The sequence below is a fragment of the Polypterus senegalus genome, chromosome 4 (genome assembly GCF_016835505.1).
Source record: "Polypterus senegalus isolate Bchr_013 chromosome 4, ASM1683550v1, whole genome shotgun sequence".
Lineage (NCBI taxonomy): Eukaryota > Metazoa > Chordata > Cladistia > Polypteriformes > Polypteridae > Polypterus > Polypterus senegalus.
The window spans coordinates 249,625,826-249,697,914 of record NC_053157.1 but is presented as its reverse complement, the minus strand read 5'-3'; the positions used below and the strand labels follow the sequence as shown (position 1 = coordinate 249,697,914).

At 40.1% G+C, this 72,089-nt stretch overlaps 2 protein-coding genes across 2 annotated transcripts in view; one reads left to right on the top strand and one right to left on the bottom strand.

Annotated features, from left to right (window-relative positions):
* LOC120529029 (tripartite motif-containing protein 16-like) overlaps positions 1-6,028 on the top strand; it is an 8,872-nt gene extending 2,844 nt beyond the window's left edge. Inside the window, exons 3-4 of the mRNA XM_039753090.1 lie at positions 2,439-2,504; positions 4,100-6,028. Of these exons, the coding sequence (XP_039609024.1) occupies positions 2,439-2,504; positions 4,100-4,641 (608 nt within the window). The 3' untranslated portion in view covers positions 4,642-6,028. The remainder of the gene's footprint in view (positions 1-2,438; positions 2,505-4,099) is intronic.
* Positions 6,029-33,530: 27,502 nt separating this feature from the next.
* On the bottom strand, positions 33,531-61,151 carry LOC120528437 (tripartite motif-containing protein 16-like). The gene is made up of 6 exons (XM_039752591.1): positions 60,525-61,151; positions 49,685-49,780; positions 44,578-44,811; positions 39,920-40,079; positions 35,298-35,363; positions 33,531-34,254 (listed from the first exon to the last, which is right to left on the bottom strand). Exons 1-6 carry the CDS (start codon positions 61,101-61,103, stop codon positions 33,707-33,709), a joined length of 1,683 nt encoding a protein of 560 aa, XP_039608525.1. The 5' UTR covers positions 61,104-61,151; the 3' UTR covers positions 33,531-33,706.
* Positions 61,152-72,089: the final 10,938 nt, after the last annotated feature.

Below are 72,089 nucleotides of genomic sequence, written 5' to 3'. Positions count from 1 at the left end.
TTTGCTGTTTATTATTTTTTACTTTATAGTGCCTTTCACAGTCATTAGCTGAGTGATAACAAACTTGGTAAATAATCAGCTGTGTTTAATCAGATGTTTTGGAATTTTAACTTGAAATGTTATACTCCTTATACTTTTTCGATATACTCTCTTAGAACAGAAATGTGCTTTAAAATGGCTAAACCGTCTCAGAGCACAAATGAATTGTTTATTTGAGAACAGAATCAAATTGAGCTCAGCGTCAGTGCTTTATAATATCAGAACATCTCAATCTGCTCCTGCTGTCTTCGCTGTCCATTACATTCTGCTGGATTGAGTCCACATTAAAAGTTCACGTTCATCCATTTTCAGCTCTGCTTCCTCTGGGCTCTCGTGTTTTATATGCCTGCTGTTGTTTGCTCAGAAGTCATGTCTCCCACCGACATTTAAATGGATTTTACACACCAAAAGCATTTTATTTGATATATTTTGGTGGTGAAGATAAGCAAAATGGAGGATTGTGTTAAAACTCTGACAACTTGAGGACCACCTGAACATTTCAGTGAGTGCGGTCTCAGAGTAAAACACACTTTATAAATTATGAATTACAAACGTTTACACATAAAGATAGCGATGTGTTTAAACACAAACTAAGGTCAAGCAGCCAAGAGCACAGAATCCATCCCAGCCGTCCACCACATTAGACATATACTGTATGTGTGTAATGTAAAATAACGAGAGAGAGTGGGCACAAAGAGTTGGGGTACCACCCTGAAATACCCCCTTTTAATGATGAAGATGAAGTAAAAAGCACAAAGACTTAGCACGATGATGATGTCTGCAGGAATAAAAGGCTGTCAAGTTAAAGTCACTTGTGAGTCGGAGTCCGCCTTCCTTAGTCACAGATCCATAATGAACACCCACTTCTGGTGACATTTTAAAGTGGTGTCATTGAAGAGGCGGAGCTTAATTAGCGGGCTGTGGAAGTGACGTCACTCATCTTGTGGCCTGTGAACTCACTGACGTGAAGACATTAGCAGGAGCAGCACCCTCTCGACTCAGGGTGGGATTTTTTAACTAGATGGAGCCATGAAGATGTCCCCAACTGTACCTGCTTGTCAATATGTATAAAATACAGTATATTCATGACACTGTATGTCAGGACAAAAACCAAGCCATCGAGTTCAATGGACCCTCTGTAGACCTCTGTGATCAAATTGTGGTGAGGAGTAGAGCAGAGCAAGGTGATAAAGCCTTTTGTAAAGCTTTGAGTGTTCCCAGCAGCACAGTGGCATCAAGAATTGTAAAATGGAAGATGTTTGGCGCCACCAGGACACTTGCTAGAGATGGCCAGTCTGAGTAACTGGGAAGGAAGGGCCTTGGCCAGGGAGGTGACCGAAAACCTAATGGCCGCTACAAGAGAACTTCAGTAGTTCTCTGCTGTGATAAGAGAAACTGTAAGAAGGACAGCCATCTCAGCAGCACTCCACAAATCAAGTGTTTATGGTAGAGTGGTTAGGCAGAAGATACTCTCGAGTAAAAGACAAATGACAGCCTCAGAGCATCAAGGAAAAGATTCAATGATCTGATGAGACAAACATTGAACTCTTTAGACAGAAGTCCAAGCAGGATGTGTGGAGAGGACCAGGCACTGCTCACTACCCACCTAATTCCATCCCCAGAGTGAAGATTGTGGTGACAGCATCAGGTTATGGGGACAGAGTGACAGGTCAGAAGTGAGGGAAAGAGAAGTGCAGTCAAATACAGAGAGGATCTTAAAGAAAACCTGCTACATCAGACTTGGGCAATAGATCAACAACCTGAAGACTACAGTCAAGACAACTCTGGAGTGGCTTTGTGACAAGTCTGAGGGTCCTTGAGTGACCAGACTGAGACCCCACAGAATGTGTCTGGAGAGACCTGAAGATGGCAGTTCACAGACACTTCACTTGAAATCTAACAGAGTTTGAGAGGATCTGCCAGGAAGAATGGGATCAACTGCCTAAATCCAGGAGTGCAAAGCATGAAGTGACACTTAGTCATGAAGACCACCAAAGACCTGAATTAAGTGTCTGAATACTTCTAGGAAGGAGAAGTTTTAATTTTGATTTGTAATAAATGTGCAGACCTTTCTGAAGACCTGCGCTCACTTTGTCATTATGGGTTACTGAGTGTAGACTGATGAGTACAAAAGGCACATTAATTCATTTAAAATTAAATCAACAACACAGTAAAGTGTGCAGAAAGTGAGGGGGTCTCAATACTCTCTGACTCCCTGTATATTTATTATTAATATCAATATTCAAATCGACATTTGGTCTAATTTGCCAGCCCTTGTGTATTTTATAAATGTTTTATTTTATTTTAACATTTGTAATATGTGTTTAAGAACTAAACTAAGATCACACAATGTCATCTTCACAGTTTCCATTCTTCTTCTCTTTTCTTTTTATTTTCAGCTCATGAAGCTCCAGTTTTCACCCTCCAGCCTCCTGAACCTCAGAGCAGAGACGACTTTTTAAAATGTGAGTTTGTGTTTTGACTGAATGGATCATCACAATAAAAATCATTGAAGTTTTAATAGAGCAGGACAGGCTTAGGATTTGAAAGTCTGAGTGTTGTGTGACTGAGGGGCTGAGAGTGAATGGGGGTCCTGTGACTGGTGCATTATGGGATTGAGAGACTTAGGCAGTGAATCACCAAAGCCGTCTGTTGATTCCGAGTCTTGATGTGTCCAAAAATGTTAAAAAAAGGAAAAGAAAATAAAATCCAGGTCGTGGGGTGCACTTACCTATTCACATGACTGTATATACAGACACAGTATTAGTTTAAAAATGAAGCACAATTGTATGTGAAATAAGTTAAAGCTGACAAAAGTCCTCATCATCCTCCATTCTTTACTCCACAGAGCAGATACTTTGCTTTGAGTTCTCGACTTCACAAATTTTAAACATTAAAACAAATGAAATGGCAGAGAAAATTATTTGGGCTCCTTAGAAGTTCAAAGACCCCACTGGACTGTTTTGACATCTCACACTGACTGATTCCTCTAATGAATGTCACCGGGTTCTACAGTCATTCAGTCAAGTCCTCACTCTGCTGTGTTGTGTCTTTGTGTGCCTCACACTGAACGAGAACAAGAGAAGAGGAGGAGATGAAGAAGGTCACAGCCTAGGGTGGTCAAGGTGAAGACTTCAAGACCAGCTCCAAAGAGCTTCATGTTCCAGTGAGCACAGCTGCTAATATTCTCAAGATGTTTGAGGGTCTGCAGGATTGTAGCCCACCTCCCTGATGAGACCACCAGAGTAAAGCTGACCTCAGATTGAAGAGAAGGAGAGTTTAAATGGTGGAGAAAATGCAGTGTGGTGTGGTGGTGAAGACTTTTGAGTTCAAACCCTGATGTTGTGGGTTGAAATCCCACTACTGACACTACTGTGTGACTGACCTCAGCAAGTCACTTCACCTGTCTGGGCTCTGATTAGACAAACAAAAGAAAGGAAACAATGGAATCTCAGATGATGGGAGTCACCTTGGATAAGAATGACAGTCAAATAATAAAAAGGGATGACAGGAAACACACAAAAGAAAGAAAGAGAGAGACAATGACAGATGTGAAAGGCACTATATAATAGATAGATAGATAGATAGATAGATAGATAGATAGATAGATAGATAGATAGATAGATAGATAGATACTGATTGTAACTTTTATTAAAATAATCTGTGTTTGTGAAGTGTGGCAGTGGATTGATTTTAAATTAAAGAGGTGGACTGTGACAATAAAAAGTGTCATTTTAATAAAGCCAGTGGTCAGTGTGGACAGTCTATTAGAACTTTGACCTCAATGGTGACCTTATTCCATTTTTCATAATTTCTGACGAATGAGACGACTTCCAAATGTCCGACCTGCTTGCCTTTCACTTTGTTCTCTGTTGTTATCTTTTAATGAATTAATTTTAAATCCCCACAGATTCTGTCCAATCAGATGAGCTCTTTTCTATTAGTGTCTCATCAGTGCAGCTCCTGATTGGTTCTTTTTAATTGTCTGTGTTGTGCTCCGCCCCCAGACCCGTTATACTCTCCCAGATTTCCTCACTCATTTTCTTTTCTCTCCTTTCAGACTTCTGTCCCCTCACACTGGACATCAACACGGCACACAGACGCCTCCATCTGTATGAAGGGGACAAGAAGGTGACATTAAAGGGGAGACAAGCTGAATATCCTGATAATCCTGACAGATTTGACTGCTGGGGTCAAGTTCTGTGTAGAGAGGCTCTGACTGGGTCTCGCTGTTACTGGGAGGTGGAGTGCAGTGGACGTCTCATGAGGATTGGAGTCGCATATAAAGGACTGAGCAGGAAAGGAGAGGACTGGGAGTGCAGCCTTGGAAACAATGACAAGTCCTGGTGTTTGCTGTGTTCTCATTCCCAGTACTCTGTGTGTCACAATAACCAGCAGACTGTAATCAGCGCCCCCTACCGCCCCAGAATAGGTGTGTATCTGGACTGGCCTGCTGGTTCTCTATCATTTTATAGCGTCTCACACACAATGACCCTCCTGCACAGGATCAACACCTCCTTCACTGAGCCCCTCTATCCAGGGTTTTTGCTTTATAATTACTCCTGCGTGACAATCAGTCATCTGACACCATGTGACCACTGACCAGTACCCTACTCTGGTCACTTGTTGTCCCTACAAGCTCAGGTCCTCTTTGTGTTTGTAGTTTGGTGTCAAAATTAATTTTACACGGTAGGTGGGGGGCAGCTCCTCTGTGCCTGAATTTGTGGAAACAGCTTTCAGGGTCTCCATTATTATTGGGTCTGAGTAGCCAATCAGGTGAGTGTGTCATAGTGAGGGGCGGTGACACCTCAGACCTACAAATGCCAGTCTGAGCAGCAGGGGTCACTGTTGAGTCACAGCCACATGTTCTTCAGGCTGACACCCCAACAACTGATGTGTTCTCTGAGTGTCACTGAATGTCACCTGTTAGTCAGTCTATATAGCTCCTTTCAGTTGTGCTGCTCCAGCAGGAACACATGCCTGTCTCAGTATCCAGAGCCTCATTCCAGTGACTATTTAGGAGCACAGAGTGACAGAAGTGACTGGAGTTCTGCCCTCAGAACAGACATTGTCTGCCCCTCTATTAGTTACTCAGGTGGTCTGTCACCTCTGAATGAACTCACTGTGAATGGCTAAAGACGAGGACTCATCACTCAGTCACATGTCTGCCATACTGATGGAGTTTGGTGTTTTACTGAGTCACTTGGTGTCATGTTAGACATTAAACTGCACCTCCTCCTTGTTGTTCCCACTGTCACCCAACCTCAAGGAGACGAGGCAGCTGACTGACTTTACCTTCACTATTGGTGTTCAAAGTGACAATGAGAAGTGACACTTGGGGACACTTTTATCTTTCCACTGACACACACATTGTCAGGATTAATTTACAATTTCCTCAGGACCCCTCAAGGAGGGGTGTGTCACCTGACATCAGTCTGTGTGAAGAAGCCAATGAAGGCCCAGGCTGACAGCCCCCCAACTGTGTATTACAGTCCTCACCAGAATAAGTGAGCCCCTACTAGTGTCTTCCAGCTGCCCATACTTATATCTCCCTTCCCCTGGTCTTCAGGAGTCTTAGTCCCATTGATCCTTGAGAAAGGCATCACAGAGATCACTCTAGCCCAGGCTCTATTGTGGAGTGCTCTCACCCAGGCCTGCCTGCCAGCAAATTCCAGAGAGGATCAAAATCCGTTAACCTTACCACTGTCCTAATCCTTCTGATTGCCCGGTCTTTGTGCCCTGATTGCCCGGTGAATGCTCCAGATACTGGAAGTATGATTAAAGAAATTCTTGGACAATGAAACAGTTGGTTTATAGTGGTTGCTGACCTACTCCTGTTTTGAGTGACAGCTGTATTCCTTTCTTTTCTGAGATATCCGTAAGGCAATGGAAGGCAACCTTTTTCAAGTTGCGGTGCACTAAGTCCAAAAATATTCTTTTGCGACGCACCTGAGGGACTGTCCATAAATAAAGTCGTGACGACACAATCTATGGACAATCGCCAATAAAACCAGTTAATTTTACAAGTTTGAAAGACATTTTATTAAGAAAGGAATCAAAGGATAAATCTTAAATTTAATGAATGTGAACGTTGAGATTGTTTTTCAGCACATATCAGATTGATGTGAGGATCAATTTTCGAAATACAGACGCGCATTTCCTTGTCGATCATTTGAAGTCTCTCGCGTTTCTTAGACTTCATTTCCGTAGGTGTTGAAAAACCTTGCTCACAGAGATAAGAGCTTCCAAATGGTAACAGTGATTCGACGGCCTTGTTACTGAGTTTGTAGCGTTTGTATTTTCTCGTTCTATATTTGCTCCGCCTTCTTCTATCCGTACAGTGAGCAAGATCTTCTAACAATGAGACTTTTTAAGTCTCACGAGATGTGTTTTTGACACCGCTGGTGTTGATATTATGATGAATGGTGAACACCGAAAATTTTAACTTGAATTCAAAATAAATACATTTGTTTATTCAACAATCTGATTAACCGTTATCTGTTTTTCCAACATAAAATATTATTTTTTTTTTAAACATTATCTTTTTAATCAACCAAAAGTTCAAAAACACTAGCAGTTTTAGATATTTTACAAAAGTTTTCGCGGCGTCCCTAGAAAATTCTACAGCGCACCGGTTGCCCGACAATGCCCTAAGGGATTATTCCCTCTTTTATCTCCCCTAGAGATTTATTAAGGAACCACGTCTTGTGTTATTTGGCTGTTCTATCTCTATTACTGCACTTCTGTCATTAAACCCATTCTGGATACTTCTTGATTGTATTTTTGTGTGTCTTTGGGTTGGACTCAGTCTGGCTGGGTACACTTCTGGCTGGTAAGCCCTGAATGAGTGCACCTCTGCTTGGATCGTCATCGTCCTGACCCTCTGTGGCAAAGGAAGGCTTGCACTGGGTTGTGGCTCCAAAGGATGTTCTGCCTGTTCAGGCCTGGGGTTCATCCCTGGTCCATTTCCCTCTGTGGGCCTTCCCATCGCCTGACTCTGAGTGGTGATGTTTGTGGGTGATTTAGGAGTGTTCAGGTTTGACGCTGACCGGGGCTTGAGTTCATAAACTGCCTTGTTGGGCTTTGCTTGGTACTAACTGTCCCTTCTCCATTGTCTGCCCTGTTCCCTCCTTGCTAGAGAGTGCTTTAAGGTCCTCCTGCTGTTCTTGAAGTAATCTTGCCTGGTAAGGCCTAGCTTCGTCCCTCAGCCAGTTTCCAGCATCCTTAGCTTTCTCTAACCCTGGATTCAGCTTACTTAACCTTTCCACCTCAGGGATGGCATTGGGCTCCTGGTAGGTTTGGACTGTGTTGAGCCTCAAATTCACTCCTGGTCCCGCGCTACCTCCAGACATAGTCAGGTCCGGTAAGTTAAATCTGAGTGGTGAGTTTTTTTGGTCATAGAGTGTGTTCAGTATTGTTCCCTCTGTTAGTTTTTTATCTAACTTTTTCACCGCCCAGTTGCTAGCTACTGTGAACACTTCTTCCCCCTGACTTGTTGAATTCGTCCGTTACTATCTCCTTCAATTCCTTCTGTAATTTTTCTTGTACCGATTGATAATGCATGTCCAGAATTTCCAGCGTGTGTAGAGCCCAAGCAGTGTTGTTTTGAAAAAGGAGCTCCGCCGTTGCTGAGCTCGGAAACGCTGGGCACAAGTTCTGGGTCATCACACCCAGGCATCGCTGGATAAAGGACGGGAACTCTATGGCTTCTCTATTCTTCTCAATCACATGTTGATGGTGTTTGGTGCTTGGATAAGTTTTTGGGTAATTTTAGCTAAACCGGTTAGACTTGCCATTTTTTTAGATTAGTAATTACTTTTAATACTTCGGGAAGTTTCTTTTACAGTTAGTTTTATCCTATTTTGTGTTTATTCTTGTGAGTGGGCTTTCTGTTTCTTTTTTCGTTTACACTTAAACTATATTTTATGCACAAAAGTTTGAGTAAGTAAAGTCGAGTTTAAAAAAAAAAAAAATGGTTTTACTTCAAAGGATTTTTAGTTTTAAGTTGTCTATTTATTTAATTCATGGTTCCCTACTACAGATTAACTACATTGGGTTGAACTATTTTAGTTGCTAACCCATATGATTACAGTTGATATAATTACAGTCCTAAAGTTACTTTTAAAGATTTCAGGTTCTAAGTTGTCTATTTATTTATATTAATTTTCCCACCTCTAGATTAACTATATCGGGTTGATGGTGTTTTGCTTGGATGAGTTGTTGGGTAATTTTAGCTTAACCTGTTAGACTTGCCATGTTTTTAGATTAGTAATTGCTTTTAATCGGGAAGTTTCTTTTACTGTTTGTTTTATCCTATTTCGTATTTATTCTTGCGAGTGGGCTTTCTATTTCTTTTTTCGTTTACACTTAAGTCATTTTTTTTTTGCACAAAGGCTTTTAGAGTACACTGTACAAAAACTGGCAGCTGTGTTCAACAGAAATTTAACATAAAAATTAAATTAAAAATGTTTTTTGAATAACTGTACAGTTTCATGTGGACCTTAAATTTTTTGATGAAAAAATTAATTTTTAACAAAATTGTCATGTTAAAATAATCAGTCTTGCATTACAAATTACCGTATAATCTCTTCTGGGCTGTATATTTTACTGCAAAGCATGTAATATTATCATCACTTGTACAGTTATAGTAATTCTTTATGAATTTTTGTAATATTAATATACTATAGTAATAATATATATTATATATTATTTTTTAATATAATGTAATAAATGATCAATTTGCAAAATGATTATTTTTTCTAATAACGTTCTGAGTGAATTCTTGCAAATTACAATACATGTATTATCTCAATTGAGTTGTATGTTCTTATAAAAAGAACAGCTACAGATTTCTTTCATTAAGAAAAATAGTACAATGCTCTATGAATTACAGTAATATTTTATTAATTTGCAAATGTTACAGCAAAAGATGGTTTACAAAATATCTGTGATTGTTAGCAACCAAACCCAGCGCAGCTTTGGATTGGCATGAGGTATACGTGTGTTATTCGCACATTGTCAATCATTCTTACAGTAGATGCTGCGACTGTGTTCATGTGCTGTGTTTCAGTCAACTTGTCATATGGGTTGAACGCACACATATCTTCTTGTAATATCTTTAATCTCCATGCCCACTGTATTACATTAGTAGTACTTTTGTATGAAAACGCATAAGTGTGGTCATTTTGATTTTGTCCCCTCCATCAAATTTTTTTCTCCAATCTAACTTTTTTCACTCTCATATCACTTAACAAGCTTTGTGGTTTACTGAAATAATTATACATAAAAAAAAAAACCCCAAATGTTTACATTTGACTAAATTGAAACATTAATTTAAATGACAATTACAATGTTCTTTAAAAGTAAAACTACACAATGAGTTTGAAGTGCTTCACTGACAAAAAATGTGAAAAAATAACAAATATGTCAGCATGTCAGTTTCAGTCATTTTACACCACGTTTAGGGCCTCATGTATAAACGGTGCGTACGCACAGAAATGTTGCGTAAGAACTTTTCCACGTTCAAATCGCGATGTATAAAACCTACACTTGGCGTAAAGCCACGCACTTTTCCTCGGTACCTCATGTCTTGTCGTACGCAAGTTCTCCGCTGGGTTTTGCAGACTGGCGGCACCCAGCGTCAAAGCAATGGTACTGTTCCTGTGTGGTTACTCATTATTTCTTAGATCCACATTCCTGCCGCGGCTTTATAAATACACAGAAACTAACCTCATATTGTTTATTAGTGTAATGCATCTGATTGTAATTAATTTGTAACAATATAATGGTCCAGGGAACAGCCATAGTATTCCAAATACCATAACTGCTTTAGCGTTGTTACTCTCACTGCACCTTCTTCTTCTTCTTTCAGCTCCTCTTGTTAGGAGTTGCCACAGCGGATCATCTTTTTCCATATTACTCTCACTGCACCACTCGGAGTATTTATATCACTGTATCTGAGTGGGGAATCACAGCAGCAGCTGATTGGAAAGAGAAATATCGGGATGCAGCATCAGGCACACGTTACCTCAGCCACGGCAAAACGTTTCAAAGCCTTTCCTGTACGGACCTCACGGTTCAGAAACAGTCAATCAGTCCATCAATTGCTCCTTGTAGAACTGTTTATACTTATAAGTACAATTGTGGTATTAAGGGTCCACAGCTCACTGAGCACAGGCCATTTTTAAACAAATAATCGATGTGCTCGCGGCTTAGCGAGGGGACGTTGGGCCATAGTGGGCCTCGGGACGATCCGTAGGGTGTGGGCGTTTCTCACCTAGTGCACAGGTGAGGAACTGCCCACATTCATGATTGTCCCGTGGCTAATGCTGCAGCTGCTGTGGCCCTCGTCATTTTAAAAGAAGCGCGAGTCGGATTTAAAGGAGTAAGAAACGATCGGAGAGTGAAAGGAAAGGAGAGGACGGAGGTTATCGGGAGCAGTAGAGGAAGCAGGTCGGTGAAAGAGAGAGAGAGCCGCGAAGAGCGAGCGGACGGGCGAGCGAATGAGCGCTCGTGGACAGCTGCGTAGAAGCTGGGTGTTAGGCCGACACCCACGTGTTTGTGTTGATGTCGCTCCCGCTGAGCGATCAGGTAGCGGGAGTGACCAGGGAAGGCGACTGGCCGCATGAAGGCCATGGAAAGGCAGCGGAAGTCGGGAGACTTAGTGCTGGAATCCCCAACGTGGGCGACCTGGCCGTTGGTTGGAAGCCAAGTTCTCCTAGACTGGGATGAGTGCCATACCGAAGCCAGGGTTCGGGAGGTCTCCAGTCTCATGCGTGTGTTTCAGGAGGGCAGCTGCAGAGAGCGTCTTGCCTGCTGCTTGGCCCAAACGGGATTAGCAGGTGAGACGCTAACAGAAGAGCACCAGATTTGTTGTTTGTTTTAAGACTGCTTCCTAAAAAGATTTTAACCTCTCGTTTCTAAGGATGTGTTTGATTTTCTATCTATTGATTTTTAACCTCCACGTGTTCTTTTTATGGATTATTTATTTAATGAATTTTGAAGATCTGCACTATTTATGGAACACTGTTTTTGTTTTGTTGATTTTTAATAAAAGCACTGTTGCACTTTTTGCACCACCCCTTGCTCAAGTGTTTATTTGCCTCCACTGACTAGCTCACTCGGTAACATTATCGACGGTGTTGGGTTCAAGGGTTCCCAAAATCAGATGGGAGTGTGGAGCCAGAACCCACATCGTCACAACAATCACCTCACTGTAAACTTGAACTACAGTTATAATATTGCACAACCTGAGCCACTTTATAAAGCACATATTTACATATGATGACGCTATCATTTTTAACATGAACTGCAGCAAAATATGTTGATGATATTATATAGATAAAACTTTAACTTCATTTAAATAATCTGTATTGTTAATAATTAAACATGTGAGGACACGGTTATGCAGCGTTAGCTAGTTCACAGATTGATCCTACCTTGTGCTCTATTCTTTCTGGGGCTGACACGACACTGGAAGGATAGATGGATAGAATAATTAAACTTGTACTACAATGATATTTCAATGTACCTTAAAAGTTTTCAAGAATCGTCGTTGTAAGCTTACAGATGGCTTAACGTCTATTACAGAGCTGATTGTATGGCAATCGGTTACTTGGAGAAAGAAAAGTAAGGACAGGAATTGGAGATTAGCACGTTTGAAAGAGACAGTACTGTTACAATAATTTCATCGGAGGTCACGCACAATCACGCACTGTATTCCCCTGTTTAATAACGTGCTTTAACTCCTATCATCATGAAAAAGATATCACGTATACATCTCAGTATTTTAATTATTCAGAAAGCTGTAATATCATGAATGTAATGGATTCTGTGTCCAGTCGGAGAAAGCGGAAGCACGTAGTGATTCACACACATAGAGCACACTGAAGATCACATACAAAACAAAGCATTTAATGTGCTACTTTACTTGCAATGTGATTTGAGAAACTGGTTAATTAAACGATTTTAAGATGAAGTTTATGATGTTCTACTTTAATGACAAAATAAACTACGTAATTAAAGTGGAAATTTCGAGATTAAGTTGACATTTCGTGCTTTTTTCCCACTGTGTGCCTTTTTTCTCTTTACCCTAATAAGCTTTCATATGTCACTCAGACGGTGGGCTACAACTCGCCTTTTTACGACGACTTTGATATGTGACAACTTCTTTTTTATTTGGGGCACTGTGCGACTATGTCAGGCGATCAGCTTCCTTTTGTTGTGTATCCCACTGTTTAAACCAACAAATAGTACATTTTTCCTTTGCCTCCACTTGGTATTCGCTGAAATTCTTCCATTTTCCCTCTTGCTTTTTCCATTGTCTTTTCACAGAAGGCTGAGCTTAAGGGCTATTTATATTGATTTGCATATTCATAGCGGCATAATTCTGGGAGGAGTTGGGGGCAGGACAGAAGGCGTGTGCACGAGCGTTACTTTTCACGCTCATCGGGATTTATGTAGCCGAAGAACATGGAAGTTCAGTACGCACAGATTCCTGCATCTGGATTTTTTCTGTCTTGGCTTTTGGCTTTTGTGCTTATGTCATGTTATAGTGCGAATTCTACGCACGGCGTTATGCATGAGGCCCCTGGTCTTTATGGCACATTCAATGTGTGGCAGTCTCTCGCAACTGGAACTGGGCATTGATGTCATTGACCAAGATGATGAGGCACCTGATGTAAACAAACAAACAAACAAACAAGAAAGTCACAATTTAACAGTATACAGATAATTTAAATTAGTTTTCAGAAGATAACTGCACCTAGATTATATTAATTAATGATATTCATTTGAAGCCAACACATTTTTAATAACAATACGTGTTCACTAATAATCTTAAGAACTCCTTTTGTTTGTCTCTATCTTACACACCTCACACAAACAAACTTGTATGTAACACAGTTATAAGTATCTCTTTGTGTTAATGCATTTTTTAATCCTTTAAAACCAAAGACTACATTATATGTAACGTAAATAACTTGCTATAAGGTACAGTATATGCAGCACTTAACAGAAACGTTCAAGTAAATATTTCAGTCTCATAAATGTTTCTGGTAACAACTCAACTCAATTTGACACAATGGCGTGTGAGTGTGTATGTCTGAAATATTCCCCACAGTATGCCCCATCTATTGAGTTGCTATGTGTATGATTTTATTTTAATTCTCAATTATCCAAGTTAATTATAAATATCCAGTTTTTCCTAGTATTTGCCTTTGTGTATGTACAAAATAATGTGAAGTCACAAATTTGTGAACAAGTCCCAGTTTTCACCCAGTAATCTTTAAAAGGGGGCAGTGATACATTGTACTTACTTTTATTTCCATTCAAAATTTGCAAGGTCAGACATAAATGTGCATACCCTGGGGTTCACAGACAGCCGTTTTCTCTTTTTTGACTCCACTTTGGTCCCTTTCTCAGAATTAATACCAAAGAAGTACCTTGTAAGACATTAAAAACTAAGTTAGGTGAGGCACAGAATCAAATTCAAGCAACCTTACTTCAGCTTAGAACTGGGGTTATAAAATTTCACAGATGACATCTTTTCAGTCTTCTAGTATTTTATGCTTTTAACAAAGATGTTTCAAATTTACCTTTGCAGAAACTCAACAGTTGACACCAATTCCACTGGATAATGAATGTTAAAACAGTAGAAGCTTCCAAACATCACACAAAGAGCAGCGACGAAGGTGGTAATGCAGTCGTTTACGATGTGTTGGTCTGTGCTCAGCATAAATATCTTGGTGGCAACAGGAAGGTCCTACGTAAAAAAATACACAAAAATAATTTATATGTTGATACAAATCCTCAAATACAGTTTACCTAGGTAATAGAAAAATACAATGGATAACAATTAAAAGGCCTCTTTATCCAATAAGAGAAGAGATAAGACATTATTGTGGGACAAACTTGATATATTTGGTTAAATTGTCCAGCTAACCTACAATCCTGTCTTTTTGTAGTTGCTTTTTACTAAGTGCAAAATAGTAAAATAGTAAATCTCACCCCACATAAGAGACACAGCCTCAAGAGCAATAAATAAATTGTAACAATAATGCAGAGTGTAACAGGCAGCTGCTCCGGTGTGACTTCTTTAGCAAGACACGTTTCTTCTGTTAAATGAAACATTTTATCCTCATGATCACCAAACTACGTATGCAGCACCATGTCTTTGATGCCTTCTGAGACACCACCTATCTGTCCTTGGAAATCTGCACCTGTATGAAAGCCTGTTGAACTCGCTGGTTCTTCATACTAACATCTTTCAGGAAGTCTAGGAGTCTTCTTCATTTTTCTTCAGCACTGTTGAGAGAGGTATCCTTCAATGGAATTCCCAAAGTTCTTGAAAGTGAACAGCCATGCCAACTTCCTGAAACAACAATGGCCAGTCTTCAAAGAGTTTAACCACAGCAGTGCCCCTGTTAATGTCCTTTCTCTGTGAATAGTATGTTGAACGTATATCTGTTTGTATTTCTTTTGCATTCAAATGTCGTTCCTCAAGAATTCTCTTCATTTTTTTGCTGTGTCTCTTTTTGACTTTCTGCTGTTTCAGTTAGTGGCATGTATTGCAGTTCTCACTGGATGCACCCATATGTGTCTTGAACTTTAGCTCTGGCTTCAGGAGGAACTTCATCTGTATCACATTCATCAGAGGGAGGATCCCGCCGCTTCATTTTTAGAACAGTTGGTCTCTTCACATTCTCAATTTGAGCCTGAAGATGTTTTACCAAGGAATGGTATCCAGTGCCGATAATATCACCCTCAATTATGTCCTGCAGGGAAATCGGATATTTTGCAACCATTGCCTTTGCAATGTCAGTTGTGCTCTTTTTGCTTGGAGATGAACACACTTTCATCATCTCCTTAATTACAATCCTTATCATTTCCCATCTTAATCTTGGAGTTGGCCTTTTTCCTCTTTCTAAATCCTGGACCAAAGCTTCAGGCAACTTTAGCCACAATATTTTAAAACTGTCGATCCAATTTGGGTTACCAACAGAAAAGCCAGGCCTAGGACAAGGAGAGGAACTGGTGGATGTGCCTGGTGGGGAAAAGACTGTCTGACCGGCAGATGCTTCACTGCTTTGCTCTATGGGCAAACAAATAAAACCAAAGTAGAGGTCATTAAATGACATAAACATCTACCACCTGCATTTTATAACCAACTCTGACTGCTATATATATATAACACATTATTATCAGTCTTAGCCCTCCGTTCACACCACTTACTATAAACAATTAAATGGTTACTAAGACCTAGTATTAAGTCTTTCAGAACAGGCTAATTTAAAAGTCATTATTTACACTAGTAGAGCTACACATACTTACTTTTCTGTGCCCTAAGAGTTCACTAATTTCCTTGCTTGGACAGGCTTCAGTAAAGGCAGAAGGTCAGTTTCCTGGACATAATGGAGGTCACTAGGACTGTCAACCCCAAGAGAATTTAAGGTGTCCTCAAGTGAATTCGTAAGATAAACTGGTAGGTCTGGTAACACTTGAGTTATAGCACATTGTAAGCTGTTTGGAACTGGCTCCATAGTAGCTACTGAAGAGCGGTAAAGAAAGATTTGATAGTGCAGTATTTTGTCATATCTTTTATGACAAAAGATGAGACAGTCACAAAGAATTTATGAGATGCAAGATTCACCGCACTTCAGTAAAAAGCGGGATCTATGCTGGTCACTGGTGTGGAAGATGAATGTTCTCTTCGTTAACTTGTACTAATTCATGTCTGAGAAGTAAGCTTTACGAAACCAAGTAACTGCATGCTTTGTTTTAGCAAACAGAAAAATGTTTGTGCAAAGGACTCAAGGTCTGAGCATTCCACACATGAGTCTGCCTTATCACGTTGTCCCTTAGCTTACATTTGAACGCCATAACAAAAGGAGCCAAGAAATCAAGTTTTACAAGGGACATTGAAGGGGCTCAAGGTTTGTGTATAATAAAGTGTTGACTGTAAAACTTTATAATGATATTAAATTACGCATTCTAGGGGTATAAAACTGGACCCCACCCAACAGACGGGGTTCAGAAGAGCCCTGACGCTGTCATGTATATTTGATTGTCTATTTTTCTGAAACTCTTCTCACCGTGACTCTGAAAAATAAATCTGCTATATAACCACACCTGCTGTCTGGTCTGAAGTCTTCGTCCGCACTGGTGCAAACACATATCCACAAACTGCCACCCAGAACTTGTGCCTACGCTTGACGACATCTCTTTGTAAATACATTTCTCAGACTATCACTCTGCTTTCTTGAACACAACTGTTTTATGTCGAGGATTTTTGCTTTTGACTGCCCCTGGCTGCATTCCTGAAGCGGGAGAAAGAGGACGCTATTCAAAATCCAACCATTAAAAGCCAAAACTGTCTTTAATGAGCAACATTTAAATCAAGCAAGTAACACGTATGAGCTGGTGTGGCACCTTATTAACTTCTGGGCTAAACTGTCATTCAGTTAATAGTTTAAAGTATAGTTCAACCCAAAATGAAACATTTGCTATTACCTTCCTGCTGTGACTGGTTGATTTCTTTAAGACTGAAAAAACAAACAAACAAATAAATAAATATCTAAAAAAGAAAAGCAGATGTTACAGCTGTAAGTACATAATGGCCTACATTCATTTTGGGCTGAATAATTCCTTTAAGGCTTCTCACCTGGCTAATAAACTTAACTTATTGACATTATACATTCAAACACTTACTTCTAAATGAATCAGGTTCCACAACCCTGGGCTGAAGAACACAGTAAAGTGGTGTTCCGTAATGTAGCAATACACCACCAATGCCTCCAGAATTTGGTTTATTGCATCCATTCATCATGTAACATGGTAACAGATAGTAGTCGATCAAATCATCAATATTCAAGCAACGCATCATTTGACCAGGACTTTACACAGTATACAAATGGAGCTTTGGCAGGAATTCAGCCACAAATACCTTTGTCAAAAGATAAACATCAGAGTCATTTTTCCCAAAAATGACCCCAAGTTCACCAAACTCCAAAACATCCTCATTCTTGATGATTATAAACTGGCCCTTCTTGTAAACCGTTCCTTTAAACCGCATATTCACTGGAACCTTTGTATCTGACTTTGTAAATCCAAACAGTCTAAATGCACTTTTTACAGATTCACTATAAACCTCAGAGTAACATGGAGAGGAATCTTTTACTTCCAAAACTGGAGGAAACAAGGATCCAGCAGAAAGATAGGCCTGAAATATTTGATGCCTCTCAGCGAGTGTAAGACACAGATTTTTTAAGTTTTTCAATTGTCAAGCGCATCTTTTAAAATAACTGTCCTTACTTTCAAATTGCATTGTCCACAATCTAATAAGAGGCCCTAATTTCAAAATCAATCCAGGGTAGTGTCTCAGAAAATGATGTTTTGGCTTCAATTTAATATCTGGAAACAACATTTTTCAGGATTCCACATACGCCTGAATCAAAACATCTAAGTATGCAATCTGAGATACTGAGATTTTAGGAGCCCAAATGAGATCGACTATATCCTTAAGCTGAAGTGTCACTTGCCAGACATTGTCGTCAGGCTCAGCAATTAAATCACCAATTAAAACTGGCGAGAGCCTTAGAAAAACCCAGTTCTGAACAGCTTGACCCGTAAGCCTGTAACCTTGTGAACTAACTTCACATGGCTTTGTGAGGGCATCAGAACCGCTATATTCAAACTGAGAAATGTGTCTGCTCAAAACTAAGTATGCAAATGAGTTTTTCTTCTTTATAGAGTACCTTAAGTACAAACAGATATCATAAGAGAGGATGCCTTCAAAAATGTCATGACCAAGACAGGGTGGCAGACCAGGCTGGCAAACATTGTAATGCTTTAAAGAATTGAAGACTGATTGGAATTTTACCCCTTGAACTTCAGATTTCTCATCTTGCAATAAATCAGTGGCAGAATTGTGACTCTTGATGGTTCTCTGTGGCCCAGTTACATTGGGGTCATCATGAAATTCAGTTCGGGTAATTAAACCGTATCTGCAAAAGTACTCTGACTGACTGAAATTCTCAGTAAACCCCCCTATACAATGAAAGGCCAGATTATCCCCAACAATACAATACATCCATCCATCCATCCATTTTCCAACCCGCTGAATCCGAACACAGGGTCACGGGGATCTGCTGGAGCCAATCCCAGCCAACACAGGGCACAAGGCAGGAAACAATCCCAGGCAGGGTGCCAACCCACCGCAGGACACACACAAACACACCCACACACCAAACACACACTAGGGCCAATTTAGAAACGCCAATCACAATACAATACACAGTCCCATTAATAACTACATCTTCAGAAACAGCAATGCCATTTTCTTCTAAATCTCTCAAATTGAACACCAAGTCAGAAAAAACCTTACTATGGCCAAAATCTTTAAAGTCCTTTTCTCTACATAGCAATACAAGCTTCATGTGATCTACACTGGATTGAAAATGAGGAGGTAAATTAACGAGAGAGAGATATACATGGCTAGCACTTTATGCTTCTTTTTTGCAGACCCCAATGGATTCACCACTTCAAATGCGTCTTGATACGAGATTAATTTTGCACATGAAGGATAATCCTGGAAGAACCTGTTGGATTTAAATATCTTACCATCACTGAAATCAAAGAGGACAACTGTGGAAGGGTCTTTCTGAGGTACTGTTTCATTCCAGAGCTCTCAATCTAACAAAGATTTCAGTGTTTCTTTCACTGGAACATAATATGCAAATCTCTTTTTTCTGTTCTCGTCTCTTCCTAGATAACGTTCTTAGGTTCTGTGTAGTTAAACAGTTTCTTAAATGACTGTGTTCTTGAATGTGATGTTCTCATAGACACTGAATGGCAAGATATGAATAAGTCATTTTGTTTGACTGTGTCTGAAATTTTTGTAACAACTTCATCTGATAATGAAAGGTCAGCATTAAGCAACAAATTTAATGTACAAAATCTTTAGGTCTCTCCTAACTCGTGTATGTTCTGCATCTCTTCCACAATATTCTGAATTGTTGATACTGGTAAAATAAACTGCCTTGAAGTTTCATGTAAAATAGACATATGTTTCTAAGATACAAATCTGTAAAAGTTTCTATTTTTTTTTTAAATTTTAATAATTTTATTGCAATCATTCCATACAAATCAATCAATTTTTACAAAAGGTAAAATTAAAAACAAGTCGACCCCCACCCCTGAGAGAGAGAGCAAGGCAAACGGCGTAAAATTTAACGCTTGTAAACATACCTAAATTAATAAATTTGATAAGCCAAAAGAGATGAATACTGAAGACAAAGAAATACAGAAATAATTGCTTCCTCTGTGCTTTAAGAGCTTATTTTAAAATATTACTGATTAAATCCTGCCATGTGTTGAAAAAAAGTCTGCACAGATCCTCTAACTGAGTATTTGATTTTTTCCAATTTTAAATAATATAACACATCAGTTTCCCACTGACTTAAAAGAGGAGAGTTTGGGTTCTTCCAGTTTATCAGAATAAGTCTGCGTGCCAACAGTGTAGTGAATGCCATCACAATTTGTTTGTCTTTCTCCACTTTAAGCCCCTCTGGAAGAACACCAAACACAGCTGTTAATGAGTTAGGAGGGATTGTGAGTCCAAGGCTGTCTGAAAGGTAATTAAAAATTCTGGTCCAGAATAATGTTAATTTGGTGCAGGCCCAAAACATGTGACCCAGTGAGGCCGGGACTTGGTTGCAGCGTTTGCAGGTTGGATCATGCCCTGGAAACATTTTGGAGAGTTTTAGATGAGACAGATGTGCTCGATATATAATTTTGAGTTGTATAATTGTATGCTTTGCGCATATGGAGCTCGAGTGAATTCTCTGCATTGCTACTTTCCACTCCTTTTCTGATATATTAATTGAAAGATCTTTTTCCCAGTGTCCTCTTGGATCTTTGAAAGGGAGGGATTGTAAAATGATTTTATATATTGTAGAGAGGGAGTCTGAGTTCTTGAGATTGAGCAATATTTTTTCCAGCATGGATGAGGGTGCAAGATGAGGAAAATCAGGAATGTTCTGTTTAACAAAGTTCCTGATTTGAAGATAGTAAAAGAAATGTGGAGCTGGAATGTTAAATTTGGAATGTAATTGTTCATAGGATGCAAAGACGTTGTCTATATAAAGATCTCTAAGCAAGTTAATCCCAAATTTTTTCCAGATATTAAAAACTGCATATGTTTGTGAAGGTTGAAAGAGGTGGTTCTCTTGCAGAGGTGCCACAGATAGAAGCTTCTCTGTCTTAAAATGCTTTCTACATTGGTTCCAGATTCTAAGTGAGTGAAGCACAATTGGGTTATTAGTATATTGCCAATGGGCGGCACGGTGGCACAGTGGTAGTGCTGCTGCCTCGCAGTTAGGAGACCCGGGTGCGCTTCCCGGGTCCTCCCTGCATGGAGTTTGCATGTTCTCCCTGTGTCTGCGTGGGTTTCCTCCGGGCACTCCAGTTTCCTCCCACAGTCCAAAGACATGCAGGTTAGGTGGATTGGCAATTCTAAATTGGCCCTAGTGTGTGCCTGGTGTTTGTGTGTTTCCTGCGGTGGGTTGGCACCCTGCCCGGGATTGGTTCCGGCCTTGTGCCCTGTGTTGGCTGGGATTGGCTCCAGCAGACCCCCGTGACCCTGTGTTCGGATTCAGTGGGTTGGAAAATGCATGGATGGATATATTACCGATAACTTGTGTTTATTGGAGTGCAGAGCAGGGAATACAAAGAAGTACTGCAGGATTTTACTTCTATTGCTGTCCAAGCCTGAGTATGTTCTTCTATTTGTGTCCAGGTTCTTATCGCCTGTATATTTGCTGCCCAGTAATAAAACTGGAAGTTAGGTAGAGCCATGCCACCTTCTGCCTTTTGTCTTTGTAGGGTCGCTCTTTGGATACGTGGATGTTTTGAGTTCCAAATAAATGAGGTTATTGTTGTATCTAATTGCTTAAAAAATTATTTATTGATGTATATAGGGATGTTTTGAAATAAAAAAAGGAGCTTAGGAAGAATATTCATCTTAACAGTGTTAATTCTTCCAGCTAGAGTGAGATGAAGAGTTGACCATCTATGCCAGTCTTGCTTAATATTTTCCATGCAGACGGCGAAAGTTTGTTGGTAAAGAGCTTTATGTTTACTTGTGATGTTTACCCCGAGGTATTTAAACTGTTCTGCAATGATAAAAGGTAGGGTGTCTAATCTAATATTATATGCTTGAGAATTCACTGGGAAGAGTACACTTTTATTCAGATTAATTCTGAGACCAGAGATCTTTTGAAATTCTGTGAGTGCTGTTAAGACTGCAGGCACAGAATTTTGTGGTTCTGATATATACAGTACCATGTCATCTGTATATAGTGAAATTTTCGACAATAGCAGCCCCTCATGCTGTGCACAAGATAGATAGATAGATAGATAGATAGATAGATAGATAGATAGATAGATAGATAGATAGATAGATAGATAGATAGATAGATAGATACTTTATTAATCCCAAGGGGAAGTTCACAAGCCAAATAGCAATAATGTTAATAATATACAAGAAGCAATGCCACTATCCCTCACAGCTAATGTGCTGGCTGTGGTGGAGGGACTCGAAGTGTTAGCTCTAGTGGACACTGGCTCATCAATTTCCTTAATTAGTGAGGATTTTCGCATGTCTCACACATCTTTGAAACAGCGACCTTTAAAGTCATCTAATGCTAGCTTAAGCTATTAATGGACAAAGTTTGGACATTTTGGGAAGTCTGACACTTGGCATTTGCATTCGAAAGAACTTTTACAACATGACTTCCATGTAGTACGAGGTGGCCACCAGCCAGTTATTACAGGTTGGGACCTTTTACAAAGGCATCATGCTGTGGTGGACCTTGCAAAGAGTAAATTGTCACTGTGGGACTGCAGCCCGATTGTCTTGAGTCCTGTTCTTCATTTAACACAGCCATCTCTAGTAAGCTAAAGTATCAAAGTGTACAGAAATACTGAAAGGAGTTGTAAAGGATAAAAGATATTAAATAAAACAATAGCGAATAAAATATCACAAAAATTGTACTCGTAATGCTAAGCCAGCTGTAGATTTTACTGTATCCCTCCAGCAGCACTAGCTTGTGTAATGTTTTTATTTTTTATTTCCTATTTAGCAAAGCAAAGTCTCCTTTTTATAGTGAAACCGCACAATCTTTCCTGATAAGAAAATACAAAAAAATGAAATCAAACTGCTGGAAATGAAATCTGAACGCGCCCTGTAAAGTTACATTGTGCGACGCCACTTTAATAAAGTTTAGCGATGACAGCAAAGAACACGCAGAGCTCGAGAAAAATTAGAAATGAACGATGGGGCCGTGCGGGAGCGAGCAGCTGAACAAGCGCGTGCCTGATAAACAGCACACTACGGAGCATGCACGAAATCAAAACGAGAAACGGCGCGGAAAAGTGCACGAGAGCGAAGAGAGTAATCTCAACTAGTGATGGGTGGAGTGAAGTCTCACTAAGCACAGAAGCATTTAAATCATCTGCATCGGAAATCGTATTGAAGCTTCGAAGCATTTGACACTCACCTCTCTAGTGACCCCTTCTGGCCATTTTCATTAACGTTACACAAACGCATGATCAACGTCAGTGGCTTCTGTTAAAACTGTGTTGGTTTTACTTTTTTGCTGTTACAGACTGGCAACGAAGAAAAGGGTTCGTCAGAGGCTTCCAGTGTCTGATGTGTGTGTGTGTTTATATTGTGAGAATTGCCTGGACACCACCAGTCAGAGACCACATCTTTATAAAAGCACACGTTTATTTCTCCACAAATAAACACAGGTTTCAGTCCCGAACAACACACAAAGCACTTAGCAATAATCAACCACAATGAACTTCTCTCTCTCTGTCCTTGGCTGCCTCTATTCTTCTCCTGGGAGCTTCGTCCTACTCTCACTCCCGACTCTGGCTCCCTGACTGTAAGGAGGCAGCGCCTTTTATTCCCGCCCGGATGTTTTCCAGGTGGCTGATGACGCACTTCTGGCAGCACTTCTTGGTGTGGCGGAAGTGCTGCCCTTTGCACTGGAAGCACTCAGGGCGTCCCTGGCAGGTTCATCCGCCATCTTGCCTGGTGTGGCGGAAGTGACAATTCTCCAGGTCCTACGAGGCAGGAAGTGCCCCCTGGCAGTGGCCATGGGTCCAAATAGGCAAGAACCCTTTTTATCCTTTCCCATGGTCCTCTCCTAGCCCAGGGCGGTTGCTCTCTCGTGATCTGGAAGCTATTGTTTTCCTTTTCCAGCCCCTCCAGGCAGCCAGATAATGACCACGGCAATCTGCCACAATATATATATACGCTCTCCTCTTAGGACTACCCAAAAAAGACATAAATCGTTTGCAATAAGTGCAGAATGCAGCTGCTAGAATCCTAACTAGTAAAAGAAAATTCAAACACATCTCTCCAGTTTTAACGTCACTACACTGGTTACCTGTGCCTTTCAGAATTGACTTTAAAACACTGCCTTATGGTTTATTAAGCCTTAAATAATCTCGCTCCATCTTATATATCGGAATGTCTGACACCTTATATTCCAAATCGTAACCTTAGATCATCAAATGAGTGTCTCCTTAGAATTTTAAGAGTAAAACTTAAAAGAAGTGGTGAGGCGGGCGGCCTTCTGCTATTAGGCACCTAAAATCTGGAATAGCCTGCCAATAGGAATTCGCCAGGCTGATACAGTAGAGCACTTTAAAACACTGCTGAAAACATATTACTTTAACATGGCCTTTTTATAACTTCAGTTTAACTTAATCCTGATACTCTGTATGTTCAATTCTTCATAATAACTATTCATAGTGGCTCTAAAATCCGTACTGTTCCCAACTCTCTCTTCTGTTTCTTTTTCCGGTTTCTTTGTGGTGGCGGCCTGTGCCACCACCAACCTACTCAAAGCATCCTGATGCTCCAACGTTGATGGACTGAAAGCCAGAAGTCTACATGACCGTCATCATCAAGTCCTTCCGTGAGAACCTTAAATCCAAAGAGGACTGTTTCATTTATGTTAGGTAGAATGCCCAGAGGGGACTGGGTGGTCTCGAGGTCTGGAATCACTACAGATTTTATTTTTTTCTCCAGCCGTCTGGAGTTTTTTTTGTTTGTTTTTCTGTCCTCCCTGGCCATCGGACCTTACTCTTATTCTATGTTATTTAATGTTAACATATTTTAATTTTTTACTGTCTTTTATTTTTCTATTCTTCATTATGTAAAGTACTTAAAGCTACATTTCTTGTATGAAAATGTGTTATATAAATAAATGTTGTTGTTGTTGTTGTTGTTGTATATATATATATATATATATATATATATATATATATATATATATATATATATATATATATATAAATAAAACGCTGACAGACAGAATGTATTATACGATAGTAAGAGTTAAACAAAATAAGACAACTCACTCTTGCAGCCCCGGCTCTTTCAATGAATATTGAACACTGTATCATTATTATTGCTACTGTTATTTGTATTGTTATTGACTCTCATCTTTTCTTAAGATCACATTTAATTGTCCGATGTTTGGGGTTCCATGGCTCAAATGTTGTAGTTTAAGAAAAAAACATAAATTAAAAATCAGCCTTGTTATTTGTCCTAAAATTGTTTTCTTTCTTCTGATTTAGTTAAAATGGAGTAGAAAGAAAAAAAGGTTTATCCCTGTACTTTGCTATAATTATAGGTAAGCACATTTGAGAAAGAAAAAATGAAATCTTTAAATCATAGATGTTATTATTCGATCAAGTATTGCGTTATTTTATTTATTAATACTTTACAATATTTTGTGGAGCACCAAAGTATATGTGTCCCCAATATTACTAAAGCTCTTCTTTGCAGCATTATGCATTTTACAAGTCAGCATTTGTATGTTATAAAATTTATAGATTTGTTTCTTGTCACTAAGTGTTATCAGGCACAATCATTTCAAATGTACTGATCATCCACAAACATTCATTTCGCCTGTCAATTCTGGAGCTCAATGAATAAAGAGTCGAAACACCAAGCAGGGGTGGCATGGTGGCACAGTGGTAGTGCTGCTGCCTCGCAGTTAGGAGACCGCGGTTCGCTTCCTGTGTCTTCCCTGCGTGGAGTTTGCATGTTCTCCTCGTGTCTGCATGGGTTTCCTCCGGGTGCTCTCGTTTCCTCCCACAGTCTAAAAACATGGTGATCCTAAATGGTCCCGTGTGGGCTGTCTGGGGATTTGTTGCTGCCTTGTGCCCTGTGTTGGCTGGGATTGGCTCCAGCAGTCCCCCGTGACCCTATGTTAGTATATAGCGGGTTGGAAAACACCGAGCAGACATGTGCGCTAGCTAATGAACATTTTAAAGGCAGTCACAGACCTGAGCAATTCAAGGAGGCTTTGTGAAGCCTCAACACACTCGAAGGCATTGAGCTCGATATTTGTGAGAGTCTCTCTGACACTTAACTCTCTAGTTATATTTTGTCATTTGTATTGACACCACACACTTCAGGTGATATAGTTAAGTGACGGCCAGAAACGACAATTCAGGTAGTTGCTGACAGTTCATTATTGTTCTTGTGGATTGCTGTAATATTCTTTGTCTGATACTTTGTGTCAAAGACATATTGTCATATATCAACTTTATATATGAAAAGATTAGGTAAATCGTGCAACCTTTATATGAAATGCTTTTTTCAATATGTCATATAGTATATATATATATAACTTGTCTTCATTAGGAGAATACAACAATGATACTGTAATGATCTGGGAAAGAAATTGCCACTAGGCAGTGTGTTCTAAATAATTAAAAGAAAAAAAAAGAGGGGCGGGGAGAAACACAACTGCCACTCTTAATAAAACAGCCTCTGGGGTGCTGGGGAGGAGTGACTTTTGAAAAAAGAAAGGGGAAGAATGAGTATGTGGGTTGGGTTTTAGAGTTGAGTGTTTGTTACTTGTCCTGACTACATTGTTTTCAGCTTGTTGGAGTCAGAAGAAAAAAAAACAAATAAAAACCACTGATTAGTTTTTTTTTTGATAATTACCACCACTTGCCTGCGAGATTCAGATTGACTTTGGCCACGGGACCCTGTTGATACCTGGCAGTGCACCCTGTAAATTGATGGGCTGTCAGTTTCAGTCGGGACCACCTCCCCACTCTGTCAATCAACTGGGAGCCTCCCCCACCCCTGTGAGCAATAACAGTGGGCAATGGAGCGATACTTTGAAAGGCCTCTGGGAAAGAAGCTGCCAAGGATTAGAGGAACCTCAGCGACAATGACTTAAGGATGTATTGGAGGAATTCGAAGACTGTTTCACCACCTCTTCTAAGGACATTGGCCGAACTCACCTTGTCCACCATCACATCGACATGGGAGGTGCACACCCAATCAAACAACATCCGCGGCGCATTCCCCTGGCACAACAGATCGAGGCAGATCGGTTGGGTACTCAAGATGTTGAATTCTGGAATTATTGAACCATCAGATTCTCCTTGGTGCTCCCCTGTTGTTTTGGTTAAAAAGAAATCAGTAAAATGGCGTTTCTGTGTTGATTACCGCCGGTTGAATGCAGTTACGCGAAAAGATTCATATCCGCTTCCTAGAATCGACGAGGCCCTTGATCTGGTGTCTTGGTTGCGTTGGTTCTCCACGCTAGATTTGTAAAGTGGCTACTGGTAGGTGGAATTAGCCCCAGAAGCCAAGGAAAAAACTGCATTTTCAACCGGGGACGGGTATTGGCAATTCTGAGTGCTCCCATTTGGATTGTGCAATGCGCCGGGAACTTTTGAACAGCTAATGGACCGTGTCCTCTCGGGCATCCCTTGTTCTAGATGCCTGGTATATATGTGATGGCACATGGACCCACGTTTGAAACTGCTTTGCACTCCCTTAGAACCATACTAGCGAAACTGCAACAAGCAGGACTTAAGCTACACCCTGATAAGTGCCAATTGCTGCGCCGAGAAGTCACCTACTTGGGGCACCGAGTAAGTGAAAGGGGGGTGGCTACAGAAGACAGCAAGACTCGAGCGACCCGTGACCTGCTGACTCCAGTTAATGTACGGCAAATCCGGGGGTTCCTCGGATTGGCATCCTACTATCAGCGTTTTGTTCCTGGGTTCACTACAGTGGCTGCTCCCCTTCACCGGCTAACAAAGAAGGGTCAGTATTTCCACTGGGGAGCAGAGGAACAGTCCACTTTCCAAGCCCTGAAAGATACCTTATGCCAGGCTCCCATCTTGGCACCACCTGACCCCGCCCTGCCTTTTGTTTTAGACAAGGATGCCAGCAATGTAGGCCTAGGGGCCGTCCTATCACAACCATACTCCCATGGAGAACGATTAGTTGCTTATTTCAGCTGAGCCCTAAGCAGAGAAGAAAGAAACTACTGTGCCATGCGGAGAAAGCTCCTGGCAGTAGTGGAAGAGATCCAGCATTTTTGACACTACTTACAAGGGACTGCATTTACACTGCACAGCGACCATACATCCTTACAATGGCTGATGTCTTTTAGGGAGCCAGAGGGGCAAGTGGCAAGGTGGCTGGAATGGCTACAGTCGTTTCAGTTTGAAATCCAGCATCGCTGGGGGTTCAACATCAAAACACAGATGCGCTATCCCGCAGGCCGTGTGCTCAGACGAACTGTGACTACTGCCGCCGTCAAGAGGACCGAGAGCGAGCAGGGGAGGTGTGACACAGTTGCTCAATGTTAGCACTGTCTAAGGGGCAATGAGATTGGGGGTTTTGGCAGAACCAGGATCCAGAGATAAAGAAAGTTAGAGCCTGGGTGACAGACAATCACCGACCTAGTTGGGAGGAGGTAGCCCCAGAGGGTATGACTGTTAAGGGTCTCTGGGCTCAGTGGGAAAATTTAACCATTCGGGATGGGGTGCTGATGAGAAGATGGCAAGCCCCTGCCACTGGAGAAATCACTTGGCAGGTGATAGTGCCAAAAGGGAAACAGGATGATGTTCTTAAGTCGGTGCATGGGGGTCTGGGGTTTGGCCACTTTGGGGTTAATAAGACGCTGAAGCGGCTCCGACAGATGTTTTACTGGGGATGGTGACGACGAGATGTTGAAGATCACTGCCATTATTGCGATGTGTGTACCACGTGAAAAGGACCTTCCGAACAATCAGTGCCCCCCCCCCACCCCTTCAACAATATCAAGTTGGTCTGCCTATGGAGTGGGTTGGGATAGACATATTGGGGCCTTTTCCTCATTCTCATCAGGGGAATAGGTACATCCTCGTTGGGGTAGACTATTTCTCTAATTTCTCTATTCCTAGCCAAGATACGGAAACCGTAGCTACTGCCCTGGTTGAGGGCATGTTTAGTAGGTTTGGCATGCCACTAGAACTCCATTCAGACCAGGGGCGTAATTTTGAAAGTAAAGTTTTTCATTATGTGTGCGATCTGCTACACATTCGTAAAACGCGCACCACCCCGCTTCACCCCCAGAGCGACGGTTTTGCTGAGCGATTCATCCGTACTGTATCGACTCATTTGGCTATGGTGGTAAACAAGGACCAATGCGACTGGGATCAGCAACTGCCTTTGGTTCTCCTGGCATACCAGACAGCGGTCCAGGGGCCTCATGTATAAATGGTGCGTACGCACAGAAATGTTGCGTAAGAACTTTTCCACGTTCAAATCGCGATGTATAAAACCTACACTTGGCGTAAAGCCACGCACTTTTCCACGGTACCTCATGTCTTGTCATACACAAGTTCTCCGCTTGGTTTTGCAGACTGGCGGCACCCAGCGTCAAAGCAATGCTACTGTTCCTGTGTGGTTATTCTTTATTTTCTTGACGCGGCTTTATAAATACACAGAAACTAACCGCATATTGTTTATTAGTGTAATGCATCTGATTGTAATTAATTTGTAAAAATATAATGGTCCAGGGAACAGCCATAGTATTCCAAATACCATAACTGCTTTAGCGTTGCTCACTTCTCCTTCTTCTTCTTCTTCTTCTTTCAGCTCCTCCCGTTAGGAGTTGCCACAGCGGATCATCTTTTTCCATATTACTCTCACTGCACGACTCGGAGTATTTATATCACTGTATCTGAGTGTGAATCACAGCAGCAGCTGATCGGAAAGAGAATTATCGGTATACAGCATCAGGCGCACGCTACCTCAGCCACGGCAAAACGTTTCAAAGCCTTTCCTGTACGGACCTCGCGGTTCAAAACAGTTTCATCCCAAGAACTTTAAATGCACTCAATCAATTGCTCCTTGTAGAACTGTTAGGACTTATAAGTACAATCACCCCACTGTAAACTTGCACTACAGTTATAATATCTCACAACCTGACCCACTTTATAAAGCGCGTATTTACATATGATGACAATATAATTTTTAAGGTGAAATGCAGCAAAATATGTTTGTTAAATTATACACATAAAATTTAACTTCATTTAAATAATCTATATTCTTCACTGGGAGTGTCGTGAAGGATAGAATAATTAAACATGTACTACGAAGATATTTCAATGTTCTTTAAACGTTTTGAAGAATCGCCGCTAAGCTTACAGATGGCTTAACGTCTATTACAGAGCTGATTGTGTGGCGATCGGTTACTTGGGGAAAGAAAAGCAAGGACTGCAGTGACGGCTACGCCAATATATATTGAATATAAAACAGAAAGAGAAAATAACAACACAGCTAAAAACGCAACGACAAATTTCGGCAAAAGATAAATGCTTGTGTCAGGAGCACCAGGCGGCTATGCAGTGTCCGCAACGGACGTGGCCATCCACCGTGATAAGCTACCTTACTGATATTGGCCGACGAAGGAGCCACAGATTCTTCCTCTGCCCAGTGCCACCACAAGCCTAGAGCCGCCCCTGAGTACTGCTGCAGTAAATTATTTCATCGAAGTGAAAAACATGTTTAATAACGTGCTTTAACTCCTATCATCATGAAAATGACATCACGTATACATCTCAGTATTTTAGTTATTCAGAGAGCTGTAATATCACAAATGTAATGGATTCTGTGTCCAGTTGGAGGAAGAGAGCCAGTTTAAGAAGCAAGTAGTGATTCACACACTGATCACATACGAGTAGAAGATCACATACAAAACAAAGCATTTAACGTGCTACTTTAATTACAATGTGATTTGAGAAACTGGTTAATTAAACGATTTTAAGATGAATTTTATGATGTTCTACTAAATGACAAAATAAACTACGTGATTAAAGTGGAAATATCGAGATTGAAGTTGACATTTCGTGCTTTTTCCTCACTGTGTGCCTTTTTTCTCTGTACCCTAATAAGCTTTCATATGACACTCAGACAGTGGGCTACAACTCGGCTTTTCACGGCGACTTTGATATGTGACTTCTTTTTTATTTCCGGCACTGTGCGATTTTGTGAATGTGAGCTTTCAAGTTTCTCCAACACGCTATGTCACTCGATCAACTTCATTTTGTTGATTATTCTACGGTTTATTTGAACAAATAGTATGTTTTTCCTTTGCCTCCACTTGGTATTCGCTGAAATTCTTATATTTTCCCCCGTGCTTTTCCCATTGTCTTTTCACAGAAGGCTGCGCTTAAGGGCGATTTATATTGATTTGCATATTCAAATAGGCGTAATTCTGGGAGGATTTGGGGCGTTACATAATGCGCGTGCACGAACGTTAGTTTTCACGCTGATCGGGATTTATGTAGCGGAAGAACGTGGAAGTTGGAGTACGCACAGATTCCTGCATCTGGATTTTTCTGTGCTTACGCCATATTATAGTGCGAGTTCTACGCGTTATACATGAGGCCCCAGAAGTCTACGCAGTGCACCCCTGCCATGCTGATGCTGGGCTGGGAATTGAGAACCCCAGTCTCTCTCGAATATGGTTTGCCACTGGAAAGGGAAGAACAGCAGTCTGGACAAGAGTATGCCCACTGTCTTCAGGACTGAATCGACAGGGCTCACGCGTTCACACGGGAGCATCTGCACAAGTCTGGCCTTACCCAAAAGTGGCATTATGACATCAGAGCCAGGGAACCAGGTGTTTCTGCATCAGACACATTACCAGGGAAGGATTGGTGTTGATGAAAGGATCAAGGTGCCAGCCGACCGGGATGTAAATCAGGAACAGCCCGATTCAGCACTGGAGACAGTAGGAAGAGAAAGGGACTTTTGGAAAGGGAGGTTCAGGTAAAAGAAGAGTATGTTTAACTCATGGTGGTGGAATCATTTTTGAGTTCAGTGCTTGTTGTTTGTCTTGACTATTTTGTTTTTTGGTTTGTGAAGTCAGAAGAAAATAAATAAAACCACTGATTAGTATTTTTTGGACAATTACCACCATTTGCTTGCGAGATTTATTTGCCCGCTTGGGAAGGGATATTATATTTTGTTTGGGGGACAAAGAACAAGCTGAAGAACACCATCTCAGCTGTCAAACATGGGGGTGGGAGTGTCATGTTTTTGGGGCTGCAAGGGGGACTGGTGGGTTTTACAAAAGAGATGGCATCACAAGGAAAGACAATGATGTAGAAACACTGCAGCAACATCTCAAGAGATGAGCAAGGAAAGTGAAGCTCAGTCACAAATTGGTATTCCAAATGGACAAGGACCCCAAGCAGACCTACAGAGCTTGAGCAAAATGGCTCAAAGACAGCAAAGTAAAGGTGTTGGAGTGGCCATCATAAAGCCCTGATCTTTGTCCGACTGAACTGACAAAGAGTGTATAAGCAATGGGGCCTACCAACCTGTTCCAGCTACACCAGTTCTGTCTGCAGGAATGGACCAGTAACTTATTGTAAGAAGCTTGTGGAAGGCGACCAAAAGCATTTTGCTCAAGTGAAACGATTTAAAGGAGATTTAAATGGAGATTAATGCTCAGGTCTAAATGATCGATTTCACGGATATATTTAATGATAAAATATTCAAACAAATTCAACATCTTATTTGTTACACTCCCCATTTTCTTGAAAATAAAAAGGCATATTTTGACTTTTCCAACGCTATTAAGAAATTAATCATTAGTACAGAGTATTAAATCTTTAGAAACGAAACACATGAGATAGGAACAGAGGTGTTTGCAAGTCCAAAGTTAACAAATGAACAGATTAGACAAACTTCAGTTGTCCTTATTGTTTTATCACCAAATACCATTGGACGCTTATTTTATAAACTGCAAAAAATTATTAGATTTGTATTTTTTAAATAGCCATTATTAGAAATAGATTAATTAATATAAATGCTCTGTTCCCATAAAGAATCTTCCATAACCTAACAAAGCTATGCAGTCCTTGAAGATAATGTCAATATTAAGAAATCTCCACTAAATCTCCATTTGATCAAACCCAAATCTTTCCTCCCCTCAGCCTTGCCATTCATTTAATATTGAGAGTGGCCACTAGAGGGGGCAGTTTGGCTACAGAAGAGTCAGCTCACCTGTCAGTTCTGAAGGTCATGTGACTGTGTGATCGTGTCTCCCTTATTTTGCTCTTAATTCATTTAAATCTTAATTAGTTTTAGATATAATATTTAAAGTTCTTTATTTCAGGTGTTTTATTCTTGTGTTTTTACTTTATTCTTATTTCTTTTCCACTTCACTGTATTCTGTTCTCCCCCCTTCACTGCTGACCTTTCCCATGTGTGTAATATGGCGGGTGTCCAGTAGAGGGCGCCACTGCACTTCAGTCCCACCCCTCAGTCCTCCTGTTAAAGTCTCCATTCGTCTGACTCTCTGATTGTTTCTCATTCTCTCCTTTCATGTTTCATTGCTCAGGATTTCACTGAATGCTTTCTGCTTTTATCTTTTCGATTTTCTTTTTGTATAAATTGCTGTGTAAAATTTAGAGTGGCCATAAGAGGCAGTAGTTTGGCGACTGACCACTCAGTGACCCCTTCTGTCCATCCCTTGTCTTTCTTATCCGCTTTTCCATTTCAGGTTTGTGGACAAGGTGGGTCAACCCCGGACGGGGTGCCAGTCCACTGCAATGCCACACATGTGCACCCATGTCAAGTGTGTGCCAACTCACCAAGAATTAATGTTTTGAAGATGTTGGAGCTTTCAGGGTACCAGGAGTGACAAATCTAGGGACAAGGAGGAGGTGCAATTTAAAGTTTAATGTGACATCAACTAAAACACCAAACTCTGGCAGGACCTGTGAGTCCTCGTCTTCAGACATTCACAGTGAATTCATTCTGAAGTGAAGGACCCTTTGAGTGACCAATAGAGGGTCACAAAATGTCTGGTGAGCGGACAACACTCCAGTCCCATCTGTCACTCTCTGCTCCTACATATAGTCACTATTCAAGAGCCCAACATACTGAGTCTGTATAGCACCTTTCAGTTGTGCTGATCCAGCAGGACCACATGTTTGTCCTACTGAACAGGTGACATTCAGTGACACTTGGGGGCCTCAGTAGTTGTTAGGGTGTCAGCCTGAAGGACATGTGGCTGTGAATCAACAGTGACCCCTACTGGTCAGACTGGTATTTGTAGGTCTGAGGTGTCACTGCCTCTCATTATGACACACACACCTGATTGGCTACTCAAACCCAATAATGGAGACCCTGACAGTTACACTTGCCCTGCATTCTCATCCACAAATTCAATCGCAGAGGTGCTGAATTCCTGTAAATTTAATTTCATCCAAACTACAAACACAAAGACACCTCAGCTTGTGGGGACATCAAGTGACCGGTGGAGGGTACTGGTCAGTAGTCACATGGTATCAGATGGTTGATTGTTACACTGGAGTTAAGACCAAGATCAAATCCAAACCCTGGACAGAGGGGCTCAGTGAAGGAGGTGTTGAACCTGTGCAGGAGGGTCATTGTGTGTGAGACGCTATAAAATGACAGAGAGCCAGCAGGCCAGTCCAGATACACACCTATTCTGGGGCTGTAGGGGGCAATGATTACAGTCTCTATGTTATTGTGACACACAGAGTACTGGGAATGAAAACACAGCAAACTCCAGGACTTGTCATTGTTTCCAAGGCCACACTCCACTCCCACTCCTTTCCTTCTCATTCCTTTATATGCAACTCCAATCCTCATGTAGTCTCCACTGCACTCCACCTCCCAGTAACAGCGAGTCCCAATCAGAGCCTCTCTGCATAGAACTTGAGTCCAGCAGTCAAATCTGTCAGGATGATCAGGATATTCTGCTTTTGTCCCCTCACGTGTCACCTTCTTGTTCCCTTCAGACAGATGGACTTCTCTGTTTGCCGTGTTGATGTCCAGTGTGAGAGGACAGAAGTCTGAAAGGATAGAAAAGAAAATGAGTGAGGAAATCTGGAAGTGGGGGCGGAGCACAACACAGACAATTAACAAGAACCAATCAGGAGCTGTGCTGACGAGACTCCAGTGCTGTCTTTCACAAGTGGAGTCTTCTATCTTGAAGCCCCCTTTCATTCAGTAAGTGAGTAGTCTTCACCTTGACCACACTTGGCTGTGACCTTCAACCTTTCCTCTTCTTCTCTTGTCCAAGTTCAGTGTGAGGCACACAATGACATATCACAGCTAAGTGAGGACTTTACTGAGTGACTGAAGACCCCTGAGAGTCTCATTAGAGGGCTGATTCTAATCCAATGATGTCTTTTAACATCTAAGGTCTCCCAATATTTCCTTCTGTTATTTTCATTTAGTTTAATTCTTACAATATGTTAAGTTAAGTTATGAATCAAAATCAAAGTGTCTGCTCTATGGAGAACAGAATGGCCAAGTACTTTAGTCAACTTTAACTTTTTTCACAGAAAGCTGGGATTTTTTTTTATAAAACAGTCCTTTTGTCTTCATCTTTACACACATAGACTGTATATGTAGATATTAATGGAAGCGGAAAATGTGTTTTATGTGAAGCACACTGAGCTGCTTTCATTGTGTGCCTTATGTTGTGTAAATAAATAATTCTTATCAATATTATAATGGAATGACTAAAATAAAAAGATAAAGAAAGGAGAAAAGAGAAAAGGAAAACAGCAGAAAGTGAAATGAAGAAATGAGACAAAGGAAAAAGAACAATGGAGGTAGGACTGGAGTGACAGGAGGACCTGGCGTAGTCGGCAGGATTTCATTTTTATTTCCCATGAGTCCACTTGACACTTAAGAGACTCAAGTCCAACAGACTGCTTTGGTGCCTGCCTGTCCTGAATCTCAATATCCCATAATGCACCAGTCACTGGACCCCCGTCACTTTGAGCTCATCAGTCCCACCACACTCACATAATGCTTTCATGTCATAAGCCTGGCCTGAGATATTAAAAGTGAAATGATGATAAACTCCATGAATTGACAGACTCACATTGTAAAAACTCCTCTCTGCTCTGAGGTTCAGGAGGCTGTAAGGTGAAGACTGGAGCTTCACGACCTGAAAATACAAAGAAAAGAGAAGAATGGAGAATGTTAAGATGGAGTTTTATAATGTTAAATTCTTAGACTCTTATTACAAATGCAGTGCAGTTGAATAAAATAACAAAACATGGAGATCATGTTTGTGTACTGAGCCCACCGGTGTGTGGATGATGAAGTGAGTTTTATTTACCAACATTTTAATGAGCCACAGACACATGTGAGGGTCTCGATTGTGGACTTGACGTCTGCTTTAGATACCAACATCTCAGAGCTTCATGATAAGAAACTGACTGAGTTCAACCTGCCCAGTCCAATCCACCATTAGATCTCAGACTTTCTTCCTGGTAGTAAACAGTGCCGATGCATTTGGGCGCACACATGTCTGACCTGTTAACCCTCGTCACCTCACTTTCTGTTTCCCTCTTCTGTGTTGTCAGTTGGCCACAGCCCAGCAGTTCTGTTCATGGACAGCCATTGTTAGGTTCCATTTATGTTCATCAGTGCAGCGCTGCTTTATCTTACTGTGTGTTTAAACAAATCTGTACAGCACTTTACAAACCTCCACAGATTTTGTACCTGTTTCCTGCAGAGGCATTGGCTCTCTTGGAAATGTGTTCTTTTAATATTGTGGCTTATTAAATAATTAAACAATATCATAATATACCAGAAAAGGCAATATCCCTCCCATAGTGATTACGGTGGTACAAGAATCACATGAGACAAAATATCTTTTAGCTTACATTTACTGACGTTTTACGCGGTTACAGACGGGGAGGCATATGGACAGACTTTTATCCAGGTGGGAAATCTGGATCAACACAGTCAGCCATTTTCTCCGTCCCCACGCTGGGAGGTTTTTCGACAACTCTTTGTGTCGACACAGTCTCGAAGGGTCTGGCCACTGTCCAGACCTTTTATAATGTCTTGCTTCATTTGCTGGTCTTCTCTGTCTCCAAACAAGGGCTGAATTCCTCCCCCACAAAATACAGAAATATCATAGTGCTTACATGCCGATTCTCATTCTCCCAATAAGGAAAGAAGATTTGTGCTGATAGAGGACAGAAATACTGTTCTGTGTTTAAGCTTGACTATACAATCCTCCAGTTATCTTTGGCTATCTAATCCAATGCTTGGCTAGCAATTCTAACTGCTGAGCCCCTGTGTGCCACAGTTAACATGCACATGTGAATAAAACTCATAACAGTATTGTCCAGATATAGTGACATAAAGAAAAATGTAGTATAACAGTACCAGGTCAGGTCAGGTCAGTTCAGATCAGGACAGGTCAGGTGAGTTTGGGGGGCATGCACTGATACAGCGTGTTGCCACACCCACCACACAATGAAACAGCTTGGGATCCTAGTTGGCAACCCCCCAGGCAGACATGCAGTCCCACCCTATGGAAATGACCCTCTATCTGCCACAGCCAGGTGTTAAATGGGTGTCCCCTTGGCTTGATCCAGCCACTTGGGACATCAACAGTGAGGGTCACCTCAGATAATCATGCCACATGGCCGTAGTGTCGTAACTGACGCTTCCTCACAATGCAGGTCATGTGCCTCATTCAAAGTCAGACCAGTGGTACCCAAGGATTCTCCGAAGAGATGCAGTATGCTTTGTACTAACAAACAACATTTGGCACATTTTAAGACGTCTACTTTGTGCAGGGCAGAAGTCATTTTTTTCATCCAATGTCCACAGACCCATAAGTATTTCAATTTGTATTGACCGTATCACAATTCCAGAGGGTCACAAGGTTACAGACACAGAGTTAAATAAAAATACATTTTGCTCTTAAAAATTTGGGTTTTTGGTTGCTGCTAAGGAAGCTGCAGTCGCTGTACTTTGTATATAAGACCCAGATCAAATGTTATTTACTAATTTACCTTTATTTATCTACTTACTTCCTACAGTGTAAAGTCACAAGTAGACTGCAGAGATTCCTGTGTACATATACAAAGTACAGCAACGGCAAAAGTGCATTCTTTATCCGATGTAGAACCGTCATCATGATCCGAGTTCACCTCTGTTATAGCGCGTCTTTATGTGAAAACAGCAGTGTCAGATGGTGGGGGTGGGTGGTAAGGCGATTGTGAATGTGACTAAGAGAATAAAACTGAATAAAAAAAAAACAAAGCTAACCTTTACAAGTATAACACATTTACACTGGCTGTTACAGACTGAAATCAAATGTGTTTTTATTCTAAGATAGTAAGAATAAGAGCAGCTCACTTCTCAAAACGGACTCATCCAAGATCGAACTTTTGAAGTTTTGATTATCAGTTAGCAGTTGATACCGTTGCTCCTCCGAAGTGTCACAAATGCGTGTCGATGTTGTACCCTAACGCGGGTTCTTTTCCTGCAGTTATATTCTTGAATAAAAGCGTACTTGTTCTGTTATATTTGTACTTTTTGTGAAAGTGTTTGATATTTGCACTTCAGGATTCACACATTATACACTTCATGTCTACATTTTGTCAATTATTACTAAAACATGAAAAACGTTTCTGTTTTAACAATGTGTTTACATAGAATGTTGTAGACACGGAACACACATGAAATGCATGTGTTCCAAATAACGATATAATATTTATAAAAGGTGTCATTTTGCTTGACTTCTCACTCTATACAACTCTAAGCAAATGACACCCAGGTAAACAGACTTGAGCTGAGAAAACTGTGCGGTGGTGGGGAGATGTGATAGTAGGCTGCTTGCTGCTTGCTATTTATCGCCACATTTACAGGACAAAAGACGCTGACCGAGAGGTGAGAATCGATTTAAGGTGGGACGGATCTACAAGTTTTTCCGTAGGCTCTGGTAATTCTAGTGTTAAGACCCCCAATCAGGCACAAGGGGCTGTAGGAGCAGATAAGGTAGTAAAGTCTGATTTATTTCTTTATTTTAGATTGAAGGTAGAATAGTTAAGTGGGCGACAGCGTAAAGGTTCATTAATATGGGGTAATACAAACAGTGTGAATGCAGAGCTTATACGTAAGGAATAAGAGAAGTGCAAAGTTAGGAGAAGACACAGAGAAAAGTAAAGTTCACCTCCTAGAAGGACAAACAGCTGGCAGCTGAGAGGAAGAACAGCATAGGAGCTTAAGGGGACAGAAGGTGTAAAATAGCTCCAGCAGATCTAAGTGTTACCATTTAAGTCAAAACAATTAATTTTAAGAAAAAAAAAGATAAGGCCGTTTTACTAATCCCAAATCAAATTTTAATAATGAAGCCAATTCAATGCAAGTCCTCTTGGATGTTGGATTTTTTAGATGATGTTTTGGAAGAGTCAGTTGTCTATCAAGGCCACATCTGCAGGAGATGGTAGCTGATCTGGCACCTTGAGCTCAGGGTTACTGAACTGCCCTGCGTTGTAGTGCAGAATTGGCTGACTTGGCCCAAGTGTCCTTTAGAGAGATAGTGTGTACCCCCAAGGTGGCACAGAAGGAGATTCCAGACCAGACAGGTAGAAATAGGTGGGTCACGGTCAGAAGGTGTAAGGTAAAGGGTGCACACTGTCTGGGGCATCAACCCCAGAATTAGATGTGTCAAACCGTTATCATGTATCATATTGAGTCTCCAACAGATTACAGCAATGTCCGATGAACAGAGGAAACAAAAGCACAAAAAAACTGATGGCTGTAAGGCCTAACATGTCTGATGAGCAAAAGCAAAAGGAGCACAAAGTAAGAGGGATGTAAGAGCGAGCATGTCGGGTGGACAGAGCTCCATAAATGTGCAACATGATCAGAACAGATGGACTTACTATTGTACCAGTAGCCTGTTTTAATGAGCGGCTGTTTTACTCTGCTAGGAGAGATATATTGTGAACAGTAGGGGGCACTACAGCTCCCCAAACACCCAACACAAACAGGCATGGACACAGGTTAAAAGGCAAAAAGTCTTTAAGTGTGGGAAACCTCTTCTTCTATAAGGGTTTCCCACCACCATGGCCACAAGTACACTAAGATCAATACTCTCTCTCTCACTGTATCTTCCATTCATCTCGCATGATTTGTCCTCCTTCCTCCCAACTATGGCCCCGTGATGCAAGTTAGGCAGTCCCTTTTATTTTAGCTGCCCCAGAAGTGGTCTTTCAGCACTTCCAAGTGAGGCAGAAACCCAAGACATAGGAATTCCCCAGTCATACACCTCCCCTTTGAGTCCCCCATGGGGTCCAACATGGCTGTCCACTGAGACTATAATTCCCAGCATTCCCTGCAGGCATTCATGTGGGAATTTGAGTCTGGACTCACTGCATCTAGTGTCTGGGGGGAGATAAAGCCCTGTGCAATCTGTCTCCCCCTGTCCTTCCATCCTAAGGGTGTCCCGGCTGAGTAATGATGCTGGCCATCCTTCACAATATCAAGAACTCTGAATAAAAGCAGCTGCTTACTATGAGAGTGTGTCATCACTCAGCTTGTTATTGTGAACAGCACTACAAAAAATTACTAATAGAGAAAATGGATAAATCTTAATGAACAGGCATTCTTCATGCACCTCACTGTCCTTGTTATTGTCACTCTGGTCCTAATGGACTTTAACAATGCACACAACATGACCAGACTCTGTACCTGATGGAGTCAAAGGCAAGATGTCCCACTGACCGATCTTCTCCAGACTCTTTTTCAGACCTGACAGCTCCTTTAGCAGGTCCTCAGAAGAGAAAGCGGCAGTGACAGTGAAGCTGAGTGAGTCTCCATGAGTAGGAAGGACACAGCAAGATGAGAAAGCCTGCATCAGGAGAGAGGAGGGGATGAGGAGAAATAAAAAGTACATTAATAAGAAGGACTTCCTCTCAAGTGAGGATCAGCATGGTGAGCAGAGAGTTTGGGTTTTGATAGATTACTTTTCATTCGTTTATTGCTTATTTATAGGAGAATATTTGATTATAGTGGACCACAAGACGTCAGGTTCCTTGACTTTCAAAAAGATTTTCATTCAGGAGTCCATAAGAGGTCAGTCATTAGACTGTAGATAGGTGGACTGAGGGGGCAGCGGACAGGCAGGTGAAGAACGGACTTAGCAGACAAAACAAGGCATTGGGCTCTTTAATGTACTGAGATGAAGTGAATTAGATAGATAGATAGATAGATAGATAGATAGATAGATAGATAGATAGATAGATAGATAGATAGATAGATAGATAGATAGATAGATAGAATCTTTATATAATTAAAGATTTATTCTTCACAAAGTAGTATTTTAAATACACAGACACTCTGTTGATCCAAACAAGGCCATCTAAAGCAAACAAAGTTTAAAAACAGAATCTAAACTGAGCAGTTTAAATACAAAGCACAGGCTGAAAAATCCAGAAAATCTCAAAAGCATAAGGCACAGCTAAAAGAACACGAGCACGACAAACTTGCAGAGCACATTCACAATGAAACTGTTGGAGATCCTCAGGATTTATAAGGTGAAAGTGAAGTTCGTGGCAGTGATTAGAAGATGGCCCATCTCTTGGTGAAACACACACAAGACACATGAAATGTAACACAGGCAGCTTATAAGCGGGATCAGATACAAAGAATAATGCAGATACTCAACAAAATCAACATTAACAGAAATAAATAAATAAAAGAACAACAACATTTATTTATATAGCACATTTTCATACAAAAAATGTAGCTTAAAGTGCTTTACAAAATGAAGAATAGAAAAATAGAAGACATAATAAAAAATAAGCATAAGTCAACATTAATTAACATAGAATAAGTAAGGTCCGTTGGCCAGGGTGGACAGAAAAAACAAAAAAAAAAAAAACTCCAGAGGCTGGAGAAAAAATAAAAATATAAAAGAGACATGAAACTGAACTTTGAATGTGATGCAGGCTGAAAAATGTCATGGTCAGCATGGGTGTAGAGAGAATTTCATGCATTTCTAATAAGAAGGAATTCTAGGAGAAAACAACAAAAGCAGATGAGCATAAAACCATAAACCAAATTGAAGGTCGGTCTGTGAGGTTGGCTCTCCTTCACTTCTACTTCTTCAACTCTCACCTCTGTGTCTGGATTGGACTACACATTGTCGAGTGACACACTGTGCTCGCTTACTTTCTTTGAAATAAATACACAACCCATTGGTCTGGACTGACTGTGTTTAGTATTTTAGTGCACTAGATGGTGCAGGAATCCTTAATGTGAGTCTGCGCTAAATAAATTAAGTTGGATAAGTTTGGTCTGTTTGGGCACAGAAATGTGTGTGAAGAGTTCTGACTCTGCTGAATGAGACATTTCTCATAAATGAATCCTGGAAGAAATGGGCATCAGAGAGTGGGCTACCTTGGACAGGCTGCCAGCTCATTCCAAGATCAAACCCACACTAGAAATCGCAATGAGACAATTTGGTGTTTCTGCCATTTTAAGAAACTGAAATGTGAGGCTGTGGGGGAAGGTCTGGAATAACAGAAGAAAGAGGATAAATTATCAGAAAGACTTGAGAGCCTTTTGTGAGCTCATCACAGTTCTATAATCTTCCCTGTAGAACACACTTGTGGGACCACATCAGGAATATTGTGTGTTAGAGAAATGAGAAAACAGCACAAAAGAAAGTCAAGATGAAGAGAGAGACCAGACTGGACTGTGGGGTTTGAGCTGTGAGGAAATGCTGAAGGATTTGAATGTCATCAGGTAAAGGAGAGAGACATGAGGAGGTGACATGACAGAAGTGTTTAAAGATGTGAAGGAGTTGGTGTCTTCTTTTGTCAGGTGGCTCAAAATTTAAATTATTAAGAATACATTTCATGCAAATTACCTTCCTTAAACAAACAACTGCATATTTCCCTGCCTATTTCCCTGTAATAATAATAATAATAATAATAATAATAATAATAATAATCATCATTTTGTATTTTTGTTTCCTCCCATTCCAAAGACGTAGGTTAGGTGGATTGGCGATTCTAAATTGGCCCTAGTGTGTGCTTGGTGTGTTGGTGTGTTTGTGTGTGTCCTGCGGTGGGTTGGCACCCTGCCCAGGATTGGTTCCTGCCTTGTGCCCTGTGTTGGCTGGGATTGGCTCCAGCAAGACCCAGTGGTTGGATTCACCTGGATGGATGGATTTTGTTTTTTTATTTATAGACACCGTTTAAGGCACACAAGGACACCTTACAGAATACATTCATAACAAATCCCACAATGTAATATTAATAAAATATTACAGTACAATAAAACTAGGATAAATACAATGATAAAATTAAATTTAACTTTTTTAACTATAATTCAAATCAAACAGAATTAGTCATCTTAAAAAGATGTTTTATGGTGAGATTTAAAGATAGGAAGAGAGTCAATATTACAAATATCTTGTGCATTGAGTTCCAGAGGTGAGCAGCTACTCGGCTGAAATCTCTAAACCTCATGGTAGTCAGGTGAGCAGGAGGTATAATAAGATAAATAGAGGAAGAAGATCTAAGGATATGGGAAGGAATGGAGATGTGAGGAAGATAAGGAGGTGCCAGATTATGGAGGGTCTTGTAAATAATTAGCAGAATATTAAAATGAATGTGACATTTAGCAGGGAGCCAGTGAAGCTGCTGAAGGACTGGAGTGATGTGTTCAATGGAAGGTGTTCTGGTAATAATATGAACTGCAGCATTCTGAATCATCTGAAGTTGTAAAGGAGTTTATGAGGAAGACCAAAGAGGACAGACTTACAATAATTAATACGAGATGTGACCAGAGCTTGAACGAGAATAGCAGTGCTGGTAAATGAAAGAGATGGACATAAACAGCTGATATTACATAGATGGAAATATGCCAAATGAGTTGTAATATTAATATGAGCCTGAAATTTTAAGGTGCTATCTAGAACGACACCTTAGCTATTAACCTGGAAGGAAGAAGAGATTAGAGAATTATCAATAGTCAATGAAATATCACATGTGCCCAAACAAATGTAGTTCCTACCAGAAGAACGTCTGTTTTATCATTAATTAATTTAATAAAATTAGCAGACAGCCAGGGATTGACTCCAGCAGACCCCTGTGACCCTGTATTCGGATTCAGCAGGTTAGAAACTGGATGGATGGATAGCAGACAGCCATGATTTAATTTCCTGCAGACAGTCAGAGAAGGAAGAAGGTGGAAGAGTGGAATCAGCTTAGTAGACAGATAGAGCTGGGGGTCATCAGCATAACAGTGATAGTGATCATCAAATTTCCTAAAGATACGACCAAAAGGCAGAAGATAAATAATAAATAGAAGGAGACCCAAGACAGAGCCCTGGGGAACATCACTAACAACTGGGCAAACTTGGCATCTGAATTTTTTTAGTTGTACAAACTGTGTATGATCTGAGAGATAAGATTTGAACCAGGTATGTGGAGTGCCAATAATGCCAATCGATTCTCATCACTCAAGGAGAATATCATGAGATTTTGTATCGAAGGCAGGGCTCAGATCAAGGAGCACAAGTGTGGTCAACAGCCCCGAGTCAGTGGCCATCAGCAGGTCATTGGTGATTTTAACCAGGGCTGTCTCTGTACTGTGAAATGGACGAAAGCCACACTGAAATTGTTCAAACAAATGATTGTCAGTGAGGTCAGAGTCAGCCTGCACAGCAACTGTTTTCCAGGAAGGAAAGGTCAATTTAAGATTGGATGATAATTATTTAATTTGTAGGGATCCGCACCAGATTTCTTGAGAATTTGAGTTATCACAGCCATTTTAACAGATAAAGGAACAAGACCAGAGTTAAGAGAAGAATGTATGATGTTAGTTATTAGAGAGGAAAGAGAAATCAGTAGGAACTGGAGCCAGCTGACAGGTAGAGGGTTTGGAATTTTTAATAATATCAGATATTTCAACCACAGTTGGGAGTTTAAAAATAGTAAGAAAAGAAGAAGAAGGGGGATCATAAAATGTTCCATGTACAGAGTTTACAAGAGAAGTCAACTGCTGGTGGATATTTCAAATTTTCATATTAAAAAAGGTCACAGAAGAGTTACATTGATCAGTGCAGTAAAACTGAAGTGGGAGGTTATTAATGAAACTTAATAAGTTTAATTTTAAATGACACCACCATAGGATGTTATTTGATGGACAGAGATAAAGGCAGGAATTTAGAGAGTTTTGCATAAATTGTGGAAATATTAGGCAAATGTGACATTGGGCTGAATGGCCTGTTCTTGCCATTTGTAAAAACTCCTCAGATCCTTTGAATTTGACTTTAAAGTTTCTCCGGTCCCACACACCCCAGTCTGTTCAGACTCCCTGTGAAGTGTCACTCTCACCTGTAGGAAGTAGAGATGGTCCTTGGTTTCTGAAAGCTCCTTCAGCTCATCTTCTCTCCTCTTCAGCTCCTCAATCTCCTTCTCCAGTCGCTCCATGACTCCTTCAGCCTTCTCCATTTCTCTCTTTTCTTGTTTTTTGATCCTCTCAGTCAGTTTCTTGTGGGCTTCCTCAATGCACTGTTTCAGATCTCTGAAGCTCTTATCATGTTCCTTCATCACTCTTTCCACAGAGATCTGGTTGAATAGTTGAATAATAAAAAATTGAATCACCAAATAAAAAAAAAAATAAAAAACAGTCCTAAGACACTTTTATTGGTATTCTGATGTAGTGATTGATAATTTGAATTGGGATGAGGGCCGTAGCAGACCCTTGGTACTCTGGGTAGCAGCATATTCTAGAGGCACCTGAAAGACCGTATGGAATGTGCTGCCTTAATAAGATGATCTGTATGATCAATGAGAGTCATTGTCAGGACAGCTCTATTGTCCTGTGAGGACTCTGGGAGTGTTACAGAGATGTGTCTTTAAAAGAGCCTCTCCTGGTCATCCTGGGATTGAGAACTGAGAAGTAACAAGAAGAAGAAGAATTGGTATTGTGGAGAAAAGCTGATATGTTGTAACTGAATTACATGAATTGTGTCTTATTAACCTTCACTCAACTGTATTTAATTGTAGTCCTCAGAGTTGTGAGTCTTTATATGCCAGGTTGCTGCATTTCTATTTCCTTTATATAACTGCCACTGTGACTTATATTTGTACGGCTCATCTGAGTGTCTTTGGGGTGAAAGTTAGTGTGCAGGTGGGTCACAGTCGGATGTAAGTGTGGGGTATGAGGTGCACAATGTCCAGGATCACCAACCCCAAAGCTGGAGGTGTTCAGCTGTTTTCAGGACCTTGCAGAGCTGCACAGTGACTCTGATATCTCTGAGACAGTAGGCAGGGATAAGGAGCCCTAAAAGTAGTTATAAGTCAGGGATTCAGGTATTATGGGAATTTAGATGAAGTTATGCTCCAGATACAGAGAGTCTCACATGTTGTGTTGCCTTCTGGGTACACAGATAGAAAACCTTTGTGGATAGCTGGATAGGCTCCTGGCCAGAGCAGTGAAGGATCCAAATGTCATCATCAAGCTTGTCTAGTTGTCATTGTACAATTGAAATATGGAGATCAGACTGCCAGTTCTGCAGGGCAAAGAGTTGGTTACAAAGCTAAAAAGCAGAACTGACAAAGTGGTTACCTCAGGATTTCCATCTGTGCTGCAAACACTGGTACACATGTGGTTAAATACTGTAGATGAAAAGGCTTAATGCATATCTGAAATCTTGGTGTCAGAATAAGTTGGGATGGGTTATATTTCAACTGGATGGGCACTAATGTAAGTTTAATATGTATCACAAATAAATTAATGAAAGCAATTTTCAGGAAAAGACTGAGGAACAAAGATCAAGAAGAGGAGTATCAGTGAGCAGTCAGCATGGCTTTAGATGGGGCATTTCATATTTCACTAATGTGCCGGAATTCAATAACAAAACAAGTAAAAAACATAAAAGCATAAACCAGTATGGAGGTCAGTCTGTCAGGAGGACTCACGTTCAGTCACTTGTTCAGCAATGACAATCACTTCTGTCTCTTTATTGGACTGTACCATAATGAGGGACACATTGTCTTCTGCCCACTCTCTTTGACAAGAAGGACACATCCTAGTTGTCTGGTCCTGCTGTGTTAAGTACTGGAGTGCAGATGGAGAACAACAAAGCTACATGTCTTTCAAATTGCATGGACAGAGAGTGTAAATAAATATAAAAAAGCCCTCTTTAAAGCTCGCTCAGAATACTATTCTACATTAATAGATAGCAATAATAAAAATCCTCGGGTACTGTTTAGAATAGTGGCTAAATTAAAAAATTGGAATTCAGATCAACAGTGCAAAATACCAACAGATATTAGCAGTACAGACTTTATGAACTTCTTCAATGAGAAAATTAAAAATATAAGATTCCAGATCTCAGCATCACAGTACAAACCAAATGCTAGCTTAGCAGACCCTGCATTGCATTCAGCACTTTAGTAATTTTAATCCTCTAACTGAGCAGGAAGTCTTAACTTTAATTACTAAAATGAAGCCCACTACTTGTTCCCTGATCGAGTGCCAACAAAACTAGTAAAAAGTGCAATGGATGTTCTTGCAGCCTATTCTAACCATTATCAATAGTTCATTACTGCATGGCACCGTACCTGATGCACTAAAAGTGTCAGTCATTAAACCTTTACTTAAAAAGTCAGACCTAGACCCACACATACTAAATAATTATAGGCCTATTTCAAATATACCATTTCTTTCTAAAGTACTAGAAAAAGTAGTCGCCAGTCAGCTTCAGTCACACCTTACATTACAATTTATTTGAGAAATTCCAGTCTGGTTTCGACTGGTCATAGTACAGAAACGCACTAACACGGGTTGTAAATGACATTCTGATATCCTCTGATGAAGGAAACTCCACTGTAATTATGTTGTTGGACTTAAGTGCAGCATTTGACACCATTGACCATTCTATTTTACTGCACAGGCTAGAAAACGATGTTGGGCTTACAGGCCCCGTGCTCGCTTGGTTCAGTTCTTATTTATCAAATCGATTCCAATATGTACAGAAATGTGCTGACAGTACTCCATCATTATACACAGAAGTTCAATATGGTGTCCCGCAGGGCTCAGTACTGGGACCTTTACTGTTTTCACTTTACATGCTTCCACTGGGATCTCTCATTAGGAAACATAATGTTAATTTTCACTCGTATGCAGATGACACCCAGTTATACCTTTCATTTAAATCAAATGAAGTTTCTCCGATGTTGTCTTTAATTAGTTGTGTTAGTGAATTAAAGGAATGGAAGAATGAGAACTACTTGTCTTTAAATACAGATAAAACAGAGATGTTAATTGTTGGAGGGAATGACGCTGATCACAGCAATATTTTGTCGTCATTTAACTCAGTTGGAATCCCAATTAATTTTACTGAATCAGCCCGCAATCTAGGAGTTATCTTTGACTCTAGCATGTCATTTAAAGCACATATTACAAAGTTGTCCAAAACATGTTTCTTCCATCTTAAAAATGTTAGGAAATTAAGGCGCTTTCTAAATAAACAGGATTGTGAGAAATTAATTCATGCATTTATCTCTAGTAGGATTGACTACTGCAATGCGGTGTTCACTGGCTGTTCAAACTGTTCTTATACAGCCTCCAGTTAATCCAAAATGCGGCTGCAAGAATTATTACAAGAACAAGAAAATATGAACACATAACTCCAGTTCTTAAATCTTAACACTGGCTCCCAGTTAAGTTTAGGGCAGATTTCAAAATCCTCCTTTTAACATATAAAGCATTAAATGGCCAAGGTCCGCTTACTTGTCTGAACTTATCATGACTTACAAACCTGAGCGCATTAAGATCTCAAGATGCCGGTCTGCTTAGGATTCCAAGGATTAATAAAATAACAGTGGGAGGTCGAGCTTTTAGTTACAGGGCCCCTAAACTGTGGAATGGTCTTCCTGCTTCTATAAGAGATGCCCCTTCGGTCTCAGCCTTTAAATCCCGCTGAAGACTCACTACTTCAGTTTAGTATATCCTGACTAGAGCTGCTGATTAACTGTACAGGCTGCATCTCTGTTGTTAGTCATTAGCACTAAAACATAAGTAACATGATGTTATAATTTGAATACTAACCCTCACCTATTCTGTTTCTTTCTCGGTACTCAAATGTGGCCATTGGTGCCACGGCCCACCTGACAAGTTGTTTGCCTGCCTATGGTAAAGTCATCCCTGATGGTGGATCACAGGAATCATGGGAAAAGGGGTCCTTTCATTGGCTGGCTGAGCAACGTTTCAGCCGTGGAATGGCCAAATGGGAAGGCAGCTTGATGGATGAGGTCTCCAGGACTCTAAAAATATCCAAATCTTATTATGGGATATCATCTACTGTTAAATTCTGCTCTGTGCTTCTAAAATTTGTATTATTATGCTGTATTAAGGATTTGTTCTGTTCTGTATATTGTATTGTATTGACCCCCTACTTTTGACACCCACTGCACGCCCAACCTACCTGGAAAGGGGTCTCTCTTTGAACTGCCTTTCCCGAGGTTTCTTCCATTTTTCCCTACAAGGTTTTTTTGGGAGTTTTTCCTTGTCTTCTCGGAGAGTCAAGGCTGGGGGGCTGTCAAGAGGCAGGGCCTGTTAAAGCCCATTGCGGCACTTCCTGTGTGATTTTGGGCTATACAAAAATAAACTGTATTGTATTGTATTGTACTATAAGATACCATGCGGAGCTAAGCTATTTAATGTAAGTCTGACAGATAAATCAGATTGGAAGAATTTTGTCTGTCCGGGCACAGAAATGTGTAACTAAATAGATAAATGGATCCTGGAAGAATAGGATGCAACTCTAGACAGTCAGATATGTGGCAGTCAAATGTGTGGCCAGGTAACAAAGAAAATCCACACCAGAAATCATAATGGAGCAATTTACAGTCACTTACAATAAACCAGAATGACATGGAGGATGTGGGAAAAGACCTAGAGTGGTGAACTTCACAAAAGGAGAAATGAATGGTAATCTGGAAGGCAACATACTTGACCACTGCACCATCTTACTGTGCTTTGTCATAAAATATGAATGCTTAAAAAAATCAGATGGAGGGTGGAGGTGCACGTTATCGGCACTCAGTCCAGCAGCCTAACACCTTCACTTATGGAGTGCAATAAAGCTGCGACATATCAGAATGAACAGAGAAAGTCCATTAGGGAATATTGTGTCGACTGATCCAACTCAGAACATCAGTGCCAACCTTCATTATGAGTTATTGTTAGGGGGAGTGAAGTCACCTTTAAGTGGAGGAATGAGAAACCTGAGGACATGAGGGTCTTGTGGTCTGAATTCCTAATGACTAAAACATGAAATGCTGTCAGCAGTGAAACGCCATGAAGGACACGATAAACCATCTTCTCTCCTTCTCCGTCTCCCTGTCCTCACACGTCATCACCACAAACTCTCACAACACTTTTAGTTTTTCTTCTCTCTTTGATATGAAGTGTTATCTTAATTCCACTCACCTTCATCTCCTCCACTGTCCTCCTCGTCTCCTTCAGTTTCTTCTCTTTCTCTTCAAGTCTTTTCCTAATTTCACTCTGTGTTGCCACCAGCTGTTTCTGTTTGGACACACAAGAGGACACATGGGGGTCTTATCAGAATTCTCTTCCACTTTCTCAGCTTGGGGTGTCATTTTGAGTGATTAAATTTGTATGACACATTTGTTTCACATTCTAGGACACAACCTACTGTTTCTATAACACTTGTCTGCTTATTGACACAGTAGGTGACACACAGAGATTTAATTAAACAAATATTAATATCAAAAAAACATTCAAATAAAGGTTTAATTTTACAGTTCAATTCAAGATGGAGTTTGGGCTTGAAGAGATCTACAAATAAAGGAGACAGTCTGAATGCTCACTTGTGTACGAGTCAGTCTTTGAGATTTAGATGACATCACATCGACAACCAGGATATCAGAGCTTCACACATAAAAACTGAAGAAACCTGCAAACCCAGGAGACCTCGGATGGCTAAGGACTGCAATTGTAGGACCAACAAGGCCATTGTGGTGTTGAGACTTGTGAGAACTTTATCAAGTGTTTGGTCATTTTATGGAGTCAAGTGAGATAACTGAGGCCGAGAAGACACGAGTGAGTCTGAGGAGTTCAGTAAAAAGTGAAATCTGAAGAGGAGTTTAATGAGCTCAGAGAAATCTGACAATAAATCAAAGGAGTCACTAATAGAAATACTTAAAGAAAACATAACTGAAGATCTGAGACATAAATAATAACACAAGTGAAAGTTAACTAACTCAGAGTTCAAACATGAAGAAGAGCAAACGAGTCGCACACAGTGGGCTGCTTTATGGCTTGAAGGGCATGTGGTTTGGCTATTTTACAGAGAGGCGCAGATCCAGTTGTCATTGTCAATGTCACAGTAAGTGACAAAAGTAAGAGCAGACTGGCAATTGTGTAAGAAAAGAGTGTAAATGGAGGAGAAGGCACCCGGTGGTCTTATCACAAGTGCTGTCTGTGACACAAAACACTCCTGGGATGACTGGAGAGATCAGAGAGTTTAACATGAGGCTCACGTTGGGTTTAAAATGGAGGGGCACAGGGCTAATGGGCATCAGGGTGATTTTTACAGCAGATGGCAGCTGCACCCCTGGCATGGGATCCACTGATGTTATAAGAAGGCAAACAAAGAGGTCAGTCGTGGACTTTTAACAAGGAGTTTAAGAAGTCGAGGTTTACAAACTCAAAATGAGAAACAGGCAGTGATATTAATAAGACTAAGGGATAAGCTGGGGCGGTTATTAATAGGAAAAAAATATACTAATAGAAAAAAATGACATATATTAAAGAGAAATACATTAATATATTATGAATAGAAAATAACATCAAAATCAGAATAGTACATATATATATAAATATGTAATAGTGAAATAACATCAGTACAGTGACGAATGAGCCAATGAACGAGAGAGACGTAACAAATCTTACATTTTTTAAAGGAGTGAGTGTCTGGGCATATAATCAGTTAGACAAGAAGATGGAATAAAACTGCAGAAGACAAAAAGAAATCAGAAATAATAAGAAGATGTGAGTCTGTGCTGAAGAAAACTGATGAAGGTGTGACAAATGCAGACCTGCGGGTATCGGGTGAGTCAGATCAGGCAGATCAGTCCACTCACTTCACGTCTGTATCGGTGGGGAAGAAACATTTTATTACGTCAACAGACTTCAAATATCAAACACTTCAAAAACACAGCAAACGCATATCAAGGGCATAAAAACAAATCCTTCAGGGCATTGAGCCCAATTTTCTAACAAAATAAAATAGAATTAAAAAATAAGAAGTGACGAGAACTAAACTCCTGTAAATAAGAGATAAACATCACAACCAACATAAGAACATGTAACGTGGAAAATGGAAAAGTGAAAAAAGAACTAAAGAAAAAATAGAAAAACAAATAAAAGAGAAAAACTTAATAAATGATGAGAAATGAATGGTGACAGGAGGGCTCACCTCGTAATTTTAACTGTCACTAAAGCAGCAGAGGAGAAAAGTCTGAGAATAGAATCAAAGTAGAGGACTGGAAAATAAAAACATAAGGCTAATAAATTAAAAAGATTATAATAATAAGAGTAAGTCACAAAAGAGTGAAAGCCTCTAATGAGAGTGAAAATGAGCACAAATAACATGAGCGTGAGTTTACAAAGGGCCAGGCTTATAAGTCTTGACTACAGGGGATAAATCAAAATAAAATTGGTGATACATTTCAAATAGGAAATTTAAATACGCGAAGTCATCAAAAAGAAAACAAATTAATGGCAGAAAATGAAACCTGACTAAGGCCAACGAAGGCCAAGAACAGAAATTGATATACAAAATTTATAAATGTCAATGTGTGTTAGTGGTGTAGAATTTCAATAACAACCAAGTGCTTCCAATCAGTGAGGGTACAGAGATTTGACCAGAGAGCATCAAGGGTACAGGCCTGACATTAGGAGTGGGCTACAGACCACCAAATACAAATAAGAGTATCAAACAGGCATATCCAGCTTTAAATGGCTGAGGCCCCACTTGCTGTACGTATCTGAACCAATCTGCACATTCACACCAAGTGCACATTAAGATCTCATGATTTCAGTCTACTAAAGAGTTGTGAGAGATGGCTGGCAGCTTATCCCAGCCAACACATCCAGGCCCCACAGGACATCGTGGGAGAGGGAGGTCGACTTCGCAGCCCTGCTGGGAGCAATGGGTGCTGTCGTGTGATGCTGCAGGGAGACACAGGGACTTCTATTTTCCCTATAGCCCGGAAGTACTCCCAAGTCACAGGGATGGAAGAACAGAAGTACTTCCAGGCTGAAGAAAAATATAAATCTTCAACTGACCCTGAAGTGCTAGTGAATCACATGGACTGAAAGACAGGAGCACTTCCAGGTCAAGGACTATATAAAGGACTATGGGAAACCCAGCGAGCTGAGCCGGAGTTGGGAGGTAGAGTGACGGAGCTGCTGGGAGGAGAGGAGGATCTTTATTGTTATTATTATTGTATTATTATTGATTTATTGGCTTATAGTGGTGATTATGGTGTCTACTATGGCACAATATCAGAAAGAAGAAATTAAAATTATTTCTGATAGTTTTACCTAGTGTCTGAATGTTTTGTCTGTGGGTTTGGAGGAGAGACAGCGCCCTCTAGTGTCACAGAGTCCAAGGATTAATAAAACAACAGAAGGAGGTCAAACTTATAGCTGTGATCTGATCAGCCTGCTCATATAAGAGATGCCCCTTCACTCTCAGCCCGATGAGTCACCACTTTAGCCTGGCATAGCTGGTAGGCCTGATTGTTAGCTGTGCTAATTATGTCTTTGTTTGTTACTCATTTGTATAAAAGTGTAAGTAATATAATCATGATGAACTATTACCAATCACCCACTATTATCTTTCTCTTTTTGCTCCAGTATTTTTCTGTTTCACTTCTCGCCTGCCAAGCTGTTTAGTAGCCCATGACTGAGAGACCTGAGGTATCGGGAGCCTTGGAGTTGAAGAGTTAAAGGACCGATTAGCCTGCCCAGCACAGACGTGTACGGTAGAAGGACCAGCAGGAGGTGGGTGGCCAGTAGGCTGAGGTCTTCAGACGTGTCACCGTCTCGGACTTCAAGTCATATAAATGGCCATCAACCCTCCTGAGGTTTATTTCCTCCAGATTTGCTCACAGTTGTAGTTTTTGATTTCCTCTCCTCTTTTGTTAGCTGGCCTTGTCTCAATGACGATATTAATGGAGGTGTCCCGTGTGATCCTTTTATGTTAGTCAATTGAAATTGCTATGTTTAATGTCTGTTTAAACTAATCTTTATTCTTATGTGTGTACATTTTGTAATTTGAAATGTTTATAACTGTATTTTAACTGTCAGCTTATCTTCAATGAACTAAGTCTGCAGCAATTAGGACAATACAAAAAATACTGCAAACTGAAAAAATATCTCCAGGTTTTTAATTATTTGGAAAAATGCAAATTTACGGAGGTTATGATAGTAATGATGGACATTATTGTCAAAATATTAACTGGGAAATTCTATGAAGCAGAGACGGAGTTCATCAGTGTAATTCCTGACTGTTTATTAACACAAAATATTTAAACACCAAAGAAAGAAGAAGCAGCCTGTCCAGAGTCTTAATTGTGTAATAAACAGAACAGAATTCAGGGGTAGCGGTCATCCATCTATTAGGATGAAGAGATCAGAAGGTGTGGACTGAAAGGTGTAAAGAAAACCCAAAATGGGTCAATTCTAGTGATGCAAATGTGTCTGGTAGACAGTCGAGGAGCAGGGTGTTAGGTTTAAAAGAAGAGCATATATAGTAAGGCATTAAAAGTCAGCAAACATGGAAGCACTCTGGAATTTTAAAAGAGCTGGACTCTGGATGAACAATATCAGGTATGGATCTGCAATAAAGCGCACCAGGTCAGCATGAAGACATTTTGTTTTTCAACACCATTCATTATGATGTCTTTTACCTCTGAGTGCTTCTGGAAGTGAACAGTTTGTAGCGGGTGTACATAATAGTAGGTATTTTTTTGTGTTTGTGCTGAGTCGCATTCTGTTTACATCATCCCGTTTACTATCGTGTGCGTGTGTATAAGTAAATGTTGTCCCCGGAAAACAAATGGGGAAGGACGATGCAGGGAGACCGAAACCCCGAGACTGGAATTTCCGATTTCAACAATCATTTCATCCGGGATATTTGTATTTTAAATAAGAGGTTCGAAGAACAGAAGGGGGGTAAGAAGATCAAAAATAAAAGAGAGGTGGAGAGGAGAAAGAAGTCATTTTCACTTTCGTCTTCCAAATCATCACCTGCAACCACTGAGCAACCCCGGGGTTCGGATTTCATTCTGTCACTACCGAGGACTCACACGGTGAGATTGTTTTGTGTTTTTTTCACGACGAAGCAAAATATTTCAGACAGTATTCATTAAATTCGGGACTTTAATAACTCTGGACTCATATATTCCAATTGCCGTTTGTTTTGATCTGTGTTCGTGTTTTGTATTCTGTGTGTATTCATTTATTGTTTAGGGGCAAGGGAAGGCTTTGAATTTTTTTTTATAACTGTAAATTCGTGTGCTTGGGGTAAATAGATTATGTATATAATTTTTCACAGGTGTCTTTGGGATAGGGGGAATTTTGTATATATACGAGGGGGGGACCCAAAAATAACCAGATTTTTATTGTTGTTAGGTTGGTACTTGTAGTACATGGTTGGGCCGCTAAGGCGATCTAGTTACACTCCTCACAAGTCAGTCTGCCAAGTGCCATCAGTCTGGAAGGTTGTGCTTGTGTTCAGTGAATTTTGTAAAAGTAGTTTTGTGCAAGCGTCATTTTGTTACGATGGCTGATTATCGTGAGCAACGCGCGGCAGTGAAATTTTGTTTTCTTCTTGAAAAAAGTGTTGCAGAAACTATTGTTATTGAAACGGTATGACAACCCTGAACCACCCACCCTACTCACCAGATTTAGCTCCGTGTGATTTCTTTTTGTTCCCTCGGATGAAAAAAGACTTGAAAGGAAGGCGTTTTGCTGACGTCGAAGAGGTAAAACAAGAAACATTAAGAGCATTAATATGCATTAATTCAGACGAATTTAAAAAATGTTTCTAACAATGGAACAAACAGTTAGATAAGTGTATTTCCGCCAATGGAGAGTACTTTGAAGGAGAGTAATTGTATTAAAAATATTTCTGGTTATTTTTGGGTCCCCCCTCGCTTGTATATATATTTGTTCACTTTCAATATACCTGCACTTGATTTTACATCAATAGTTTGCATTGCCTGTTATTTTGTCGCTTGGGGAAAATGGACTGTTAGTAAGGAGTACGGCTTTTTCTCGCCTTAGTCAATGGGTGGGCCTCTCTGGCAGTGTCTTAAATTGGTTTGAATCCTACCTGGCAGGGAGAAAATTCTTTGTTAGTTGTGGTAATCACATCTCAAAGACGCATGATATTCTAAATGGAGTTCCACAAGGCTCTATCCTGGGTCCGCTTCTTTTCTCAATCTATATGCTCCTGTTAGGTCAGATTATCTCAAGTTACAACGTGAGCTACCACAGCTATGCTGATGACACACAGCTGTACTTATCAGTAGCACCTGATGACCCCGACTCTCTCGAATCAATAACACAATGTCTTACTGGTATTTCTGAATGGATGAATAGTAATTTTCTCAAGTTAAATAAAGAGAAAACTGAAATTGTATTGATTGGCAAAAACAGATTCAGTGAGGTTATCAGAAATAAACTTGATGCATTTGGATTAGAAGTTAAGACAGAAGTAAAAAATTTAGGGGTAACTGTTGACTGTAACCTGAATTTTAAATCATATATTCATCAGACCACTAGGAAAGCATTTTTTCACTTAAAAAATATAGCAAAAGTTAGACCTCTTATATCATTGAAAGATTCTGAGAAATTAATTCACGCTTTTGTTTTTAGTCGATTAGATTGCTGTAACGCACTGCTCTCAGGATTACCCAAAACAGACATAAATCACTTGAAAACATTTCAAACTAGGAAAAGAAAATCCGAACACATTTCTCCTGTTTTGATGTCGCTACACTGGTTACCTGTGTCTTTCAGAATTGCTTATAGTTTACAAAGCCTTAAATAATCTCGCCCCATCTTATATATCGGAATGTCTGACATCTTAAATTCCAAATCGTAACCTTAGATCTTCAAATGAGTGTCTCCTTACAATTCCAAAAGCTAAACTTAAAAGAAGTGGTGAGGCGGCCTTCTGCTGTTATGCACCTAAAATCTGGAATAGCCTGCCAATAGGAATTCACCAGGCTGATACAGTAGAGCACTTTAAAACACTGCTGAAAACATATTACTTTAACATGGCCTTTTTATAACTTCATTTTAATCTTAATTTAACTTAATCCTGATACTTTATATGTAACTATTCATGGTGGCTCTAAAATCGGTACTGACCCCTACTCTCTCTTCTGTTTTTTTTTCCGGTTTCTCTGTGGTGGCGGCCTGCGCCACCTCCACCTACTCAAAGTATCATGATGCACCAACATTGATGGACTAAAAGCCAGAAGTCCACGTGATCATCATCATCATCATCATCATCAAGCTCCTTCCGTGAGAACCCTAAATCCAAAGAGGACTGTTTCATTTATGTTAGGTAGAATGCCCAGAGGGGACTGGGCGGTCTCATGGTCTGGAATCCCTGCAGATTTTATTTTTTTCTCCAGCCGTCTGGAGTTATATTTTGTTTTTGTTCTGACCCCCTGGCCATTGGACCTTACTCTTATTCTATGTTAATTAATGTTGACTTATTTTTTTTCTTACTGTGTCTTTTATTTTTCTATTCTTCATTATGTAAAGCGCTTTGAGCTACTGTTTGTATGAAAATGTGCTATAGAAATAAATGTTATTGTTGTTATTATCTGCAGAATCCTCAAGTTAGCCAAGTCAATAGTGTTGGTTGTGTAGTTGCCAGTCTGGGTAAAGTTAAGGGTTCAATTGCAATTACAAAAAGCATTGCTGATAATGGACATCCCTGTTTGGTTCCACATTCTAAAGTGAAAAAGTCAAAATGGATCTTATTTATAGAAACCAAGACTTCTGAACTGCTGTACGGTAACTTAATCCATGCACAAACATTGAATCCAAATCCAAACTTGCACAATTCAGTACACAAATATCCTCATTCAACTCCATCAAAAGCTCCTTCCTCATCCAAACACGACAGAACCTTTAGAAACTTATACACTTTAGGGTAAATATAGTAAATTAAATTACTGGTGAAAATTTAAAACCAGATGTTTATCTTTGAGGCATCTCAGGAATTGACCCAAATGAACAAACAGTTAAAAAGTAGATGACATAAAGAGACCAGGAGTGAAAATCCACCATGAATTAGTTCAGTGATTCAAATAAATTTAATAAACAGAAGAACAGCCCATAAATACAACAATTGTTTAAAATGTTGCTTGCTATATGTTTGCTTTCTTGGAGTAAAGAGCACAGAGCAGAGTCAAATTGCCTGGCCTGGAAAATTAGAATCCTTGGACGTCATAAATGAAGAAACGTCAGTCAATCAAGAGGCCTTGAAGCAGTTTATGTGAGGAGCTACACAGGACTTCTAAAAATGTGTCTGAATCTTCTGAGGTGCTGATATTCAAGTGAAACAGAAGTAAGACAAAGCAGCACATGGAGCCGAGCAGAGGAGAGCAGAGCAGCCATGGGCATCCAGGACTTCAGGACAAGGCCAACTGTGACAGACTCAGAAAGTTAAACCTGTTTAGTGTGGGCAGAGGAGACAGCGTGGGGACCTCATCCAGGTGTTTTAAATCCTAAAAGGTATTCATAAACCAGCAGAATTCTTTCTTCTTAAAGGTGAATTACATTCTCAAGGACATTAATGGAAATAAGGGGACATGCATTAAAAGCTGAAGTCAGGAAGCATTTCTTTAAACAAAGAGTTGTGGGACTTTGGAATAAATTACTGAGACATGGAGTTGCAGCAGAAACATTGACAACCTTAAAGAACAATGTGGAGGAAATTTTGGGATAGCATAATTAATAGCAAAACAAAAGGGCTTGATGATCTCCACTTGTTTTCCAAATTTCTGATGTTCTACTAATAATTTTAAGACCCCCTGTGCCATATTTCCTAATCACAACTGAATTTAACGGCCTTTTATCCAATCTCACTATACGATGATCATGTAGTGTAGATGGTGAGTTTTAATCTTCATATAAATGTAGGAATACACACATTTAACAAATATTTGCAGAACTGATAAACTTTGTGGGGTTCTTTCCAAACTCTTAAAGGTCAGAGTTCATCTCACAGTTATAAAGTGTAATCATCAAGGAGCTGACTACATTAAATTATGTCTGATCACTAATTAGGTGCAGAATTACTTAATAACATAATAACATGAGAACATCTTTATTATAAAGCCACTTAAAAATCTATACATATTATGAGAATTTTAGATCTAATGCTAAACATCCTTATATTATTTCACTTGTGTCCTTCCGTGCTCAATATAAACTATCCCTCCACAACAATAGCGAGGAATCCGTGTTCCTGGCAGAGTTTTAGTCTTAGGGTTCTCTTCAAGTCTTCAATTCTTCATTGTGACCAATCATCGACTGTGGTATTTGACTGTTTATTCGGTTCATACTTTGTTACTGACTGAAACTGCATTATGACATTACCATCTTACACCATCTCTTTCCTTCATTTCAATGTAACTTTCCTGATTAAATGAAAAGGCAAATACAGAGTAGCTGTGACCAACAGAAATGGTCTTGCTGGCCTACATACTCACACCAACACACAGAAGCATAAACATGGACATCACGCCAGACCAACCAGCACAGGCAAGATACCTTAGAACAACAAAGAGAGCATATCACAAACCACAGAACGACATTATCCAAAGATCAGTGACAACATGTCTTGAACCTGGACAATGAACAAAAAACTAATCACCCACACAGCCTTTATGAAAGGCAGCGGCAAACTGCCAGACAACAAGAAACATTACGACAGAAAAACTACACAAACTCCATAACACTGACAACTCAAAACAAGATATTCCCGTTACATTACGCCAGCGTTTCTCAACCTTTAAGTATTTGCGACCCGAGTTTTCATAGCAGTTTTAATCGCGCCCCCCCTAACATTTTTTTGAAATGTAGATGCATATTTTATTATACCTACTTAACTTTTATCGACATTTATCTAACTCTATATTTATTGTTCTACAGTAGTATCAGAATGTAGTTTAAGTTAATTTGTTTTGGTTTCAACAGATTTTTTTTCATATTTTTGATTCTTGTTTTCTTTTTTTCACATCTTCACGCCCCCCTTTTTGTTACTTCGCGCCCCCCTACGGGGGCCCGCCCCACAGGTTGAGAACCACTGTATTACGGTGTAAGCAATTCGCTGATCATTTAGCATATTGTGCGACTGTAACCAAGTTACAACGACAAACATTTAATAACGTCAGAGTTTCTTTGCCAGCCCTGTTTTTACCCATGGCCAGTTGTACACTACATTTTCCAGAGTGATACCAAAACCGGGTTAAATGAACATCTACTTGCGGGTTACACACAGGGGAATATTTTTGCTGACAATAATGTTTATGCAACAAATTGTGTTTTCCGACAATTCTTATAGACTTCAGTATACTACATGACCTGACGGCCACACTTTACACATACTTACTTACATGTGCCCTGCATTTCCCTTCTTATCCAATATTTTCTTTACACCTCTTCATGTTACACTTTGTATTGTAAATAGCCATGCTGTTGTAAGTGACTATAATAACATCCCATGCTAATCATGGAACTATTCTAAGATTGAGTCCTCTCACAAGTCACCACTTATTAAAATAATTTCCTTTCTGTCTGTAATGCGTGATGTTCTTCTCCCTCATCTCATTTCATTAATGATTTTATTCTTCTGAAATTATCACAAGCACAATTTGCTAGTCAATATTAACTAATATGCGAGTGTAACATGTCTCTTAGAGAGGCCTGAGGTACTCGAGACACAAGTGATCAGAACACAAAGAACCTCCGCTCAGTTTAATAAGAGCACTCAGCTCACTCGACTGTCCATGGATCACACTGTGTATCTCATCCTGGACTGTTTCATGTCTTCCACCCACTCTCACCAAAGGCTTCAGCTCCCTGCTGTCCTATACAAGCAAACTGAGACGCCTCAACATGAAAGAACAGATTTCTCTGCCAAACTACGTTTACGTATCACTTAACTCCCTTTTATTTTAGCTTCCATTAAACACTAAAATCCACTCACCTGTTTTCCTTCTCTTTCAGTCTCCAGTTCAACCTTTTCATGTCCATCATGTTCAATCATTCCACACATCAAGCAGATGCATGTCTTGTCGGTTCTACAAAACATCTCCAGACTTTTCTGATGTTTCTCACAGAGTTTCTCCTTTAGATTTCTATCAGGATCAGTCAGCTTGTGTCCCTTCCAGGCTGCTATTTCAAAGTGAGGCTTCAGGTGAGTCTGACAGAAAGAGGCCAAGCAGGTTAGACAGGACTTCACCGCTCTGAACTTCTTCCCAGTACAGAAGTCACACTCCACTTCTCCAGGGCCGGCATAATTCTTAGATGGAGGAGAACTGAGTGTCGTCTTCTTTAATTTATTGATGACTTCATTCAGCAGAGTGTTTCTCTTAAGTTCAGGCCTCACAATGAAGACATGTCTGCACTGAGGACAGCTACACACTTGGCTCTGATCCCAGCAGTCGGAGAGGCACTTCAGGCAGAAACTGTGACCACAGTGCAGTGACACAGGGTCAGTCAGGGTGTCCAAACAAATTGAGCAGGTGAACTCGTCCTGTAATCCACACAGCTGGGCTTCAGCCATCGTCAGTCTGAGGAGAGGCAGGCAGAGAGAATCAGTCAGACAAACAAGGAAGTGACTTCTGAAGAAATGAAAGTGAATACTTGTCTGGGCTCAGTGAGGAGGAGGAGGAGGAGATTTAAAGAGAAAGCTGAGAGCTCACAGAGAGAACATCTGAGGAAACACTGAGGGTGAACAGTTAATGTGAGGCAGGAGGTCAGAGAGTGAAAACCACAAAGTGACAGAAGAGATGACCTGACCCAGGAGGTCTGCTAAAGTGTAATTCACGTCTGTATTTCTTATTTATTTATTAAACACTGCAGTCCACTTTAGACAGACTCAGCGCTCAGTGCACATTTACAAATAAAATAAAATGAAAATAAAACACAACACATAAATCACCATAAACAGATTTGTAATGTGACAGCCAAGCAGCCCTCAGCATATCGAGACACAGAGCTGATAAACTGAGGATTCATTCTATTCATGCCGGTGCTCTTTATTAATTAAAATGTCCATTGTGGACGAAGGCTCAGACCAGACAGCAGGTGTGGTTATAAAGCAGCTTTATTTTCAGAGTCACGGTGAGAAGAGTTTCAGAAAAGTAGACAATCAAATATACATGACAGCGTCAGGGCTCTTCTGAACCCCGTCTGTTGGGTGGGGTCCAGTTTTATACCCCTAGAATGCGTAATTTAATATCATTATAAAATGTAACAGTCAACAACATTTATTATACACAAACCTTTAGCCCCTTCAACGCCCCTTATGCAACTTGATTTCTTGGCTCCTTTTGTTATGGCGTTCAGATGTAAGCTAAGGGAAAACGTGATAAGGCAGACTCATGTGTGGAATGCTCAGACCTTGAGTCCTTTGCACAAACATTTTTCTGTTTGCTAAAACAAAGCATGCTTTTACATGGTTTAGTAAAGCTTACTTCTCAGACATGAATTAGTACAAGGAACGAAGAGAACATTCATCTTCCACACCATCCCATAGTAAGTTCTCTTCTCTAACTTTTCAGAGTTCAACAACAACAACAACATTTATTTCTATTGCACATTTTCATACCAACAGTAGCTCAAAGTGCTTTACATATTTAAGAATAGAAAAATAAAAGACACAATAAGAAAAAAATAAATCAACATTAATTAACATAGAATAAGAGTAAGGTTCAATGGCCAGGGGGGACAGAAAAAACAAAAAAAAACTCCAGACGGCTGGAGAAAAAATAAAATCTGTAGGAATTGCAGACCATGAGACCTCCCAGTCCCCTCTGGGCATTCTACCTAACATAAATGAAACAGTCCTCTTTGGATTCAGAGTTGTAGGAATGTTGAGAGGAGAAGAACCAAATGCCAATCTACCAAATAATTCATAATCAGTTGTGCCTTTTTTAAATGCCAGTGATTCATTTTATTATTCAGTAAAGCTCACTTTTTATTTTCATTACCTTTCTCTGTAGTTGAAGTTCCCAGATGTTAGACTTCCATGAAGATAAGTGAAGCCCCTCATTTTAAGAAACAGAATAATTTATCCTTCTATCGATAAATGTTTAAACGCACTTATACTGAGCAAGGCCATGGGGAAATTGGGAGCCTATCCCAGCAATCATTGGGGGCTAAATTGGAACAAACCCTGGACAGGGTGTAGTGGGGCCACATACTTAGTGTTAAATGTCAGTTCTGAGTGCGTCTCATTTCATTGTCCCGTTTGCTGTTTGTATGTGTATCAGTTAATGCCGTCCCCGTAAAGGAGGACGGATGATGGAAGGAGACCACAGCCACAAACCTGGAAAAAACCTGTTCTTAATTAATCAATCACAGCCGTCACATAGACTATTTAAGTAATCAGGAAGGAGAAGAGAAAAAGAGAGTGAGAAGGAGAAAGGAGACCATTTTGTTTCAACTTGCTTGCTGTTTTTTTCACATTGCGCCTTTTCACCAGTTTGCTTTTCATTTTGCCGGACTGTCTTTCAACCTCCATCTGCTGAGACCCCGGGGTCGATTCGCCATCCACCATATGCCGAGGAATCACGGTGAGGTTGCTCCAAATGCAAATGGAAAATCAAAGCACGCATTTACCGCTAGTTCAGTCATCCGTATTCAGGACAATTTATAACCGGACTCAAGTTCACAATCATTCAGTTTATCAGTCATTTTGTTATTCGTGTAGTGTGTTATATGTTACAGGGGCAAGGGAGGGTTTTTGTTGTATTTATATTTGGTGGTGTCTTGTTGTTGCTGGGGTGGAGGGATATTTATATCTGTTTTCTATTTTTTGCATGTCTTGTTTCATTTAATACATTTAATCCGTTTAATTTTACATCCTGTTTTTGTGTACTTATATTTACACCGATTGTGTGGAAAAGTTTAATTGGTTAGAAGTACGGCTTGATAGTTTTTCTCAGTAAATTATCCAGGCCACAGGTCTTGGAGGTGTAACTGCCGGCTGGGTAAAGGGGTCGACCATTACAAGGTTGCCACAAGATGAACACACACTCTATGACCAATTTGCAGTTTATTATAAACACGAGGATTATAGAAGTATGACCCTACTTAAATATTGACAATCTGTAATTGGCCCGGATAGCATCCATATGTGTGCATGTGTGTGTAAGTGAGCTGTTACAGAATTGGTTGTTGTCTTTCATGTGGCCTGCCAGGGTGGGCTATTCATGACTCAGAACTCCAATAATGGCTAATTATCATCCAGTTCACAATGCCAATCAGTCCTTATTATACAGTGCCATCCTTTCACTGACCAAACATAAGCCACTTTGCTAAGCACACACATGAATGTGTTAATGTGCTGACCAGCTCCATCATGGTGTGGTATGGAGACTGAAGTGCTGAGGATCACAAGTTACTACAGAGGATTGCTAAGACAGCTGTGGATGGACTTCTGCTCTCTAGCGGACGGTACTGCATCCAGACTGTGTGACAGTCATCCCCCCAATGCTGTCTGACTTTTTAATGCTTTAGCCAACACTACTTGTAGTTGAACTGTGAACGTTGCACTATTTACACATTTGAAAACCGGTTAGGTCAAATGCATATATTGCACTTTATTAGTGGTAAACACTTACTAATTCCAGATGTATGCTTGTTATCTGCGTACATTTCACTTTTTAAATACAATAATATTACTGCTGCTGTTAAGCTGTTACTGATCCCGTCAGAACTGATCTGCTGGATGTTGTCCTACCGTTGTCATGTCAGTTTACTGCACACGGTCTGTTTGCACTGGATGTTGTATTTTGTACTAAGTGGTGTACATTTTCTTGTTTTACTACATGTTGTATATCTGCACAGTAATGTCATCTCTACCTGTACTATTTGTTGGGATGGGATGACAACAAAAAAAAACTTCATCTTGAAATGACTGTGTGAGATGATGTAGACTTTCATAATTACACATTTTAATATTAAAGAGAAATGTGTTACTGCAGACATCAGGATGGGACAGAAGTGTCATTAAAATCGGGACAAGGACAACAAGCAGAGCTGGTCATGATGATGAGAGAAACACACCCAAAGTGACTAAGTTTTTAATAAGCTCTTCATCTTTAAAATGAGATTCTGACCTGATTCACTGCCAATGTGCAAATGTGATATGCATGTGAGTGACCACAGAGACCAATGGCTTTAACACTAGAATTACCAGAGCTTACGAAAAAGCTTGTAGATCCGTCCCACCTTAAATCGCTTCTTAAAACCGTTCTCACTTCTCCGCCAGCCTCTTTTGTTAATCTAAATGTGCTGATAAAAGAAAAGCTGCAAGTAGCCAGCTATTCCATCCCCCCACCAATTTAGAACATGCACGAACTTCTCTCAGCTCAGGCCTTGATTGATTATCTGGGAGTGAAGTGGAGTTTTAGAGTGGAAATAATACATCGTTATTTGGAACACACGCATTTCATGTCTATTCCGTTTCTACAGTAATCTGTGTAAACACATTGTTAAAACAGAAATGTTTTTCATATTGTAGTAGTTAATGACAAAATGTAGGCATAAACTGTATAATGTATGAAGCCTGAAGTCCAAATATCAAAAAAACACTTTCACAAAAGGTATAAATATAACAGAAGTATGCTTTTATTCAAAAATATAACTGCAGATAAAAAGCCGCCTTAGTATGCCACATTGACACATACTTACTACAGCTGCACGATAGCGTAGTGGTATCAGCTGCTGACTGATAATCAAAAGGTCATGAGTTCCATGGTGCACAACTCAGTTTTGAGAAGTAAACTGCTCTTATTCTTACTATTTTAGGATAAAAACATACATTTGATTTCAGTGTGTAACAGCCAGTATAATTTATGATACTTGTAAAGGTTAGTTTTTTTTTTTCTTCACTTTTCATTCTCTCAGTCGTGTTCAGGATTCTTCCCTACCCGACACTGCTGTTTTCACATAAAGACACGCTGTAGCTCTGCAGCGTACTTATGACTGCATTCTCGTACCAATGCTTGCGAACTGAAGTGCCTGCGTGCACTTTTCGTGGCATTACACGTCTATTTTTTTGAGCATGCCCGTGTCGCTCAAACACAGGAACATATGTTGGTGTACAAGAATAAAAAACAAGTGCACTTTTATTCTAGACTATAAGTGAAGAAAAAAATAAAGCAAGTTGCAGTAGGCGGTTGATACGACAGCTTGCGTGGTGCAATGCTAAGAACTGCTGATTTCCGATCCATGCTATATAAAAATCATCACATTCAAATATTAACAATTCCCACACACCCTTCCTACATTTACGACATGTGTACTTGTTGCAGTGTACACAGCTCTCTGTGCTATGGTTCCTATTACACTGAATGAGCACCTGACATTGTACTTTCTTCCCTATATAAATAACATTTGAGCTATGGCGCGTCTCCAAATAAATCACATTTGAGCTATAGCGCGTCCTTATGTGAAAACAGCATTGTCGGGGGGATCGTGAATGTGACTGAGAGAATGGAAATGAATTTAAAAAAAAAAAAAACCTTTACAATTATCATGCATTTACACTGGCTCTTACAGACTGACTGAAATCAAATGTATGTTTTTATTCTAAAATAGTACAGTACATGCAATATTATTTGAAAACGAACAGCGTCAGATCGGGCGCATATTCAAACCCGATCTGACGCTATTCGTTTTCAAATAATATTACATTACTGCGATGATGTTTTTACATATATTGTCTCTTTCATTCTTCTTGCGGTTTGTAATCAGTGACTGCGTGTTTTTTCCCCGATCTTGCCAGTTCGCACATGTTGCTGTATGGTGCTGTTTCTTTTGTACTCCAGGACATGCAGAGGACAGAATAGTACAGAGCAGTAAGTTCAGCGCTACATGCAATTAGACAGACAGACAGGCAGAGAAGGCACTAGATATATAAATAAACAGGGAAGGCACTGTATAATAGATACATAAAAAACAGCTAAGGGGATAGATATATAGATGGAAAGGAAAGGCGCTATATGATAGACAGACAGGGAAGCTCCTATCTATACTAATAAAAGGCAAAGCCCTCACTGACTGACTGACTGACTCACTCATCACTAATTCTCCAACTTCCCATGTAGGTAGAAGGCTGAAATTTGGCAGGCTCATTCCTTACAGCTTACTTAAAAAAGTTGGGCAGGTTTCATTAATTCATTAAGAAATTCTACGCGTAATGGTCATAACTGGAAGCTATTTTTCTCCATATAATGTAATGGAGTTGAGCTGTATGGCCGTGGGGGGGTGGAGTTTCGTGTGACATCATCACGCCTCCTACGTAAGTAAGTAGAGAACAAGGAAGACCTCCAAACAGCACTGAACAAAAAATGCCATTTCACAATTGAAACTTAACTTTACTTTAACACACTACTTCTCCGCTGCGAAGCGCGGGTATTCTGCTAGTATAATAATAATAAAATTACTGTTATTACTATATAGATAGACAGGGAGTTCAGGCAGGCAGAACGGCGAAGGTTAAAAATAAGTAAATAAATAAATTTTCTCCCCAGTGGGGAATCGAACTCAGATCTCTTTAGGTATACCAAGTCTGCTGTGCGAATAGTGATTAAACCTTACCAGTACGCCACAAAAGCTGTTGTAAAACTCCTGAACTTTTTATGAAAGTGTTTATTTGATCTTTGGTTTTTTTAGGCTTCACACATTTTATAGTTTATGCCTACATTTTGTAACATTTATTAGTAAAATATGAAAGTTTCTGTTTTAACATTGTGTTTACACAGATTACTGTAGAAACGGAACACACATGAAATCCGTGTGTTCCAAATAACAATCTATTATTTCGACTCTAAAACTCCACTTCACTCCCAGATAATCGAGGCATGAGTTGGGAGAAGTTCGTTCACGTTCTAAGTCGGTGGGGGGATGGAATAGCCGGCTGCTTGCAGTTTGTTTTTATCAGCACATTTACAGGACAATTGAGGCTGGCAAAGAGGCGAACAGTTTTAAGAAGCGATTTAAGGTGGGACGGATTTACGAGTTTTTTCATAGACTCTGGTAATTCTAGTGTTAACAGTTCAGACAGCGGAAACTGACAAAACAGCCGAAGTGAAGTGTCAGAGAAGAGGACAGCAGGGTTTATGTCAGCAGTGAAGAGCTCATCATGTGACTGCCTGTCTGATGATCAAGTGATTAAAGATTCAGACATCATTCACACATTAGGACACAAATTTGACCAAAGAGTAATACAATCTGTGATCACAGGACGGGTATCAGAGTGTGCCAAGTCAAAGAAGAAAAAGTCAAACAGGATGAACAAATCTCAATTCTTTATTTATCAAGTTGTTACAGCGGCACAGACACACAAGCAGCACACTCACATGATTCACTCAGCTCCTTGAGGTTGTTCACCTTTCCCTTTCTCCCCCTGACACCCTCCACTCTCACTATCACCCCTCACTCCTTCTCTACTTTCTCCATTTCCTTTTGACCCCCATCAGGATCCCAGAAGATGACAGATTTAGAACTCAGTCTCCAAAGCTACTTAGCCCTGTAATACAGGTGATCAACCAGGATCTTAAACTGCCTGTTTATACAGACTGACGTCCGGTGACATGCAGCATATTCAGGGGTCCTGAGGGAATTGTGAATTAGGGTTAGATAAAAGTGTTCACATGTATCACATGTAATTGGTACTTTAAATGTTGACAGTGATGGTGAAGGTATTCAGCTGACTCAACTCCTTAAGTTTAGGTGACTTTGATCAACCTGAGAGCAGGAAGGAGGAGGTGAAGTTTAATGTCTAATGTGACATCAAGTGCCTCAGTAAAACACCAAACACCATCAGTGAGTGACCAGTGAGTCCTTGTCTTCAGATATTCACAGATAATTTTATTTAGAGGTGACGAACCCCTTGTGTGACCAATTGGGGGGCAAAATATATCTGGTGACAGGACAGCTGTCTAGATACTTTTGTCACTTGTACACATGTCTTTCAAGAGCTCTTTATACTGAGGCCTTTATAAAGCCTTTCATTTGTGCTGCTCCAGCAGGTCCACATAATGTTTTTTTTTATTTTATTTATGTAGTGCCTTTCATACACTCAAGGACACATTACAATTCAATAAATACATTAACAAGACAGTAGAAATCACATACAAGAAAATTAATAATACTCATTGAAAAGATGTGTTTTTAACAGGAGTTTGAAGTGAAGAATAGATTTTCTTTGTGAGAGGGAGAGAATTCCATATTTTAGGGGCTATCACTCTAAAGCTCTGCCCCCCATAGTTACTAAGCTGTATTTAGGTACAGGTGAGTAACAGCGGCAGATGATCTTAATGCACGGGGCAGGAGTATAAGGAAGCAGCAGCTCAGACAGATGATGAGGGGCTACACTATGAAGGGCTTTAAAGGTGAGAAGAAGAATTTTATATTTGATTCTTGAAAAGTCTTGTAACTAATGTAACTCATAGAGGACAGGAGTGATATGAGCAGAATTTTTAGTGTGTGTAAGTAAATGAGCTGCAGAATTCTGAACATATTGTAATCTGTTGGTATATTTTGTCGGGAAGCCATAAAACAAAGCACTATAATAGTCCAAACAGGTAGTGATGAAAGCGTGAATGAGTGTCTCAGTATCTTTCACACTGAGGAAAGAATGCAGATGAGCAATATTACGGAGATGAATAAAAGCTGTCTGCACTATCGAGCTAATCTGAGGTTGAGAAATAAGAAGGTGATCAAAGATGACACCCAAATTACGGACTGATGCTGAGGGTGTCAACCAGGATCCCATCAGTGTCAATTTTTAGCCAACGAATTTATAGAGAGGACAGATTTGGTACCAACTAATAAGATTTCTATTTTATCAGGACTGAGTTGTAAAAAATTATCTGTCATCGAATGATTAATTTCTCTAATGCAGTCAGTTGGTGCAACAGGTGAAGATGTTGCAGTTGCATCAACACTTCTATAAAGTTGTGTGTCATCGGCATAGCAGTGGAAGCTCAGACCACACCAACAAGTAATCTTACCTAATGGAAGTATATAGATGATGAAGAGGATTGGACCAAGAACTTTGAGGGATACCTTGTATAAATGAAGTAGTGGCAGATTTGCATTCCCTAATGAAGACGTAATACTGGCGATCACTGAGGTATAATGTGAACCAAGAAAGAAAGTGTCTTTGATCTGACAGTTTGTTATCTGTGTGTGTGTGTGAGCTGGAAAAATGCAGGTTTTTGAAGCCAAGATGAGAACAAAATGCTTGGCTTTTATAGGGCCTTTTCAGAACTGGCCGGTAAGTATCGGGGGACTGGGAGGTCTGGGGCTGCCGTCCGTCAGGTGCTGCAGTCCCTTGAGGACGTCAGGGTACGGAACATCCTCGGGTCGGTGCTGGGGCGACTTTAGGCTGGTCTGAGCCGGTCAGGACAGACCCCGGGCCTGTCTGGGCTTGCGCCGGAGAAAGGGTGGGGCCGAGGCAGCCCCCGGGCATGTCTGAGCTGTTCAGAACAGGCCTCGGACATGCCCGAGCTTGTCGAGGTAAAGACTGTAACACGCCCGGGCTTGTCTTTCGGGAGAGGGGGGCTGAGCGGGTTCAAACAGCGGTCAGACATCCGTCACACGGGCCTTGACAGTTTATTTCGCCCGGCAGGTGCAATCCGGGTTCAACCAGCGGTCAGGCCTCCGTCAAACGGACCCTTGACAGTTTATGGAACCAATCAGGGGCCAGGGGAGGGTTCAAGGAGGAGTCGGGGAGGGGACGGGAAGCCTTACACCAATCCGACGCCGGGGGCGCCAACGGGGCGGAGAGAGGTCACGTGGAGGGGGGGAATTCTGGCGTGGCGTCATCAGGAGGCACGAGGGGGACTTCCGGTCTTGCGTCAGCGGGGCGGCACTTCCGGTGTGACGTCAGAGGGGGTGGGGCTTAAAAGTCATTAATCATTATGATTGACAGCTCTAATTGCGATTTTGACAGAAGCCGCATGCCTATAACTACTTATGTATGCTATTCTACAGCATGATATATAATTAACTACATATATAAATATAAAATAAACTATATATATCTATAATATATATGCTATTCTACTGCATGATATATAACTCTTTTAGTGTTCATACAAATATTTAAACATTAAGTTTACTGAAAGTAAAAACAGTTGAAAGTCAGAGGACATTTCTTTTTTTGCTTATGTATATATATATATATATATATATATATATATCATATATCATATATATCAACACCATAAGACATAAACTAAAAATGTTTCACAATGTGTCCTTGAATGAAGGGAGGCTCAAAATCAAAAGTACCAGTAAGTATGTGGTGTGGCAACCAGCTGCTTGAAGTACTGCAGTGCATCTCCTCCTCGTGGACTGGACCAGATTTGTCAGTTCTTGCTGTGAGATGTTACCCCACTCTTCCACCAAGGCACCTGCAAGTTCCTGGACATTTCTGGGGGGAATGGCCCTAGCCCTCACCCTGCGATCCAACAGGTCCCAGACGTGCTCAATGGGATTGAGATCCGGCTCTTCTACTGCGAGGATGATCAGCTACCTTTCTGTCTCCCTGTAGCTGTCTTATGTGTCTCACAGTGCGGACATGGCAATTTTTTGCCCTAGCCACATCAGCAGTCCTCATGCCTCCCTGCAGCAGGCCTAATGCACGTTCACGCAGATGAGCAGGGACCCTGGGCATCTTTCACAGTCGGTAGACAAGTCTCTTTAGTGTCCTGCGTTTTTAGAACTGTGACCTTAAATGCCTACTTTCTGTAAGCTGTTAAGGTCTTAACGACCATTCCACAGGTGAATGTTAATTAATTGATTAGGGTTAATTGAACATGCATGGAAAACATTGTTTAAACCCTTTACAATGAAGATCTGTAAAGTTATTTGGATTTTTAAAACATTATTGTTGAAATACACAGTCCTGAAAAAGGGACGTTTCTTTTTTTGCTGAGTATACAGTATATATATATATATATATATATATATATATATATATATATATATATATATATATATATATATATAATTACTATATATATATATCTATAATATGTATGCTATTCTATGGCATGATATATACTTAACTATATATATCTATAATATATATGCAATTCTACAGCATGAGTAAAATCATCTGAGTATTAAAGGTGTAGGTCTGCTTTATAAGAATAATTTAGTGTTAAGTATTAAAAAAAGCATACCAGTATTTTGTTTTACAGGTATATATATATATATATATATATATATATATATATATATATATATATATAAATATTTACTGCAGTAATTCATGAACAATTATTGGTCTTTATATACCAGAAAGACTTCCCAAGGGTCTTTTGTAGGAAAAATGTACACATATGATTATGATTTGTATTTTTATAATTAATGAGCACTTCATATTATTATTTTTAAAGCTCACTCTGTAAAATTAAACTATGATTATACAATTCAATGTTTATTATACTGTACTTATACATTATTATATCTGTCTTTACACGTGTTGCACAAATATTTAGTAAATGTAATAAACTTAACCAAG

Excerpts from the sequence above, each read along its gene's own strand:
- LOC120528437 (XM_039752591.1), bottom strand. The coding sequence starts at position 61,103 with ATGGCTGAAGCCCAGCTGTGTGGATTACAGGACGAGTTCACCTGCTCA. Across the intron at positions 44,812-49,684 it reads GGACAGTGGAGGAGATGAAG|ATCTCTGTGGAAAGAGTGAT; the intron begins GTGAGTGGAATT and ends CTATTCAACCAG. Across the intron at positions 40,080-44,577 it reads ACCATCTCTACTTCCTACAG|GCTTTCTCATCTTGCTGTGT; the intron begins GTGAGAGTGACA and ends CTCCTGATGCAG.